Consider the following 72,089-nt stretch of genomic DNA (forward strand, 5'->3'; position numbering starts at 1 on the left):
TGTAATTTTGCCCATTTTCTTTTTAACCTTCTTTGTATCGTGAACTCTGTTGTAAAGAATTGTTCTCAAATTAATAAAAGCCAGTAGGGGATTACCCCTCCTGTATTCATAAAAAAACTATATCGGCTATAGGGGGTTATTCACATGATAGGAGTGCTCTTTTTCACTATTACTTTTCTAAAAATAAATAAAATTACGGAAATGCTGGGGTCAGGGCGACCGACCATCCGGACGCCCCCGTTGTCGTCGGCCGCGACGGTACGAAGGGCCCACCTAACCTGGATGCCTCCACCAATCGACTGTTTGAAAAAAAATGTTCGGCTGTCTTCTTCACTCCCTATCGGAACCATTTCCCCATTCACATTGGCCACGTCCGCCGCGGCATGCATTTCCACCACCACACCATGGTTGCCCTGGCTCCTGCTTCACCGCGCTGCGCGCGCTCCTCCTGCTCCTCTTCCGTATGCCCGCGCCCGCCGCTCCTGCTTCGCGCGCTCGCCCTATTGCTCCTGCCGCTGCTCCTGCTCCGCTACCCGCCCCACCCGACGATGCCGACAGGCGCTGTCAGCGCAAGGAGAAGCGTCAGGCCTTGGCGTGGAAGCCCTCCGGCCTTGCCTCCTGCTACGGCTGCGGCACGCCGGCGCCCTGATGTAGGCGGCGGAGGAGGCCACACCGGGATACGATGCATGTTGCAAGTGTATAATTCAAATGTTTCAGTTGTTTTAGAGGTATGTTGAAAGTGTTTCATACGGATGTTGCAAAAGTAGATCAGGATGTTACAAAAGTAGATCAGGATGTTGTATATGTTGCAATGGTTCTACACGTATGTTACAAGTGTATGTCCCCAATGTTTCATCTGTTTTTTCAGACCTATGTGTGCAAGTGTGTTTATCTCGATGTTGCATATGTTTCACACATATGTTGCAAGTGTGTTTATCTACTTGTTGCGTATGTTAGCAATGGTTTTCAAGTATTTTTTGCAAGTGTTTCATCTGTCTTTAGACGTATGTTACCAGTGTTGCATCTGAATGTTTTAAAAGTAGATCGGGTGGTGCATATGTGATGCGCGTGGAACGACACCAACGGTCCCTATGGGTGTGGGCCCACGGCTGGGCGCGTGAAAAGTAGGCATAAGCGGGGGGGGGGGGGGGGGGGGGGCGGCTAGGAGTGCAGGCGCGCGCTGGGGAAACGAATCAGCCCGGGCCAGCACTTCCGATAAATTTACTTCTCATAGAGCACTAGTTTTTTTTTTAGAAATTCATAGAGCACTAGCTTATATTAAGAAAATTAGAAGCAGATCGATCTCTGTCAAACCATCTGTAGCGCCAGCGTTCGTCCAGCAGGTTGATTTGGTAGATGGGCCGTAGAGCCCCAGTATCCTCCAAAGGAAGTGCGGAGCGATGGGCCACGTCCTCTGGCCTTTCCAGCCCAACACTAGATGGGCCGTAGAGCCCCAGTATCCTCCAAAGGATGCGGCGGGGGCTGTGGAGCGCAAGAACTTGGTCTGAGAATTAAAGTTTCAGCAATGTTCTCACATCATCCACTCGAAAACAAAAAAAAAAAGCAATGTTCTCACATCCAAAGTCATAAGCTTCTTGCTTTTATTTCTGGAGACCCTGTATATGTAAAAACGTGCAAAAAAAATATATGTAAAAACGTGCAAAAACATTTCCAGAGGTGCCATATTTCGTGAATAATGCTGCAGATTCAGTATTCAGTATTGGTGGTGCAAGGCCCCTCCAGTGTGATAATGCAGATTCTAGCAAAACTTCGCTGCAAAAATCCTTCAAGGCTTGTGGTATTATATATTTTGTTGCTTCCTGATAATGTTCCCTCATACTTTCATGATTTTTTTTGTCTGTTGATTTTTTTGCAGACATCCAATTATGCAGATGCAATTGCTCTAAAAGCAGAGTAGCAGAATGGAGCTGCATGTGTTAGGAATATGCATTTCCCTGTTGAGTTTCAGAACATGTTGACTGAACATTTTCGTTGTCTTTTCAAAAAGTTTGTATTAGCTTATGTAAGCTCGGCTGTTCATCATCGTCGATGTTTCAATTTGTTGCGGATACTTACAAAAACTTTGGTCCATTGGTTGCTAGGTGCTACTATATACTACGGCTGCTTGGTGTCTGCAAACAGAGCCCGATGTCTCAGTTGGAGTAGCAGGTTTAGGAAAACATGAGAAGAACGGGCATCCATAATAAAAAAAGTCGACACCAATCAAGTCAACCTATAATCAACTTAATATCGTTTTTGTGAAAGATCATAATCAACTTAATGTCAACAGAAAATATTTTAGAACACGCTGGAGCACAGGTTAATGAGTTCTGAGAGAGGTAGGATAATCAATTTTGGTTCAATCAACCAAATTTATCCAGTAAGCTTTAAATACTAATGTAATGTGAGATTGTAAAACGTGCTAGATCGAGCACGGGATAATGGAGTCATGACAATCACAATTGAAACAAATGATGGCGTGGCTTTCAGAAACAGAACACACGCATATATAGAGAGATAACGGAGTATAATGTCAACATGTCAGAGCTGAAATTTAAGACAGTAGATTACACTGTAGCAGCAGCTAAGAAAAGATAGAACTAGCAATATATAGGAAGTGGTTAAATCGAGAAGAATAAAACTTGCAGAAATGTCACGAGGTGCCCCCATCAACCTGCCGATCCGGAGTGGTACGGGACTATAGCTAGTTGTCTTCCTTGTCCCACGGCCTGTGGTGTTAGAGGCAGTAAATTTATGTGATCAATGTCCTAATAAAAACACAAATTCAGGCAAATACTCATAGGAATTGAAAAGCAAAGTTATCTAAAAAAATGTACCTGTGTACTAGGGCGCAATGCTGGTTGACTCGGATGACCATTAGTGGCGTCTCGAAACATAGCACAGAAAACATCAAACCTGGCAGAGCCGCTCCTTGTGGTAACCTCTCCTTATACGCCCTGTTCGTTTGGGCTGGTTTAGCTTATAAGCCATGGCTGAAAGTACTGTTAGCTAGTTTAGTGTGAGAGAAAATTACTGTTTGTTGGATGATAAGCCATGGCTTATAAGTCAGATACGAGCAAGCGAACATGCTGATAGTCTCTGGAACATTTGTTCCATCATTGCTGTCACTTTGCAGCTGCATGTTGGAGCTGCATGATCGGACTTCGGTAATTTTTGAAGACTTTCGAAGGCAACTGCAGGTTACTTTCTTCATGGACGTTATTATACTACTCAGCTAGAGTATTTGGACAGTGAGGAACAAATTTATTTTCGAAGGCGCGCAGCCATTTATTGATGCTGTCAAATTGGTTTTTCGTCAGGTGTTTGCCATGGTTATCCATCGGGCGAAGAAGAAATACTTTCCGCAAATTGCTTCATGGAGAGATACTCTGTTGTAATCTTCTTAATTATCTTTCTCTCCTTTGTTTCTTGAATCGCTTTGTACAAACGTTTTCTACTTTTCAATAAAAATTTACAGTAGAGGTTGATGCTTATAGTCTCTGGCCCCACCCAATCCGGAGGTTGATGCTTGCGAGATGCTCCAGCCCGATGGGTCCAGTTGCTCTGTCACATTCAGTCGGATCGATCATTAACCACATTTCTTGGAGGTTAGGCATTGCCCCGACCTCGAATTCCAGGTGTGATGTGCTTTTTATCTCCAAATCAAAATGTGTGAGAAGCTTGGGCCTCCTATCACGATGCCTTCTGTAGGGATATCGCCTTCCACACGCAGGCTGAGTATGATGAGGTTGGGTAGCATGCCCATGATGGCTATGTCATCCCACATGAAATGGGACACCTCCTTCACCCCAAATCTCAATTTTTGAAGGTTATGGAGACCTCCGATCCACCTTGGAACTCTGGAGAATGTCCATCCCGCCACATCAAACACATCAAGGAAGGGGAATGGAGGCAAAACCCAACTTCTGAGGGCATCTGCGCAGCATGAAAATGGGTAAGAATTCACACAGAGCATTCTCAAGTTGCAGAGCTCCTCCAGGCAGACATCCATGTCGTCGTCATCGATATACATGCACAGGCTGGTCCCTCCACAAGACAGCTGAGCTCCAGCTCTTCCAGATTGGTGAGCTCGCCAAGGCCCTCAATAGTTTCATCAGACGAATCTGCCGGCAGCCTAAAGCGCCTTAGAGTACGCAGCGACTTCACCTTGCCAATCCCATCAGGCAACGTCTTCAAGCCCCTTACAATGAAATGGGACAGGCATGGCAAATGGACGATATCTGTTGGAATGCTCAAAACATCAAGGTCAATTTCCAGTGTCTCTAAACGATGCATTCTCCGAACCTGATTAGGTAGCACCACGAGGCATTCCTGTCCACTAAGATACCATGCCTCACTTGCAACCTTTAAGTATCTCAGTTGCGACAGCTGACTGACACATGTAAGGTCCACCCTCTTTACATGCCTAGCAAAACCAAGTAAGGAACCTCAACTCCGACAAAGGACGCACACAGTTTGCCCCAAAGACAGACAGAGATCTAACTTGTGATAGACGATGCCGCCTACCAATGTCGGTCACATCAGCTGCCGTTTCATCCTCTTGCGGCACTCGGTTCTATACAAGACCAGATACACATTATATATGAGTTAAGAAAGTCAAATCTCACATATAATTATAAATAAGGGTAATATCAATAAACAATGCTTAATATATAACGTACTTAGTATAAAAAATATAACCTTAGATAGCAAACAGCGGAAAGACAACTCAGATCTTCGGAGGAAGACTCCAATTCACAGGGACAACTAACTGCTTGATCACAAGACTAACTCTTCCAGACTAGCAATCTGGTACCCATATGAGATTTTTCTAAAGATTTAAAAAGTAAAGCAAGCGTAAGTACATGCCGTACTCAACAAATATAACATGGGGTTCATGAGGCTCAAAAGGTTGACACTGGTTTAACTGCGATTAGCTTTTAATGAGTCATCTTTTAGCAATTGGGTGGCAACAAGTTTATTCACAAGCCCATGTAAACACATGATCAGGTAAACATGAATAATGAATAGCATAAATAGTAATCATTAGTGAACATCTTCATCATAAGTATCATCAGTGTTCATCATCTATTCCGTAAGGGTTCCAAGGCCGTTCGTGACCGTGAGCATGGCTGATATACCAGCTTTACACTCTGCAGAGGTTGTACACTGTCACTGTGAGTCGTAATTTATCCTTTCGTCCGAGATAGCTAATCTCTTGACCCATTTCCAAGGAAGGTCGACAGGGTTTACTATGAAGTCTTTCAAAGGTTTGTCTAAAAGTTAGAGCCATTAGATTCACTCGGCAAACAGATATAGGAACCACCTGTCGAATGACACAATTCCATCACGACTATACACATAAGAGTAGAGGCTGTCATATACCCAATTCGTCAAGCCATTCTTACGTCAATAAAGATAACCTCTAACAAGCTAGAAAAGGTCCTCATACTGAGCTAAAGCCAGAGCCATGTAACCCTCATAGCTGTCCTGTAAGTCCCGGATGATCACTTACAGATAAGTCCTTAGGGAGAGGAATCTAGAGCACCATAAAATAGCCCAATGCTCTAGCCCCCTGGTTTCATGTTTCGCCCAATGCGAAGGTGTATTAGCCGATCTGAGCCGTTGGATCAAAGATGGACGGCTCCGATTAGATGGGAAGGGGAGAGAGTCATCGGCGACGAGCTAGGTTGGCGACGAGCTAGGACGGCAGCGCACGGCGAACTCGGACTGGGGATCGGGAGAGACCGTGAGGGCACGGTGATGGCGCAGGGCTCGCTCGAGCGGCTCGGGAGCAACGGCGATGATACGGCGAGCTCGTGCAGGCGCAAAGGAGCGAGAGGGGAAGGATACAAGATATCGGCGGCTTTCTTACCTTCATGCGCAGCTCGGGAACACGGTCGCAACGGTAGAAGAGCAGCGACGATGGAGATCAATGCGGCGGCGGCGTTTCTAGGGTTTTGGCGACGTGGCAAGCTCAAGCAAGGGCAGCTGGGCGTGCTATGGTTGCGGGTAGGGGTGCGGCGCGGCTCAGGGCTGCCTTTTATGAGGCCAAGTTGCGTAGGACACATGCCAACGACGCGGGGCGAAGGCGGACTCACCGGACGGAGTTCGAACAGAGCACGGTAGGAGGTAGCGGATGGTGGCTGACTCCTAGGGCTGAGTTGTCAGCCAGATAAAGGGAGAGAAGGGATGCTGGGCCTCGGCGGGGATGTGGACCGCACAAGCTGAGGGCGGAGCTGGGCCACTGCGTTGGCCTAGGCCTACGGAGAGGGGAGCTGGAGCGAGCCACGGAAGGGGGGAGAGAAAAGGCCGAGTGAGCCAGAAAGCCAGGAAGGGAGAGGGAGGAAAAAGAAATTCCTTTGTAGTTTCTTAAACACATTTTCAAATCCAAATTCAATTCAAATTTAAATCCTTTTGAAATTTTAATCAAACCCAATCATCACAAATACTATGCAGCAGCACGTATGCACAAACATGTAACTAGACCTTATAGTTCATTTGAATTTAATAAAGTTATTATTTTTCTAAGCTTCATGAGCACAAAAATTCAAAATTAAATCCTTTTAGCTCTATTTTCGAAAGTACAAAATTTAGGGTGTTAAAATTCTACCCCCCTTAAGATGAATCTTGTCCCTGAGATTCGAAAGACGTCGACTAGGAGATAGGGATACTCTGTCTTTGGATTCTTCTTTACTTCCTCATGTAGCTCCATCGTCTTGATAAGGATTCTGCCTTACTCTGCATACCCGTTAACCTTACTCGAAGTAACTTGCTCTACTAATTCCAAATTTTGACAGATACTCCAAACAATACTCAGGTAACTCCAATCACTAGGCCACATTTCCTTTTTAGTTCATACTTATTAGACCTCTTTCTTCATATGTTCACCTTCCAACGGAGTCTTCTCACTTTCTTGGTCCGAAGTAGGTTCTATCACCAACTTTACAACATTAAGGACTATATATGCTCAGGTCAAGTTTCTCAACTCTCAAACACAATTCTAAGTCCACGTAGAACCAACTATAGATGTCTCATATCTTCTTCCCAAGGTGTTTGTTCCGCTACATTACCATCTGAAAACTCACAATCCACTTTACTATCCTCACAGGACACACCTTCTAATAGGTCATTCTCGTCTTCCTCAGGTGCAAGTTGAATACCATCATACTCAATTCTTTCTCCTGACGGTGTCGTTAGAAGCACCGAACGTTGAGCATACTTAATCACTCCTTTACAAGCAAATAACCATCCCCTTCCAAGGATAACATCAATGTCCATTAACTAAAAAACTATAAGGTTTGCCTCGAAGTTCTTTCCTTTTATGTTAAGACTAACTTTTGGGCATATGCAGTCTGCCTTCATTACTCCTCTTGGGGACTTAACTATCACTAGTTTCCTCATCAGAAGTATAGTTATCTTATGATCTTCTACACATCCCTAGTTATGAACGAATGTGACGCACTGGGGTCAAGCAAAACCATGACAGGGGCAGAGTTTACTAGAATCGTACCATAAACAACCTCCTTAGCTCCATGAGCGGTAATCAGATCTACCATGTTCAACCTGCCTTGAATGTAGTTTCGCTTTAACTTATTTCCTTGCACCTGCTCCTTAGGGACAATCTGTTTTGACTCCTGCCGTTGTTGACTCTGGCTTTGATTACTCTCAGCAAGCTTCTCAAGACAATCGTTCTTATAGGGTTCAATCTCCCCACAATCATAACCTTCCTTACTAGTATTTGTCGTTATCAAGGTGATAGTGGGACATGACAGACATGGCTCTTGAGAGCTAAAATGCTGCACTTCATCATTAGGTTGATGATACTGATCTTGATCATTACTTCCAAGTAGATTCATAGGGTGTGACTGATATTCTGGTTGTGTAACGAAATGGAGACGAGTATTTCTTAACTAGCATTGAAGGTCACACTTTCTCTTCTTCTCTTCCATCTCTCGACACTTGTTCTCAATTACAATTGCTCTGTCCACCAATGTTTTGAAATCAGGATACACAACAGTCATCAACTGCAATTGAACTCCATTCAGTCCTTTCAAAAAGCGTTTCTGTTTCTTAGCATCATTATCCACTTCTTCTGGAGCATAGCGCGACAACTGAGTGAACACGTCACGATACTCACGCACAGTCATAGATCCTTGTTTGAGAGCCCAAAACTCATCTGGCTTGGGTTCTACCACACCTATGGGAATGTGGTATGACCTGAAGCTCTCGCTAAACTCCTTCTAAGTGATCTGTCCAACATTATTGGGATGTCCATACTGGTAAGACTCCCACAAGTCTTATGCTACGCCCTGGAGTTGGCCGGACGCAAAAAGCACCTTCTCATGGTCATCACATTGAGCTATGTCCAATTGTCACTCCACAGCTCTATGCCAGTCATCAGCTTCTAGTGGTTCAATTGTATGAGAGAATGTCGGTGGTTGTCCCTTTATAAATTCACCGTGCTTGTCAATAGGTGGCGCTTGATGTTGATGATCCAACACTCTTTGAGCAATAGTCTGTAATAACTGAGTCTACGTCATCAAAGCTTGCTCTATAGATGGGGGATTGGATGGTGGTGGATTAGAATTGGCAGGATTCCTTTCAGCACCTTGTGATGCACTTCTCCTAGTATCAACCATCACAGAGATAGTCGATGCTTCCAAATGAATAACTAGAACGTATGAAACTTCATCTTGCTAATTCTTCAACTTAGCTACCCCCCTAAGAAAAATTAAACTAGGGGACACAAAAAGGGTAGCTTGCACCTTCTTCTAGATGAGCTAACTAGTATCAAGACGTTCTGATATCCCAAATACTCTCGTGTATGGGCAAGAACAAGAAATCTGAAATTCCTCGCGAGCAGAAAAACAACAGCGTAGTAAAACAGTTGTACTCTCATTTTGTTAATCCAATAAAGTTGTACCTTATACGGTTGGAAAGTTTATAAAATTCTTCACAACTTCTTTATAGAACACTTTTCCAAGGCAAGAACAAGAAATCTAAAATTCCTCGTGAGCAGAAAAACAGCAGCGTAGTAAAGCAATAGCGTAGTAAAACAATTGTACTCTCATTCTGTTAATCCAATAAAGTTGTACCTTATACCGTTGGAAAGCTTATAAAATTCTTTACAACTTCTTTATAGAACACTTTTCCAAATTATGCAGTTTAGGTAGTTGAAAATAGTGCACAACAGAAACTGCTCTAGCTTTTAAACAACACATGTGTACCGTCTTATGATTTTCATAACTCTCAAACCACCATAGCTACCAAGGTGATTCTTGCGGTCAGAGAAATATATGGAAGTATACTATTATCTAGAATTTTTCCATGATTTTTGGTCATCCAAGAATAGATATATAGGTCGATAAGGACAGGTTGCTCCAAAAGACATGATAGGGAAAATAGGAGATAAACGAAACCCAACTATTTATTGCATTAATCCTTATGCCTTAGGCCTATAAACTAAATAAAATTATGAGAACACCCAAGATCATTGCAATCACTACAAAGATTCAAAACAAGCAGAAACATAATTATAATTCAACAAAGCAATAAAGATGCACAACTCAATCAATGACTCAACTTATGATACTATCGTCCTCATTATACTAGCGGTAACAAACCTAAGACTCATCTTCAGATTATGCAAGAAGGTGATGAGAGACAGTTCTAAAAGCATATCAAATCAAGGAGTGAAGATGAGAACAAAAACTTTAAAATAAGCATCAAGGTAGAGATGAATAATAAGGATAGAGATATAGTAGAGAAGAAAATATGAAGATTCATAGAGCAAGGGTTTTTGTAGTAATTTCTAAACCTTAGAACGACTAGTTTCTACTAGGCTTATGTCCCACAGTCAGTATTGCTCTGATACCACTTTGTAGCATCTGATTTTAAGAACAAAACCATATACACACCATATGTGAGCCTAGGAAATCAATTCTCACATATAGCTACAAATAAGGGTAATATCAATAGACATTGCTCAATATATAACATACTTAATATAAAGAATATAACCTTAGATAGCAAACAATAGAAAGACAACTCCGATCTTTGGGGAAAAACTCCAATTCACAGGGACAACTGACTGGTTGATCACAAGCCTAACTCCTCCATACTAGCAATCTGGTACCCATCCAGGATTTTTTCAAAGATTTAAAAAATAAAGCAAGCATAAGTACATGTCGTACTCAACAAATATAACATGGGGTTCATGAGGCTCAAAAGGCTGACACTGGTTTAACTACGATTAGCTTTTAATGAGTCATCTTTTAGAAATTGGGTGGCAACAAGTTTATTCATAAGCCCATATAAACACATGATCAGGTAAACATGAATAATGAATAGCATAAATAGTCATCATTAGTGAACATCTTCATCATCAGTATCATCAGTGTTCATCATCTATTTCGTAAGGGTTCCAAGGCCGCTCGTGACTGTGAGCATGACTGATATACCAGTTTTACACTCTGCAGAGATTGTACAATTTTACTGTGAGTCCTGATTTACCCTTTCGCCCGAGGTAGCTAATCTCTTGACCCACTTCCAAGTAAGGTCGGCAGGGTTCACTATAAAGTCTTTCAAAGGTTTGTCTAACAAGTTAGGGCCATTAAATTCACTCGACAAATAGATATAGGAACTCCCCTGTCGAATGGCACAATTCCATCACAGCTATACACATAAGAGTAGAGGCTGTCCTATACCCGATTCGTCAAGCCATTCTTACGCCAATAAAGGTAACCTCTAACAAGCTAGAAAAGATCCTCATACTGAGCTAAAGCCAGAGCCATGTAGCCCTCATAGTTGTACTGTAAGTCCCGGATGATCACTTACAGATAAGTCCTTAGGGAGAGGAATCTAGAGCACCATAAAAATAGCCCGATGCTCTAGCCCCCTGGTTTCATGTTGCTAAAAAGCATCTTTTAGTGTTTATTACATATACCATTAGTCAAGTTACAAGATCATGGTTGTAGTTGAGCACTAGTATCATACTACCCAATGCAATTCCCCATAGGTGACAAGGAATCCAAGATATCAAGTAACTAGAAAAATTTACTACAGTTGCCAAGGTAGACATATGCATATGATTAAATTATTAAAGTGGATAGGACAACAAGGAAGATCCCATGCTACACTTGCCTTAGACTCAGATCCTTCTTCTAGTCCAAACCTTCAATGGAACTCCTTCTTGATCAACACATAAAGCTCACCGACTAGATATGATCATAAAGCACCACACAAGCATCCGAACAAACATGCATAGCATTCAACATAACTATATTAGAACAATACACCAATCAGTGAAAAAGAATTTGAAATCAAATCTACACGTTGCTACGATCACACAGACGTGAAAAGCACTCTAATCGAAGCGTTGGTAAAAAAGATACATCTACCGATAGATTTGCTTTATACGTGTAAAAGAAAACTATAGGCTTTATTTATTTTAATCATAAAACATATATAAGATTTTTTAGGAAAAAATATCTAAATTTTTTTAAGCCAAATTATATTTGTATTAGAAAACCAACATAAGATTAATCTTCTTTTATTTACAAAAGACAGAGGTGAAAATCCCTAAGTCACTTTTAATTATCAAAATCCAATTGTATAATCATTATTCAAGTTAGGATTTAAACCATGAAATTCCAGAGCTCTTGACATGGAAAACATTGATACTAATGCATAGATTATGTTGTTACGAATCTAACGCAACTTAAACGGGTCAAATCGGAGTTAAAACAGAGAAGATATGGCCTAATGAAGATAGTGACAATTTTATAAATAGATGGAACTTGATTTTTGAATTTAAAATAAATAAAATCTGATTTTAAATCTGCCCAAAGACTGCGGGTATTATTTCATAAAAAGGTAGGGGTCCTTTTGAAAGAAACCAGGGACGGCGGGTTAGAACTTAAAATCTTGTGGCTCTCTTTTGCAAACTTGCCAGCGAAGGTGTATTAGCCGATCTGAGCTGTTGGATCAAAGATGGACAGCTCCGATTAGATGGGAAGGGGAGAGAGTCGCCGGCGGCGAGCTAGGACGGAGGCGAGCTAGGACGGCGGCCCACGGCCGGAAAAACAGGGGACCTCGCCGACGTTCAGCTATTTGCTGATTCCGGGCATCACTGGCCAAAGCAAGAGCTTAGGGAGAGATAGGGGAGCACGACGAACTCGGAGTGGGGATCGGGAGAGACCGCGAGGGCACGGTGATGGCGCAGGGCTCGCCCGAGCGGCTCAGGAGCAACGACGATACTACGGCGAGCTCGTGCAGGCGCAAAGGAGTGCGAGGGGAAGCATACAAGATACCGGCGGCTTTCTTACCTTCACGCACAGCCCGGGAACATGGTCGCGGCGCAGAAGAGCAGCGGCGATGGAGATCAATGCGACGGCGGCGTTTCTAGGGTTTTGGCGGCGCGACGAGCTCAAGCGAGGGCGGCTGGGCGTGCTATGGTTGCGGGTAGGGGTGCGGCGCGGCTCTGGGCTGCCTTTTATGAGGCCAAGCTACGTAGGACGCACACCAACGACGCGGGGCGAAGGCGGACTCACCGGACGGAGTTCGAACAGAGCACGACAGGAGGTAGCGGATGGCGACTGACGCGCAGGGCTGAGCTGCCAGCCAGAGAAAGGGAGAGAAGGGATGCTGGGCCTCGGCGGGGATGTGGTCCACATGAGCTGAGGGCGGAGCTGGGCCACTGCGTTGGCCTGGGCCTGCGGAGAGGGGAGATGGAGCGAGCCACGGAAGAGTGGAGAGAAAAGGCCGAGCAGGCCAGAAAGCCAGGAAGGGAGAGGGAGGAAAAAGAAATGCCTTTGTAGTTTCTTAAACACATTTTCAAATCCAAATTCAATTCAAATTTAAATCCTTTTGAAATTTTAATCAAACCCAATCATCACAAATACTATGCAGCACGTATGCACAAACATGTAACTAGACCTTATAGTTGATTTTTAATTTAATAAAGTTATTATTTTTTAAGTTTCATGAGCACAAAAATTCAAAATTAAATTATTTTAGCTCTATTTTCAAAAGTACAAATTTTAGGGTGTTACACCTCTCCACCACTGAGGTGGATGGTGAGTCGACGAACCTTGACTTGCAGTTCTGCCATCGCTTGTGTATCATGTACCAACCTGATAAAGTTATTTTCCCTACACCCCTTTAGAATCAGGTCCAACATCATATCATGCACCTTGTAGTACGGTTTCTTAAAAACACCATATTGGCTATAAGCAAGCTGAATCATGCTCCTATTCACTAGCTCATTCAAGTAGCTCTCTGCAACATCCCATGCACTTCGCCGGATTGGGCCACTCACAAAACCTTCTGCTACCCATTTTCTCACCAGATCATCCTTCTCAATCTCATGATCTTCTGGGTACATACCAAAATAAAGAAAGCATGCCTTTAGATGACGAGGGAGAAACTTACAGCTGAGGTCTCAGATATGCATCATATCTGTCAGGGTGGAGTTTCGTGGTGCTTGGGAGGTTAAACAGTCTTGTATGTGTTACCATTCCTCCTTTAATCTTGTAGGCTGACAAGCTAAAATACCTGCCATAGTAATAATTGCAAGAGGTAAACCTCCACACTTGTTTAAAATTTTGCATGACACATCAATAAACCTAGGAGGGCATGCATCTTCTGAACCAAATATTCTCTTATTGAACAATTTCCTAGAGTCTCGATCACTAAGGGGCTTCATATGATGAACACTTCCATTGTCAATTTAACGCAATATACCGTTGTCTCCTGAACTTGATATAGCCACATCAAGATGTCTTGTAGTTACTATAACTCTGCTTCGTTTACCATTTTCTTGAAAAATACAATTAATGATATCCCACATGGGGCACATCCCACAAATCATCAACTACGATGAGGTACCTACAAAAATAATTGACACAACCATCATTAATTATTCATACAAACATGCAAAATATCATGTATATGTTCTATCCAATAATACTAGCATCATTATAAGCAAACCCTCATAAATAGTGTTTGAGCACAGAGGGGCAGCGGAAACGTTAAAGTTAGCAAGCTAATTACTCACAAACATTTCACCGAACACCTTATGTGCATACTAGAAAACAGCCCCATAGTACTCATTCTACAAACACGGTGCTGTCCAAACTTCACAATAAAAAATATACTTGTAAAGATCAGCTCACGAAAACATTAATCCCCATGATCAGCATATCAAAGAACCCATATATGCCTCATAAGCCAATCTCAACCATACAAACTTGGACAAAATGGAACCAATAGCAAGCAATATGAACCAATCAACAAGTATGACACGAGAAATACCGAATCATAAAGACACAAGGATTTACGTGTAAACCCCTTGTGGTGAAAAAAACAAGCGGGGTGACGATCAAGCAATCCACTATCAGAAGATGAAGAATATAAGAGGTCAGAGCCAACAAGGTTGGGGAGACTCCAAATCCCCACAAATTTCACTCTTCTAGTGGTGGATTTGGTTTGGTAGATCAAAGCTTCACCTTTTCTACTCTCAAACCCTAGCTCTTTCCACGTCAAAATGGAATGAACAAGCCACTACCCAAATGGGGAGCTTGGGATGCCCTTTTGGGTAGGTTTGGGCACTTCATACAAAGGCCTTCAAAGTTGCAAATTACCATAAAGAAGTCCCTAGACACCTAACCAAATATATAAGAAATATTTTGCATGATGTAGTTGCTCAAATAAGCCTCAAATGGTGTCAACAGGAGCTGCAACATCACATAGTGTGTTATACTATTTATATTTTTGTTATGGGCGATGTGGTCACTATAAAGTTGGCATATGCAAAGGAAACGTTGCAACTGTTGTTAACTTGTTAAATTGTGATAAGTCTACAATGGGTTGAAAGATTAAATCAAATCAATGCAAGTTTTTTCACACTAATGTTACGTTCAAATATTTATCTACACTATCTATTCAGTATGTTTTTCTGGTTAATAAAGGAAAGAACTATCCCAAACTAATCTAGTTAAGAAATAAACAAATTATCCCACCATACAAAAGTAATATACTTATGGAAAGTTAAAAGGTACAAATGGTTTTGGCCAAACAATATGAGACTTACATGTTCAAGTTCAACTAGCTACAACTATAAAGGTTTAATCCTTCAACCTTAAAAAAAATATTGATGATTACTACCTCTTATCCCATAGATGCACTCGAAGGTTGTTGATAAGATCTTGCACCTGACAAGCACGAGATAGGTTGTTGATAGTATATTGCTCTTGGCAAGCATGAGACTTTTTGTCTTGTTGAAGTTGTGATAGCATGTTGTTTAATAACCCTATCATTTCTGGCTTTTGAGAGACAGATATAAATGATTTGCAGTCAAACTTATCTCCAACTTCATGATACACCTCACTCGCAAGCGTGGTCTTTCCTAAACCTCCACACCCCACTATTGGCATCACCTTCAATTGTTTGCCTTTGTCCATTGCCCAATTGACAAGCTCATTCTTTTGGGCATCAATTCCAACAAGGCTTGCAGAATCTCTGTAGAGTGCTATCAGTCGAGGATCAACAACTACAGGAGTAGTTACTGACATGCATTGATCAAGCATGTATCTCCTGCGTCGTTCGCTTCGCTTCCTTCCATCACTCGGGTCTTGATCTCCTGAAACTGATTTGCTAGGTGATGAGAATCCTTGAAGGTCCTCAGATATTGAAAAGCTTCCGAAGGAATCCCATCTTATCATCGATTGTACCCACACTGTTCATGAAGTCATCAACGCAGTCTTCGATGTCGTAGGACATCTCTATTATATCTTTTCTCCAGTTTTGGGCCTACGGGTCTAGTTCATCGGCATTGTCCATCTTATCAAGGAGAGCAACCATGTCGCTGAGCTCACGCCGGAGGAAGCTCACCTCCTTCCGCAGCCCATTGATCTTGTTGTACTCGTCACCCATGAGAGTGGTGAGCTTGGATAGTACGGGCTTCATCACCCCCATGGAGATGCTCGCCACAACAGCTGCAGCCATGGCTCAGCCAAAACTCTAAATATATAATTGGTCCCTCCCCTCCAGTGACTACGGGAAACAGGGGCTTTGCCGAGTGTTTCTTACTTTGTCGAGTGCCAAATATCGGGCACTCGGCAAAGATAGATTTTGCCGAGTGCCACACTCGACAAAGCCAAACACTCGGCATATTCATCTTTGCCGAGTGTCAGGCACTCGGCAAAGTGTAGCACTCGGCAAAGCCTCCCTTTGCCAAGTGTCGGGCTCTCGGCAAAGCGAAACACTTGGCAAAGGCTAACCGAGGTGACGGCGGCCACCCACCATTAGCCTTTGCCGAGTGGTCGCCGTCAGACACTCGGCAAAGCTGTTTTTTTATTTTTTGTTTATTTTCTTTGCCAAGTGCCCTGTTTCTGGCACTCGGCAAAGACCCCTTTGCCGAGTGCCAGGTATGGCACTCGGCAAAGGAATTTTTTTTTATTTTTGCTGCCAGATTTTTTCTTTAGGGTTTCTACAGTGATTTAAAGTACATGTTAAAATTTGGTTGAATTTTGTGACTTTTTACTATACTTTTAGAATTATTTTTGTTTTGTTGATTTATTTCGCAAAAAGAAAGTTTGAACTGCAGGTGCATCGAATAATGAAATCTAATCATTCGAAAAATGATTGTCATGCTAGTGAGTGTGTTTTGAGGCTGTATCCAAGAACTTGCGGGATATTTTTCACATCTTGTTAACGAAACATGAGGACAAAGTTGCGGCCAAAGTGTTTTTAAATTGTATAAAATTCAAACGAATTCAAAAAATCACGAAACTTGTGGATGCATCGTTATATAGCCGTGCATGACAAGATCGACGGCGCCGAGCTCAGTGCTAGTCACTCTGGCGCCGAGTCCCTGGTAGGCCATTTTTCCGTGCCCAGGACCTCGGCGCCAGTCACTCTGGCGCCAAACCAAAGGTCTATTTCTAGAATTGTTTTCGCTAGGGATTTATTTGAGAGAAACTTTCAAAAAAAGGACCAAATAGTAAAAAGTTCACGTGCCAGTAGTACTCCTGCTCGTACTGCAATCGTGTTGGGTTGCAGTTACAGTAGCAGTAGCAGCGGCAGCAACCCAAAGCATGTGCCTAATTTTTTATTATTTAACTCTTTTTTAAAATAAAATTTACATTTGGCTCTTTTAGAGACTTAAACTTATCTTTAGACCTTGGGGTTGACGCCATGAGTCCTGACGCCCAGAAAAAAAATCTTACGTGCCTGGTACCTCGGCGCCCCTCGAACACACTGAGCCATGGCGCTGTCAGATCAACAGTGTTCGCTACTTTCCTGCACAGTGTTTCGCTGCTTTTTTTCCTGCACAGTGTTTCGCTACCGTCACAACGTTCCTGTCAGTCGCTGCACTGCATCCTCGTCCTCTTGTTGGTGAGACGCGTGAGTTCAGTGTTGCCTGCTGGTGAGAGGTGGAGTGGCTGTCGTAGTCTTCTTTCTGTCTTAAATACGAGCAACAATGCGTGACCCGTGTCCTGTCTTTAAAGATCTGGAATCGCATCTGGGAGTGGGAGGAGTGAGGGGAAAGCGATGGGAGCACAGGGCCGAGGTGCAGGAGGGCGAGCGAGCTCACTGCCTCTGCCTGCGCTGCTTCCTCTATTTGTTTATTCCTTTCTCTCCGAGCTCCCCGTTTGTTTTTTAGTGCTAATCTCGTTTGAACGGTAAGTTAGTGGTGGTGCTAATGATGCTACGTTCATCCCTAGTGCGCATCGTATTTCTGTAGTATGTGCGTACGTCATCTAGCTTCTTTTTTTGTACAGGTGTCTACTCACACCACCCGGGTATAGCTGATGTGACTCGTTTGGTTTTGTTTTTGTAATGCATGGTCATTTCATGATTTGTGGAAGATCAATGGATTTATGTAAGCCACTGCCTACTGGACATAAATAAATACACTTAAGTCCTAGATATGTAGGCTTGAACTTGATATTTTAGCTTCCATAAATCCTGGATATGTAAGCCACTTGATATTTCGCTCCCCTCTTATCCCACCTCCACCTCAACACGACTACAGTTGTGGCACATTTTACACTTCACTTATTAGTTCACCTTAAAGCCCTTGGACGACCACATTGTGTCAGCGTACAGTATAAGTCGCTGGATCCGATCCCATCCTGTCTATTAGTACGGCAAAGTATGTGGTGAAAATCATAGATTATGTGGAAACATGAAAATCAATTAAAATCATAGGAGGAGACAAATTTGATTGTGCCATGAACAAAACAAAGGAGGACAAACCTATATGCTCGTCATCTCTAATAAACGGAACTCCCAACAAATATTTAGCTACTGTAGCCTTGAGCAGTGAGCAGCAGGCGCGCATAACTCCAGTCTTGTCCGCCTCGTCGCGCGCGCCGTGAGCAGCAGCAAAAGCAATGAACTCTCAAAAGCAGTGAGCAGCACAGTGTTCGCTACAGTGCTTCACCCGGAATTGGGAATGACAGCCTTGCTCGCCCACGCCCCTGAGCAGTAGCAGGCACAGTGACCGTGAAGCCTGCCTGCCTGTCCACCGTATTTACGACGATCAGACAATATGTTTTTTTCATTGTGACTATAGAAACAAAACTGCGACCGCAGCGAAACACTGTGCAGGAAAAAAGCAGCGATACACTGTGTAGGAAATGAATGCTGCCATATGCGTGCGCGTTGTTGCGAACAGGTAATAGAGGCTCGGCGTCAGTCACTCTGGCGTCGAGCTCGACGCTAAGATCTATAGCGTCGAGCTCGGCGCCAGTCGGCGCTAAGATCTATGGCGTCGAGCTCGGCACCAGAGTGACTGGCGCCGAGCTACCTGACAAGCCATCTACCGTGCCCAGGAACTCAACACCAGATATGCTGGCGTCTAGCTCGGCGCCAGCATCAATGGCGCCGAGCTAAGAGTCCATTTTCTGAATTTTTTCCACCAGAGGTCCATTTGTGAAAAACTTTCAAAAAAATGACCAAAATATAAAAAATTCGGGCTCTATTGCCGTCCATACATCCTCATCGATGGTCCTGATCCTTGCATGCGCGGGCCGCACGTTCCATCGGGCGTCGGCTAGTTTGCTAAGCATCGAGATTCGTACAAAAGGATACATGGACGGCCAGCACTCGGTGCTGCAATCGAGTCTGGATAGAACATGACTCGAGAGATTTTTTTTTCCTGTCAAGATACCGTCTTCCCCTTGTCCGGTGTAACCATGGCCCCGCCCAGCGCCCAGGATTCTTCTTCACCTCAACTCGTCGTCGTCATCCATTTTATCTGTGTTAATCCTCACAAACACGCTAGAAAAAATACAAATGCTAGAAATTCTCATGTGTCTTCCAAGAAAATAGCAGACAAAGCAGAGGTATAGTAACTACACGGCACCTGGATGTGCCTATATCATGTTCAAAGGACAATGGAGGTGTTCATAACATGAAGTCCCTAAGCCGAATAAGACTCAAGAAAATTGTCCAATAAAAGAATATTCGGTTCAAAACATGCCTGCCCCCGGTTTTGAGATCAAAACTGTCAAACCAACTGGCAACTGGAGTCACATAGCTGCTACGCCTTCTCCATGATGTTGGCACGTGTCCCACTTGTACTCAATCATCCGATCACCAAGTGTCCTTGTGTGCCCGCCTTGACTTGGTGATCGCCTTCCTGACTTTGGTCAACACAGTGTTCATCACCATCCTCGCATGTACACTTGCTTGTTGACGTGTCATCCATGTGCTAGCCGTGCATAGTCCATCCTTCGGCCTTCGGTCCCTCGGTCCAAGCCTTCGCGTCTGCCTTTCACTACTCCCAGTTCATCGCGCATGGACTCCCCGCTTGACCTTCTCCCCATTGTCGTTGACTATCTCATGCTCAACACCCACATATCACACGACAAGAGACATGTTGCACACACACAACTTAACTAAAACTCTTATCACCTCTTGACAATCACTCATGACTCACACATGGGCATATATCAATCATGTGTTCGCAAGAAGAATGATCGAGTTAAAAAATGGGTAGCGGAAGGTTTTGTGAGTGGCCGAATCAGGCAAAGCGCACGGCATATTCCAAAGAGCTATTTGAATGAGCTAGTGAATAGGAGCATGACTCAACAATATAAATTCTATTACAAGGTGCACGATATGGCCGCACTAGGATGGAAAGTTAGTAGTGGCGCGAGGCCATATATATGTTGCGAGTTCTCGAGGCTTCAAGCTCCTGCGGCCGCGCAAAAAATCGCATAACGTTAAAAATCATGTGTGGCTGGCTCGGTGGGTTCTCCCTAGATTAAAAAAATGATATTTTTGGACGGAATTTGTGATTTTTGGACAACAATTTGTAAAAGTAGCTCGAAATAGAGCTGCCTCTATAAAATCGATTTTGTAAAGGTAGCTCGAAATACAGCCGCCTCTATAAACCAATTTCTAGACGCAGCTGGAGAACCGCATCTACAAATTAGGCAGAAAACTAGAGGCGGCTGTAGTGGTTTTCTGCAGTAGCGACATAATAAGTATACTAATTGGAGTGCATCTTAAACTCCTAGTTGCTGTGAGGCAGCACTTGTATGTATACCAAGAAAGACCAACAAGCATGGTAAAGCAAAGAGAAGGTGTGGTAATTCATACACACTGCTGGTTCGTTTTCAAGGTAATTCATACAACAAACCGCTAGTCCGTTCTCGCCAATGTTTGGTTGTCGGCTATAGTTCAATGCATAAAGGCCGCGTAGAGACATTGTCTTTGGTGAGACTGTCTTATGTTTTGCCACCACCGTTCCTTCATCCATGCCTGAGCCAGTGGTACACTGGTACATATAATGATTGTATGCCCAAATGTTCTCCTAGTTCTGTGCGTCTTTTCAGGTCATCCGCTGATGTTGGCGTTCCCTCCGGTAACATGGGCGCATCCTTGTACATCAGTGCCTGTGTCTGGTGCTTGTCGGACACCAGCGGGCGTTGGCGTTCCCACGGCTGCTCCCTGTCCGACAACGACAGCAGCCACTGACCGAGGATTGGTTGCTGCTTTGAGTCCTGACGGTGCTTCCACGCACTCAAATGTGTTCGTATACAACAATTGCATTCAAACTGCAGGAGGACAAACGGGCGACAACAGTCGTCCTTGGTCAGTGTCCATGTACTTTTATATTCTATAAATAATAGGTAATTTTTTGCGGGAGGACACCGCAGAAACATGTAATAGGTCGGCACACACCGCAACAATAAGAATTTGCCCAGTACCATTACAAATTCATGATTGTTTGCCGTAACACACCGCACTTATTATTTTATTCTTTTCTCAGGTTTTAAGAAAGAGAAGGTGGCCGAAATGTCGTTTATACCTTCTCTTCATCGTCCGCCTCTTTGGTAGGATTTTATTAAAATATATAAAGATTCATAGGAGGGATTATCGGGATGACTTCATAGACTCAATGAATAGTGAAATAGAAAGAGAAGGGAGGGGGTTTCTGTAAATGGACTTCTCTTCCTCCTTGGAACACAGCCATGGCCACCCACACCCATACATCTCCCCATCCCTCACAACGGCTGGCTGCGACCCCAGCCACGCCGGCCAAGGAGGCCGCGCCGGCCTAAGTGGCCGCAATGCCCTAGCCCACCGGCCTAGGTGGCCGCGCCCCCAGCCCCGCTGGCCAAGGAGGCCGCGCCACCCCCAGTCACACCACCCAGGGAGGTCGTGCTGGCTAGGGGAGCTCGTCGGAGAGGGGGGCTTGTCAGAGGAGCTCGCCGGAAGAGGGGGTGCTCGCCAGAGGTTGAAGACGGCTGTGTGTTATGACAAAAATCAGTGAACGGCCGAAGGTTGAAGACAAGGGCAAAGAAGTCATTTTCCCTCCACTTTCTCTCTCTTGAAACCTGAGAAATGAATAAAATAATAGGCGTGGTGTGTTACGGTAAACCATCACAAATTGGTGATGGTATTTGACAAATTCTCGTCATTGCGGTGTTTGCCGGGCAATTACACGTTTCTGCGGTGTTCTTCGGTAGAATTTGCCTATATAATAATACTCGTGGCCTTTATGTATACATGTTTACGTGAGATGTGGCCTTGGGGTGAGAGAAGCCACGGTTTTCCTATGTTGTAGTTTTGTCTAGCACGTGAACGCATCACGCGCAAGGATAAAACGTACATCAATTAATAATAGGAGTGTTTAACTTAACACAAGACGCTTTATTCGATTCGTCCCATGACTTGCACGACTCCCCCAAAGAAAGAAATGACTCGACAGTCGGCACCTTTTGTTACTGCTGGTACTAGTGCAATTGTAACGGTAAAAAACAGATGAACCGGCCGGTTCTATCTAAACCGTCCTGGTCTGGGAATCTCGTCTGCGTGCTGCTGCTGCTGGCTCCCGCGTGTGGAACTGGCGCCGGGCCCAGCCTGTCTGCTACTGCCGCAGTGCTGCCTGCGTGTCTGAGCGTGGGGTACTGGGTGTGCCTGTGTACAGTACTTGCCTGCCAGGCTCCGTGCTCCATGCTTTTGCCGTTGACATTTTAATATCTTATTTATTTGAGCTCTAAAATACATAAATATTATATCTATTTTTTATTATCTTGACGAGCTCTTCACAATTGTACACTTTATCTCAGCATTTGAGATTATTTTCCTAGTGAATATTTGAATTACTATTTAAATTCCTAGTGAATATTTTTGCAGGGTAGAAAAATGTTAAATTAAGGTCTATCTTGCTACGATGTATTATGAAATGTTATCATTTATTATCTTTTGACAGTCAGATTATTTGAGTTTAGAACCGTCAAGATTTTGGAGTACATGTTGTGGACCTTTGGCTAGATTATTTCAAAGATGATTATATATGTTTGGAAACCGCGAGTTGTTCAGAGTGATAGTTGCTTATAATTAATATATTATATTATACAGGCTAGCATGCACAAAATCTAACAAAAATAATACCCTCCTTTTATTCCAAAGCCACACCAGATTCAAGTACTTGTTTAGTAATAAGAAACATAGAGGAACAAACATGCTGATGTTACAAGCACACGCGGAGGGCGGAGGCAGAATTCGAGACAAACAAGAGTGAAATTATGCAGCTGCCCGGTAGCTAAAAGCATAAGCACACAACACACATGGACACTTAAATATCCTGACAGAATACAATAGCACACTAAATTCGAAGGTCCGCAAAATATTTTTTTCCTCCACTCATGATGAGCTCCCTCGACGACCAGCATGTAGACACACCAAGAACTGCATCAAATGAGTAATACAGAATGTTATGAACAGAATTACTGTACAGTTATAGATACACACAGTTAACCCGCTATTGCAACTTGTATAGAATTAAAAACATTCAGACTATCTGCATCCACACTGCTTCGAGCATATATAAAACTATCACGCCCTACTTCGCATATGTGCCCCTAACTAGCTAAAGCCCATCCACTTTTTTTAGTAAAAGAAACTATAGGTGGCGCATATTGAGCTTTGTTTGGATCAATTGTAACTTGGCTAACTTGCTTGTGCCAGTCAGAAATCCTATGCGCCCCATTTCAAGTGCCTAGGGACGGATCTAGCTTCATGGGTGAGTGCTCCTAGCAAGGGCGATATCCAAGCAGCCTGATAATTGTTTTAGTTAAGGAATTCTTTTTTAGCTTGGAAAAATGGATATGTATTAGGAATGAGAGAATTCAGACAAATGACCCGTTCCTTAGCTCTAAAAAAAATTTCGTTCCTTATTTGACACCGAGTTCAACTTTCATTCCTTACATGACACTCCGTTGCATTTTTCATCCGGCCACCGTTAACTGCGCTGTGAAAAGACGATTTTGCCCCTGTGGACCCCACCACCCTTCTCCCTCCTCTCCTCCTCCGGGTCCAGGCCCCCGCCGCTAGGTCCACCCGAGCTCGGTCGCGCTCCCGTATTGCGTCCGCACATGCTCCGGCGTCCCAGCCCGCCCACCCCGTGCCACGCGCGCCACGATGGTTGCTCCGCTCACGCCCCGGCGGCGGTGCCCCGGTGGCCTCCCTTTCCGCCGCGCTCCGCAGCACGGACGGCGCGGTCTCTACGGCACTGCTGGCCCGAGCCAGCGCGTTCTTGTCGAACTCGTCCACGTCGTCGTCGAAGAGGAAAGCCGCAAGCTTCCGGAGGGCAGGGGTCCGCGCCGGGGTCAGCGACCCGGCGGAGGAGCTCGGCCACCGCGGCGGCCGACGTGGGCTCGACGGCGGACGCCGCGAGCGATGAGGAGGAGGGAGAGAGAGGAGGCCGCGCCGCTCGCGCCCTGGTGGCTGTGCCCGCGCCCCGGTAGCCGCGGCGCTGGCGCCCACGGCGGTAGTGCCCCAGCGGCCGCGCCCCTCGCGCTTCGGTGGCCGCGGCGCTCGCGCCCGCGGTGGTAGTGCCCCGGCGGCCGCGCCCCGGAGGCTGTGTTGCTCGCGCCTGCTGTGGTCACGCCCAGGCGGCTGCGTCGTTCGTGCCCGCGGCGGTCGTGCCCTGGCAGCTGCTGTTGCACGAAGAAGGGTGGTGGGGCCCACAGGGGCAAAATCGTCTTTTCACAGCGCAGTTAACGGTGGCCGGATGAAAAATGCAACGGAGTGTCATGTAAGGAATGAAAGTTGAACTCGGTGTTAAATAGGAAACGGAATTTTTTTGAGGACCAAGAAAGGAAAAGTCATTTATCTGGTGTCAAATAAGAAATTCTCTCATTAGGAATAGGATGGTAGAAGTTGTTTATGGTATGTTATTCTAATGTATATATAAATGTTGCATCTGAAGTATATATTGGAAAAGTTGCTACTATGACATTGTATACAAACTATGGGAAAATGCATTATATATGAAATACTTGATGTGCTGTTAGGTGTTAGTGAAATACCGGGACGCTTCGTTTAGACTACTCCAACACTACCTAAGAGCTTTCAAGAACAAAATAACGCTCCATGCGTGGAAACAATACACACCATATACTACCATCTATTCATTGAAATACAAACACCTTTTAGCCTTGTTCTTATTAACTTGCTATAATGTAAAAAATGGATCAACTCCCTTGTATATAATTAAAATATATTGGTTTTGTGTAAAAGAGATGGTTATATAGGGGCATGTGCTGAACTCCAAGAGAGCCACATGTCACTTTCTTAATTGAAAGTTTCCCTGTATTCCTGTGAGTAACATCTTTTATCAAAATCCATTCTCTCCAAGTAACAAGTTATTAACAACTTTGAATATAACATTTATAAGAAGTCGACCTGCAGAGGATAAGATAGCCGGTATTGCATTAAGAATAAAAATTCTCAAGCAGGTCAATAACCCCCGAACCCTTGCCCTATCTAGTTTTTTTTAAAACAAGTCTCAAATTCACTACCACCATAGTTTTTTTATAACAATACCACCACAGTTGAACCCAGAACCTAAAAAGTGCTACTAGAGTGACCTAACCAACTCATGCAGTGTCCCATTCGGAAATATAACATTTATCAGGAAATTCTTTTTTTACACTACATATTTCTTCAAGTGCACAGATGACCGCTGCTCTGATAAATCCTAAAATTAGTAGCTATGCATACCCAGGCATATTCTTTGATATCTTTATATTAGAAAAAAACCATAATAATAATTACTTTACCTTCACTAATTGCTATATCTTATTCAATTTTTCACATTGTTTAATATTGGTTATCTATAATAATAGTTACTCACATTATTTTACATAGGTTATCCATAATAATAATTATTTTAACTTGAATAACATATGTGTGAAAACTTCAACTTCAATAATTATTGGAGGTGTTTATGGCACTTTATTTTATTTGGCTCCTCCTTGAATCCTAAATTAATTCCTATTTATTTTATTTCAAAGTGCAGCTTTTATTGCAAGTTAGCCTTAACAATATTTTTTGTTGTGAAATTAAATTCGAAATTCACTCTCTTAGTAATTGTTTGAACATTTATTAGTTTAGTTATTGAAGTTTAAGTTATTTTACTTATTTAAATTAATAAGTTCCATTTAATTCTCTATTTTTCTAAGATTATTAATAGGTTCTCTATTTTAAATTCCAAATTAATATTATATTGTTGTTATTCCATAAAAATAATTTATATGCTCCTCAGGAACAGACCTCCACAATTCTCATTTTAGTTTGAATTAGTGCATTTTTTGTTGTACTAGTCCATGATGGATATAAATATTTTTTTTCATTTTTCTCTAATTAACTTGCTTTTTTTACCGAGTGCCTAATTAATACGGATATAAGGCTGAACTGACATTACCTTGACATAAGCAACACCAGCATTTAAGGCATGGTGTTAAATGGTGTTAATGACGTTGGCGTCACTCTTGATGTCATCATCTTCTCCTTCATCTTCTTTCTTTCCTTTTTCGTCTCCATCTTCTTTCTTTCCTTCTAGGTCTCCATCATCTTTATGGTCTTCTTCTCCGTCGTTCTCTACCTTATCTACTTCTCCATCTTGGGCTTCCCCTTCTTCTTCTTCTTTCTCATTTTCTTCCCCTTCATCCTCTTCCTCAACTTCACCATGATAGGATTCTCTAAGAAGCCGTTGTAGGAGGGAATCTTCTTTCTCATTTTCTTCCCCTTCATCCTCTTCCTCAACTTCACCATGATAGAATTCTCTAAGAAGCCGTTGTAGTAGGAGGGAATCTATGTTCTGCAGAGAAAATGCTATGTTATGTTCATCAAAGAAATAATAGTGTCTATGTTATGTTGTCAGAACAAGGAATCGACACTTGTGATGTTCCAATAGATTACATCTATACATACGGCGTGCTTTTGTTGATGATGCTTCATGATTCTGACTGTGGTGTAGATTGAAAACTTGCTGGCCATGTTGTTGATGGCATGCTCTGCTTGAATTGCTGCTTCCTCATCCTTAACAGAGTTGAAGTCATATACAAGGTGGCTCCCTAACCATTCAATGGAGGAGACGTTTTCTATGCCAAAATCAAAGCCATTTAATATATACATGGTGTCATATGGGTAGAACCCAAGAAAAAGGTCCTGAAGCATTGGCAAGCAGTTCTCCTCAAATTTTAGCAGCATCACCCTCATCAAGACTTTGAAAGACCTCAAACACAGGAATGGTGTGTGACATTTACCGATGACTAGCACATGTTCAGGGGGCACCTTGACTTCGAGGAAGAGGTCGTGAAGATTGGGTAAGCAGCCAAGTATCTCTAGATCATTCTGCTTCAGTTCAGTAACATGGAGGTTTAGTTTCTGGAGTTTAATAAGAAAGCTCAGCGACTGTGGAACACTAGGGATAGTATTATAAACAAACATGATGAATTCCTCAAGTTTGTTAGGATGGCCAGGCTCATCGAGAAACCAGTTCTTAATATTTGGCTTGGAATTAGCGTTTTCAGAGATCCATAAAGAAATTGACTTGAGGCTGTGTCTGCATAGTTTATGGATAGAAGTAATAAACACAACCTCCTCCTCCTTCATAACGTGATCTCCTTCTGTTTCCTCTGCCCCATACCAAAAAATAGTCAGAAGCTTCAGGTTCTTCATCTGACCAAGATTTTGAAGAAATTCTAGTGATTGTACTTCGATACAGATCCCTTCTAGTTCTTCCAGTGCCTCCATTCTATCGATACCATCTGGTAGTTTTGCTGGTGGGCCTACATTCAAAAAGACCAATCTCCTGAGTTCAAGAATACTTGGTGGCAATGTAAATACTTGGTGACTGTTCCTGTTGAACAGATTGAGCGTTTCTAAATTTTGGAGATGTTCAATTCCCTCTAAAGAATCTTCTTTGTCTATTGAAATTGCCAAGTACTTCAGGTGGAATAGTTTTGTAATCTGTACAAACTGATCACTGGATAGAGCTGGCCCCATTTCATTATTCTCCATGTCTAACACTCGCAATATAGGGAAGTCTGAGAGAGAAGGTAGTTCCTTAAAGCATCCAAAGGTACTGAGAGACCGTACATGGGAAACCTCTTCCTTCTTTAGCTGATTAATGACATCACCTTTATTTGTGTCATGGATCGATAAGCGACGAATCTTATTGCCCTCAGATATAGGGAGATGCAGGGTTACAAAATTTTCTTCGATTGCTTTGGCTTTAATGAAATCAAGAATGATGTCATGAACACGACAATGCTTGACAAGACCATAAGATTTCATATTGACTGGTTGGATTAAGTTCCTATTTAGGAGTTCAAGGAAGTAGAGCTCTCCTTTTTCATTCACTTCCATGCCTTGTGCATCAATAAACCCTTCTGCAGACCACCTTCTAATCAAACGCTTCCGGTTGATCTCGGTATTTTCAGGAAATATGCTCAAATACAGAAGACATTTTCTTAGATGATGAGGAAGGTCCACATAGCTCAGAGATAATATCCGCCTCATGATACTGATGCTTTCGTGGGTTCCTGCAACTTCATGATTCAAAGACTCAAACAAGCTAGACCATTCTGGTTTCCGCTTGCCAACTAACAGTCGAGAAACTGTATTGATAGCTAGTGGTAGTCCTCCACATTTATTCAATATTTGATGAAAAGGTTCTTCCAAATCATTTGGGCAGTCTTCGCCTTTTTTGAAGCCCGCACCTCGTAAAAATAACTCCATGGAGTACTCGGTACTGAGTGGATTGATATGGTAGACACACTTCGAAGAGCAACATTTTGTTGCTAAATCCTTTATACGTGTTGTTGCGACTATTCTTCCACCTTTAGAACTGTTCTGGGACAATGCAGATTTAATAGTATCCCATGGACCTTCTTTCCAGAGATCATCGACTATCACAAAGTACCTGTTTGATGTAATATATGCATGATCAATATTACACATTAGAAATCTATATATGCTACCTCTAACCTCTTATACATGACATTTTTAATTGAAGCATTCAAAGATAGATTATGCAAATTAATTTTCCTTAAGTCATAGAAGTAATTTCTACGATGAAAATAAGAATTTTGTAAAGAACATAGAAATATTATTTGCTATTTGTTCAATTTCTATACACTAAACATATTTGTAGCTTAACAAATTGTTATGACTACTTCAAATATATGCAGACCTTACCAAACCGGATGGAGGAAGTACAAACAAATCTATATAAAAGAATTAGGAGTATTTTATATCTCCTATTCAGCATCTGGCATATATCAAAACAAGATACTTGGCGTGTGGCGGAGCACCACTCATTAAAAAACTAACATAGCATAATCCTACAATTCTAAAACTTTGAGCGGAACTGTAAAATAAATTCATCCATTTACATTCCTACCTAGTCGGTAGAAACCTGACCGGCATCCTGCAACAGTAAAAACTCTGAACAGAAACAGTAAAAACATTGAACAAAAACTAATCAGGAGTTTTCTTTGTCACATTCACTATCATTATTCTGAAACTTGGTTGGAAGGAATTATATGGGATTGAAAGGCATGGGGAGATTTATTTCATCTGAATTGTCATCATCAGTTCACCATCTCTCTTTGTCCTCAATCATTGATGGCCAATTTATGATGCATATTATAGTGGATCCTTGTGGGGAGGAATGGGGGTCGCCATATCATTGCATCTCTATGCACTGGCAATCCTGATGTTGTATGAATTCATTGATCTGCCAACACAATGTTGATATAATACTATGGTCATGGATGAAGGTCTGCAGGCTAGCTTCACTAGCTACTGCACACAATTGTAAGAGGTGAGACCATTTTCCCACCCCTGCACTGTTGACCCTAATGGAGCATCCCACCCCAGAACCGCCATCCCCAACAGGGCTTTCCTCTTAGAGTATGTCACGACTAGGATAGAGTAGTTGGGATTACGATCCCGAGTACCAATTTCACCGCTAAATCATGTAAATTCTATATAGACGCCTCGAGAGGCTCAACGCAAATCCAATGCAATTCTACCCAATTCTATTCTCCTAAATGGTACCACGAGTTCATGTCCTGATCATGAAGATATCCCTTTCACCATGTGCCCCAAGGGATCAATCTCCACCGACAATAGGGCCCTTGTTTAGGCGGAAGGATCCTATTGATCTGCCACTCTTGCCATCATTCCAGTGTGGCTCGCAGCAACCGATCGCCTACCTCCTCGTATTGTCATTGTCGCTCCAAGTGGTGTGGTCACCTAGATCTACTAACCAAGACCGCCTCCATTCATCTCATTGCACTGTCTGCCTCCTTTGTTCAGCTCCTCATCGCCAAACTATGCCTTGCCCTTGTGCCTCTATGGTAGCAACCGGGCCAGACCATGTCTCGACCATGAGCTCCAACGGCCCAAAGCTGGCACCCTCATCCACCGCTGGTTGTCAAGATTCAGGATCCCCCTACTCCTTGACTAGGCACCCGGTGGTGAACATAGCGTGTGTTTGGTTGTAGGGACGATGGAGGATAGTGTTGGAACGAGCCTGTTTTTTGCGATGTTTGGTTCAGGAATGACAGGGGATGGGACCACCCCTAGAGAGAATATTCCATAGATTTGGGGCCAACTAGATCCCTCCAAATCGAGGGAACAGCCTCGTCCACAATCCACACCATTACCTTTCCATCTAGATCTAGCACTGTGGCCATCGGCCGAGACAAGGCAAATGTGGAAAACATGCTAGGTAGGGCAGATGAGGTCAGTGTTGTGTGTAGCAGTAGCCATGCCAGGCAGATGCGGTGGCCTGAGCTCATGGGGTCGGATCTCACCGGACAGACATCACGTTGGCTGATGAGCACCGGCGCAGTAGGGAAGCACGACGGTGAGCACCCGAGCAAGGTGGTTGAGCTTGCGGTGATCTCATCATCCCCATCCTTGAGATCCCCATCCCTGAACTTTGCAGTCACGGTGTTCTCATCCTCCCCATGGTCGAGCTCCTACACAGGGCAATGGAGCATAGAGGCGAGCACCCGCACGACGCACATGGGGGGCATGGCAGTGAGGTTGCGCATGGCCCATGTTGAGACCTGGTGGCGATGTCCCATATGCCATCAGGCGTGCGGCGAAGCTACCTAGACTGTGGAAGAAAATTTTTGATATATAAGAGAAAAAGAATGGTCCAGAGATTGATAGGTGGGTGTCACGGGGTCAGAACCGCGGCAAGCATTATTGTTCGAGTCGGTGTTAGAGTGCGTGTCTCCGGTGGCTCGGGTGGACTCAAGAACAGAAGATCCTGGTTCAGGCCGATCGATGCCCTACGTCCAGCAGCTATTGATCCCTATACTCAAGAGCACCCAAAATCGGGGGGTTACAACAGAGTGTATAGGAGGTAGAGAGAGATTTGGTATGGGGTTAGCTCAGTGCTAATCCTAAGGTTGCCTCACTGATGGTGGAGCCTTCCCCTCACCGGAGAGGAGGAAGACGATGGGTGCGGTGGAGGAGTTCTCGGTGCCCCTCCCCTGGTTGTAGGAGCGAATTGATGAGGAATGGAATGATCTATCTAGGATCGTCCTCCCCCTCTAGGATCCGACCTTACCCCTTATATATCGAGATAGGTTAGGTACATGGTGGTTTGGGGGGTTGTGCCTATGGTCTACATGCGCCGGAGTATAGGAGGATCTTGCAGCGGCGCTCTATGGACTGTGGCAATGAAATGGAGACAAAGAAGCCCTAGGCGTCGATCGGCTAGTCTGTTCTGACACACTGAGTGTCAGGCTATGTCAGTTTGGACCGGCCTCCCCCAAACGCGCGTTCTAGAGTCTTCCTGGTGGTGAGGGAGGTCAGCTCGAGGGGCTGATGCGTTGGCCTAGAAGCCCCTGAGCCCCTAGAGGCCGAGGAGCTTGTCTTCATGTGTCACACCCCATGCATGACCCTATCGGGGGAGCGACCAGTAGAGCCACGCCCAAGGTGCAGGGTCAGGGAGTCCCAAAGCCTCAATGGCTTGGGGTGTGTCTTCTTGTGCTTGAGCCTTAGCTGGTGTCGTAGGCCAGGCAGGAGCCAAAGGACGAGCTCAGGCTCCTCATCGATCAGGAGCCTGAGGCTCGGGCAAGCCCCCAAGCCCTGAGCAGAGGCTGCGGCGCGCTCAGGCTCGGCCGAGTTTCTTGATCTGATGGTGCGCATGAGCATACCTAATGGGTATAGCCCCTGAGCCCCTGGGTGATCCTAGATGGGTCAGTCGGGGGGTCCCTTTTGTTGGGAACCATTGATCCTGAGGCTTAACATACCCATATGCTAGGATCTTGTTAGGAGCCCTCGAGCCCTTCATGGCCTCACTTGGCCTGGTTTGTGATGGCAACGAAGGGCTCAATTTGATCTTCTGGTGACCGAGCTAGCTATGGCGGGGATGGCTTCCACTGATGAGAGTGCAATGCCCTATGTGGGGCCCTCTCTCCAGTGTGACGGGGGTGCTCGGCCATTGAGGCTGAGGGACAGTGGCGCTGGCCCCTTCTTTGGTCCTATGTCGTGTAGGTTTGTGGCCTGAGCGAGGGTTGGTGAACTTGTCTAGGAGTTACCAACCTTAGGCCCGAGGGCACCCTTCTTTCTGGTCAGAGCCTACTGTGGGTCGGGTGATCAAGAGCGTCTAGGCTCTGGCTTAGGGCCATCTGATCACCCAGCATGCCACGCCCTTCTAGGGGCTTCTGTAGCTGGCCTCGATCCTCTCGGGTTGGCTCTCTTGGGCTGACCTTCTGTGGCTATAGGTCGGGGCACGAGGAGCGTGCCAATCTCGGATGGGGGACCCTCATTGGGCCCACCACTCGGCGGCTCCCGACCCAACTCCAGGGAGTTGGTTGGTTTTGGGGGGCGAGCCACCCGGGCACCCACCGATTTGGGGTCGGATTGCTCTGTCTGGGGAGCCGACATGGCCCCCGAGGCTAATGTGGGTCCTAGGGCTTTCTCATGCTCAGGCAAGCTTATAGCTCGGAGCTGCTATTCCCCCGTGTGGATGGGCTGCTACGATAATAGCCTCGATGGCCAAGATTGCCACACCCATGCTACCAGCGGGTAAGTGCGTAAGAACTCCAAGTTTACAGTCGTTCTGTGCCTTGGTTGTGTCCCCTAGGGGGGAGATTCTTGGTTTCCCAACTGTGCCACTTGTTTTGGTTCCTAAGCCTATTCTGCCATGCTCAGGGGCTCTCTGCCTCCCTTGGTGGGTCACCACTAGCAGCTCGAGGCTAGTACTCGGACATCGTTCACCATGATGGTCGGGGGTGCTTCTAGGCATCCCTCTCACTTTAGTTTTTTCCCCGGGACAGCCTTGAAGCTCAAGAGAGCTAACCTTGAACCCTGGGTGATGCCCCTTTCTCTTAATGGGGCATCGCTTCCTCCTATCTGAGGGGCGGGCTCCTATCAGGGGGTTAGAGGAACGAAAATGTAATACGGGAAAACAAGCTATGGGTAAAAGCGACGTAGCTATTTGACGTTCCACGCATTGTTGTACTCCCTCCCCATGAGATTTTGTAAGCGCCTAGACAGATTACCCACAATACCCGAAATGGACCTTCCCATGGCGGCGGCTTGTGGCCTCTCTTGGAGGGGGCGGCCCTTTGGAGGACGAGATCATACCTACAACAAAAGAGCATTCATGTACCCACCTGGTGTGGTAGCGATGCGGTCCTTGTTGATACCTGGTGGGCCATATGATGGCAGTGTTCCGCTCCTCCTCGAGCATGTCAATGTCCGCTTGACGCTGCTCCTTGGCCTATTTCTCATAGTAGAAATGAATGTGGGGCCTGTTGAAGTTGAGGTCGGAGGGGATGACCGCCTCGGCCCCATAGATGAGGAAACCGGTTGAACGGTTCACACTTGTCCTAAGGCTCCAGAGCAAGGAGGGGAGTTCATCCACCCAATGACCGGCATGGATGTTGAGCTCATTGTAGATGCGGGCCTTGATCCCCTAGAGGATCAACCCATTGGTGCGCTCGACCTGGCCGTTGGACTTAGGGTGGTACATCGATGCCTAGTCCACTCGAATTCGCTAGGAGTCATAGAAGTCCAAGAATTTGTGACTTGTGAACTGAGTGTCGTTATCAGCGATAATATGATTTGGAACCTCGAACCTATGGATGATGTCTTGGATGAACTCAGCCACTCTCTCTGACTTGAGGTTGACGATGGGCTGGACCTCGACCCACTTGGTGAACTTGTCGATGGTGACTAGAAGGTGGTTGAACCCCCCCAAGTGCCTTCCTGAATCCCTCGACCATGTCTAGGCACCAAACCAAGAAGGGCTAGGTAATGGGAATCATCTGGAGTGACTGGGCCGGTAGGTGATTCTGCTTGGCATAGTACTAGCACCCTTTGCACGTCCTGACGAGGTCCTAGGCGTCGGTGAGGGCCGTCAGCTAGAAGAAGTCATGTCTGAAGGCTTTCCTGACATGGGCCCTTAGGGCAGCATGATGCGCACAGATGCCGATGTGAATGTCAAGGTGCAACTTCTTTCCCTCATTGGGGGGATGCATCAGAGGAGTACCCTAGAGGTGCTACAGCGGTAGAGCTGCCTGTCCACAAGCTTGTAGCTTTTGGCGTGTTGCACCAGCTTGCGAGCATCAATGACATCATCAGGGAGGATCCCACATTGGAGGAAGTTAGAGAAGGGAGCCATCTAGTCCTCGGGGTCCCCCGATGGGTGGGAGAGACTCCCCATGGCACGCATACCTCACAGGCAAGGGGTGGTGCTAGGCTAGTGGAAGGCGAGCTTTGTTGACTGAGCGAGCCTTTCAGAGTTCCCCGTGCTGAGGCCATCGAACTCTTTATTAGCGGTGGTAGGCTCTCATCGCCCGTGCTTCTGACACCATGCCAAGGGGTCCGGGAGGGGCCCAGTCAATGGCTCAATCCCTCGGTGGCTGCACGTGGTGACAACCATCACACTTTTGCCAGGGGGCGGTGACTCATCACTGGCCGGGCTAGCGTTGGGGGTGGCCATGCTGGGGGCCATCCTTGGTTCCCCCTCAAGCCAGATCAAGGGGGCATCGAGGATGTCAAGGAAGACCCCCACTGGTGGGTCCTTCTGAGAAGATGCCAGCTTGGCTAGGGCATCGGCCTCCTCGTTGTACCTTTGGAGGACATGACAAAGCTCGATGCCATCGAACTTCTCCTCTAGCTTCTAGACCTCTGTGCAGTAGGCCTCCATCCTCACATTCTAGTAGGTTGACTCCTTCATGACTTGGTTGATGACCAGCTAGGAGTCTCTCCACATGAAGAGGCATCACACGCCAAGCTCGGTGGCTGCCCAGATTCTATGGAGGAGTGCCTCATACTCTGTGACATTGTTAGTGGCTTGGAAGTGAAGCTAGAGGGAGTACCTTAGCTTGTCAGCACTAGGGGATATGAGGAGGATTCCAACGCCCACCCCCTTGAGTGTGAGGGAGCCATCGAAGTATATGGTCTAGTACTCCAACTTGGTGGGAGCAGTTGAGGCTTGCTCCTCCGTCTACTCTGCCATGAAGTTAGCCAGCACATGGGACCTAATCACCATGTGGGGAGCATACATGATGTTGAGGTCCATGAGCTCAAGCCCCCATTTGGCGATGCGGCCTGTGGACTCTCAGTTGTTTATGACATCCCGAAACTATTGGAGGACACGACCACCATCGGGTGGCTGTCAAAGTAGTGCTAGAGCTTGCGCTTGGTGATGAGCACAGTGTAGAAGAGTTTCTAGACCTTCGGGTAGTGGGACTTTGAATTGGAGAGGACCTCACTGATGAAGTACACCGGGCGCTGAACTTTGAGGGCATGGCCCTCCTCCTCCCATTCCATGAATAGAGCTACGCTAACGGTGCATGGAGTAGCCATGATGTATAGAAGCAGGGTCTCCCCCATGGCGGGAGAGGTTAGAATAGGCAGCGTGGTCAAGAACTCTTTCAGCCGGGTCAGCGCGTCCTGAGCTTCCTGCATCCACTTGAAGTGTTTAGATTTCTTAAGGAGTTTGTATAAAGGCATACCTCGCTCCTCGAAGCGGGATATGAAGTGGCAGAGTGCTGCCAAGCACCCCATGAGCCTTTGGGCTCCCTTTAGGTTCTTGATCGACTCCATGTCATTGATTGCAGAGATCTTCTTGGGGTTAATTTTGATGCCATGCTCAGAGACGATGAAGCCCAAGAGTTCCCCATTGGTACCCCAAAGACGCACTTCTTCAGGTTGAGTTTGATGTGGTTGGCGTGGAGGTTGGAGAAGGTCTTCTCTAGGTCGGCAATCAATCACGTGGCCGAGCGGGTCTTCATGATGATGTCGTCAACATACACCTCCAAGTTGCGGGTGATCTACTCTCAGAAGCACTTCTACATACACCACTAGAAGGTAGCCCCGATGTTTTGAGGCCGAATGGCATGGATGTGTAGTAGAAGGCATTGAAAGGAGTGATGAAGGATGTAGGCAGCTGGTCTAAGGGGTTCATTGCGATCTGGTGGTACCCGGAGTACGCATCTAGAAAGTAGAGCGCCTTGCAGCCGGTGGTCGTGTCGACCACCTAGTTGATTTGAGGAAGGGGACGAATCTTTCGGATAGGCCTTGTTGAGACCCATGTAATTGATGCACATCCTCCACTTTCTATTCTTTTTCTTGACCAAGATAGGATTGGCTAGCCAATCCGCGTGCTAGACCTCCTTGATGAAGCTCGCGGCCAGGAGTCTAGCGAGCTCTCCTCTGATCGCCTTTCGCTTCTCCTCATCGAAGCGACGGAGGCGTTGCTGCACTAGCTTGGCATCGGCCTTGATGTTGAGGTAGTGCTCGGTGATCTCACGGGGGATATCGGGCATGTCCAAGGGTTTCCACGTGAACACATTGGTCTTGTCGTGTAGGAACTCCGTAAGGGCTGACTCCATGCTCGGGGGCATGCCGGCGCCTATGCGGAGTAGCTTTTTAGGATCTAGGGGGTAGGCCTAGACCATCTTGGTGTCATCAGCTAGGAGGAAAGCTACCATAGGGCTCCCCTTAGTGCTATGCGGGGGTCTCTCCTACAGCTAGCGCTGGATCCGAGCGAGATCGGCGGCGGCGGCATCGGTGAAAGCTCTAGTTTGGTTTTGGTTGATTGATGAAACCCCAAGTGCTAACCTAGTTTATCAAAGTGATTATGAGATAGGTAGCACTACTCCAAGTGATGAAGCAATGGCAAAGATCATGATGATGGTGATGGCATGGTGATGGTCAAATGCTTAAACTTGGAAAAGAAGAAAGAGAAAAACAAAAGGCTCAAGGCAAAGGTAAAATTGAAGGAGCCATTTTGTTTCGGTGATCAAGACACTTAGCGAGTGTGATCACATTTAGGATAGATAGCCGTACTATTAAGAGGGGTGAAACTCGTATCGGAATGCAGTTATCAAAGTGCCACTAGATGCTCTAACTCATTGCATATGCATTTAGGATCTAGTGGAGTGCTAATACCCTTGATAAATGTTTGTGAAAATATGCTAACACATGTGCACAAGATGATACACTTGGTGGTTGGCATATTTGAGCAAGGGTGAAGAAGATAGAGTCGAAAAGGAGTTAGTCGCGCTGGTTATAGGCTGACCAGACGCGTCCGGTATGGTGACCGGACATGTTTGGTATTTGGCGGCGAACTCAGCGACCAGACACGTTCGGTCACCATACCGGACACGTCCGGTATGACTCAGCAAATGCAGTGCTCGGTAGATCAGTTGATTGGACGCTGGCAGTGTCTGGTCCGGTGTGACCGGACACGTCTGGTCGTCCATGGGTGCTTACTTTACTCGACCGGACGCTGAGGCTCAGCGTCCGGTCAGTTTTTAACTAACGCATCCGATCGGCCCTGGAGGCTTACTGGACTCGATCGGACGCAGCGGCTGTGCATCCAGTCATTCGTGTATGAGCGTCTGGTCGTCGACAAAATGAGCAGCAACGGCTAGGCTGGTTTGAATAGGACACCTAGCTATCTAGGAGCTACCGGACACATCCGATAGGCTGACTGGACGCATCCGGTATTCACGACCGAAGCGTCCGGTGCTACGTCCGGTGCATTGTGACCGGAGCGTCCGGTCGACGCGCAGTCAGCCCGTTTTTTGAGCCAACAGCTCTATTTGATGGGGGGCTTCTATTTAAAGCCCCATGGCTGGCTCAAGCTAGGGCCCTTGCACATTTTCATTGACATTGCAACCCTGTGAGCTTAGCCAAAGCCCTCCCACTCATCTCCATCATTGATCCATTATCTTTGTGAGATTAGGAGAGAATCCAAGTGCATTGCTTGAGTGATTGCATCTAGAGGCACTTGGTATTCGTGTTGCGCTGTGGATTTCGCTTGTTACTCTTGGTGGTTGCCACCACCTAGATGGCTCGATGCAGCGGTGGAGGATCGGCACGAGTTGGTGATTGTTCGTGGCCGTCTCCGGTGATTGTGAGGGGACTTGTATCTTCCCCGGCGGAGTGCCAAAAGGTAACTCTAGTAAATTGCTCGTGTTATTGAGTTACCTCACTTATGGGTAGGTTCTTATGGTGTCCAATCTTGTGGACAAGGTTTGTGAAACACCTCTTAGCCACCGAACCACCAAGTGTTGGTCGACACAACGGGGACTAGCGTGTTGGCAAGCACGTGAACCTCGGGAGAAAAATCGGTCGTCTCTTGTCATTTGCATTCTCCCGGTGATTGGCTTAATCTTCATCTTGTGATTGGTTCATTCCTCTACATGGCGGTATAACCATCCTACTCACTCGTTTATATTCTTGCAAACTAGTTGTAGCAAGCTCTTTAGTGTAATTAGATTTGAGAGCTTGCTTTGCTATTTAAGTTTGCTTAATGGAGCTCTTTAGAGTAGAAAGATTGAGAGCTCTTAGTGAGTAGTATCATAGCAAGTTGTGTGTCTAGCTATCATTGCAACTAGAATTGTTGGATAGGTGGCTTGCAACCCTCGTAAAGCTAGAGCAAGTTTGCATTTCGCTATTTATCTTACTAATCAAATTGCTTTAGTTGATTTGTAGAATTTTAAATAGGCTATTCACCCCCCTCTAGCCATACTAGGACCTTTCAAGTGGTATCAGAGCCATGGTCACCATTTGATTAAAGGCTTAACAACCTCGGCATCAAATTATGGCTCAAGTTGTGTTCAACCATGTGGGGGGCAAACCACCGTTCTTTGATGGCACATCTTATGATTATTGAAAGAGAAAGATGAGGATGTATTTGGGTTCAATCAATGATCAAGTATGGGAAGTGACCAAAAATGATTATGCCATCATTGATCCCGACAATCCTACCAACCAAGACAAGACCAATAAGCAACGCAACACTATGGCTCTTAACACCATATACAATGCCATTGATTCAAAAGTATTTGAGCAAATCAAAGATTGTGAAAGAGCAAATGAGGTATGGAGGAGATTGGAGGAAACATATGAGGGCACACCGGTGGTGAAGAGTGCCAAGTTGTATATCCTCAAGGATAAGTTGACAAGCTTCAAGATGAAGGATGATGAGAGCATTCCAGAGATGTTCCATCGGTTACAAGTAATTGTCAATGACTTGAAGGCTTTGGGAGAGAAGATCAAGGATGATGATGTCTCTCATCGATTCTTGATGTGCCTATCTCCAAGGTTTGAGATGTTGAGATTGATAATCATAAGAGGAGGATTGAAGGAGATCACCCCTAACCAAGTACTAGGTGATGTCATGACACAAGAGACATACCATGTGGAAAGGGAGGGGGATGACAAGGATGAGAAGAAGGAAGAAGAAGACAAGAAGAAGAAGAGTATAGCATTCAAGGCTAGCTCATCATCATCCAAGAACAAGGGCAAGTCCAAGAAAGAATCAAGTGATGATGAAGATCTTAGTGATATTGATGATGAAGCTATGGCTCTCTTTGTGCGCAAGATGGGCAAGTTCATGAAGAAGAAGGGCTATGGTGCAAGGAAGAGAAGAGATCACATCAAGAGCAAAGAATATGTGAGAAGATGCTACAATTGCAAGAGCCCTGATCATGTTGTAGCTAATTGTCCTTACAGTAGTGACAATGATGAAGATGAGAAGAATAAACACAAGAAGGACAAGAAAGAAAGGAAGGAGAAGAAGGAGAAGAGAATGACCTTCCAAAAGAAGAAGAAAGGAGGAGGCTATGTGGTCACATGGGATAGTGATGGCTCTTCAGATGATGATAGCTCTAGTGATGATGACAAGAAACATCTCAAGAGAGCATTAGCAAGCATCGCCATCAACAAGAAGCTCTCCATCTTTGACACTCCATCGACATGCTTCATGGCAAAGCCTACCAAGGTAAAATATGATGTGAGTGATGATGAATGTGAAAGTGATACTTGTAGGAGTGATGATGATGATGAGGAGTACTCAAAGGAGGAGCTTATGGACATGTGTGAGCAAGTGCACACTTGCTTTGAGATGAAGAGAAAAGAGTGCAAAGAATTGAACAAGAAAGTCAAATTTCTTGAACAATCCTTTGATGAGCTCAATGCCACTCATGAGGGGCTAATGGATGCCCATGAGAAGCTTGGCAAAGCTCACTCTAAGCTTGAAAAGGCTCACTCCTCTCTCATTGAGCAAGTCAAGAAGGAGGAAGCCAAGAAGGAGCAAGTGATAGTAACATGTGATGTGGGACTAACATGTGATCTTATCGATGAATCTTTTCATGAACCCATTATTGTTGCTCCTACTAACTCTTCTTGTAGCACAACCATTACCACTCCACATATGAATGATACATCACTAATGGTGGAAAATGAAACCCTCAAGAAGGAGGTGAATGAGCTCACTCGTGCCTTAGGCAATGTCTATGGTGGAGATGCCCGCTTGCTAAAGTGCTTGGGTAGCCAAAGGTTTTCTCTCAACAAAGAGGGATGAGGCTATACCCCCAAGAAAGGCAAGGCGGCCTTTGTCACTCCTAAAGTTAGCTTTGTGAAGGGCAATGGTCAGTTTTGCAATAGATGCAAGCAAGTTGGGCATATAGAGCTAAATTGCAAGACTAACAAGAACAAGCTACCTAATGTATCCTCAATCAAATTTGATTCTTGTTACATGCTTTATAAGGGTACCAATTGTGTGAAGGCTAAGTTCATTGGTACACCAATTGTGGGCCCAAAGAAGAAGGCCATTTAGGTACCAAAGATCTTGGTAACTAACCTACAAGGACCCAAGCAAGTTTGGGTACCTAAAAGAAATTGATCTTCTTTTGTAGGTCAATTATAAAGCTAGAGGAAGGCATTGGGTGCTTGATAGTGGGTGCACACAACACATGATCGATGATCCAAGAATGTTCAATTCAATCAATGAAAACAAGAGCAATGGGATTGATAGTATCACATTTGGTGACAATGGCAAAGGCAAGGTCAAAGGGCTTAGTAAGATTGCAATATCCAATGACTTGAGCATTTCCAATGTGCTACTAGTAGAAAGCTTGAACTTCAACCTTTTATTGGTAGCTCAATTATGTGATCTTGGTTTCAAGTGCATATTTGGTGTGGATGATGTAGAGATCATAAGTGTAGATGGCTCTAACTTGATATTCAAGGGATTTAGATATGAGAATCTATACTTAGTTGATTTCAACGCTAGAGAAGCTCAATTGTCAACATGTTTGATCACTAAGTCTAGCATGGGTTGGTTATGGCATAGAAGGCTTGGTCATGTTGGAATGAAATAATTGAACAAGTTAATCAAGCATGACTTAGTTAGAGGCTTAAAAGATGTCACTTTTGAGAAGGATAAGCTATGTAACGCATGTCAAGCCGGAAAGCAAGTTGGTAACACACATCCTAAGAAGAGCATGATGAGCACATCTAAGGCATTTGAGTTGATGCATATGGAATTGCTTGGACCAACCACATACACTAGCATTGGTGGAAATAAATATGGATTTGTGATTGTGGATGATTTCACTAGATACACATGGGTGTTCTTTCTTGTTGACAAGAGTGATGTGTTTGCAACATTCAAATCTTTTGTCAAGGGCATTCACAACGAGTTTGAAACAACCATCAAGAAAGTTAGAAGTGACAATGGAAGTGAGTTCAAGAACACTAGAATTGATGAGTTATATGATGAATTTGGAATTAGACATTAATTCTCGGCCAAGTATACTCCTCAATCAAATGAGCTAGTTGAAAGAAAAAATAGAACCTTGATTGATATGGCAAGATCAATGTTGAGTGAGTACAATGTGAGTCATTCATTTTGGGTCGAAGCAATCAACATGGCTTGCTATTATAGCAACCAACTCTATTGTCACCCCATGATGGAGAAGACACCTTATGAGCTATTGAATGGAAGAAAGCCAAACATTGCATACTTTCGGGTCTTTGGATGCAAATGCTACATATTGAAGAAAGGCACTAGATTGAGCAAGTTTGAGAAGAAATGTGATGAAGGCTTCTTACTTGGTTACTCCACTACTAGCAAGGCTTATAGAGTTTGGAATTTGGCTAGTGGTACTTTTGAGGATGTTCATGATGTGGAATTTGATAAAATAAATGGTTCCCGAGAGGAAGATGAGAATCTAGATGATATAAAAGGCACTCAATTGGTCAATGCAATGAAGAACATGGACATTGGTGATATAAGGCCTAGAGAGGTGATTGATGTTGAAGATGATAAGAATCAAGTACTCTCTAACTCAAATGTGCAAGCTAGTGGTTCTCATGATCAAGTTCAAGCAAGAACTAGTGATGACAAAGTGCAAGATCAACAACAAGTGGCTAGTTCATCATCTCAACCAAATGATCAATCAAATACTAGCAATCAAGTGCAAGTGCTTCAATCAACTAATGTTGCAAGAGTTTATCCATTGGATACTATCATTGGTGATATTTCAAGAGGAGTGCAAACTAGATCAAGATTGGCTTCATTTTGTGAGCACTTCTCATTTGTGTCATCCACTGAACCTAAAAAGATAGATGAAGCTTTGAATGATGTTGATTGGGTCAATGCTATGCATGAAGAGCTAAACAACTTCACAAGAAACCAAGTATGGGAGTTAGTTGAGAGGCCTAAGGACCATAATGTGATAGGAACCAAGTGGGTCTTTTGGAACAAGCAAGATCAAGATGGGATAGTAATAAGGAACAAAGCAAGATTAGTGGCTCAAGGTTACACTCAAGTTGAAGGTCTTGACTTTGGAGAAATATATGCCCCGGTTGCAAGATTGGAAGTAATTAGGATCTTGTTAGCCTATGCTTGTGCCCACAACATCAAGTTGTACCAAATGGATGTGAAGAGTGTATTTCTCAATGGGTACATCAATGAGCTTGTGTATGTTGAGTAACCTCCCGGTTTTGAAGATAAAAAGAAACTCAACCATGTTTACAAGTTGAAAAAGGCTTTGTATGGATTAAAGCAAGCACCTAGAGCATGGTATGAGAGATTGAGGGATTTCCTACTCTCTAAGGGATTCAACATGGGAAAGGTTGACACCACTCTCTTCACCAAGAAGCTTGGAAAGAACTTATTTGTAATGCAAATCTATGTTGATGATATCATCTTTGGATCAACAAATCAAGAATTTTGTGAGGAGTTTGGTAAGATGATGGCAAGTGAGTTTGAGATGTCTATGATTGGAGAGCTTAGTTACTTCCTTGGTCTTCAAATCAAGCAAATGAAGAATGGCACATTTATGAGTCAATGCAAGTATATTAAGGACATGCTCAAGAAGTTTGGAATGGATGATGCTAAAGCTATTAGTACACCAATGGTTACAAGTGGAAGCTTGGATAGTGATGCTAGTGGCAACATGGTGGATCAAAAGATGTATCGGTCTATGATTGGAAGCCTACTCTATATGACCGCATCAAGGCCTGATGTGATGTTTAGTGTATGCATGTGTGCTAGATTTTAAGCCTCACCAAGAGAAAGTCATTTGAAGGCAACTAAGAGAATATTAAGGTACTTGAAGCATACACAACATGTTGGATTATGGTATCCTAAAGGAGCAAGATTTGAGTTGATTGGATATTCGGACTCCGATTATGCGGGATGCAAAGTTGAGAGAAAGAGCACATCGGGCACATGTCAACTATTGGGAAGATCACTTGTGTGTTGGTCATCAAAGAAGCAAAACAGTGTAGCACTTTCAACCGCCGAAGCGGAGTACATTTCAGCCGGTAGTTGTTGTGCTCAATTACTTTGGATGAAGGCTACCTTGAGTGACTTTGGGATCAAATTCAAGCAAGTGCCATTGCTATGTGACAATGAAAGTGCCGTAAAGCTCACCAACAACCTTGTTCAACACTCAAGAACAAAGCATATTGATGTCCGCCATCATTTCATAAGAGATCACCAACAAAAAGGGGACATTTGCATTGACTGTGTGGGCACCGAAGATCAACTTGCTGATATCTTCACCAAGCCACTTTATGAGAAGAGGTTTTGCAAGCTAAGGAATGAATTGAATATACTTGACTTCTCCAATATGTGTTGATGCACCCCCAATTTATATGACATGCCTCTCCTTCGAGCAATTCAAGGTAAAAGTTGATTGGCATGGCATACATCTTTGCTAAGGACATGATTAGTGCATCTAGACATGTTTCACATTTGAATAGGCTTATTCATGAAAATTAAATGAATTTAATGCTTGCATGGTACCACTATTGCTTGTATGATTGAAATGATCTAGTGGTAGCATATGACATGTTTGTGGGCTTGTAAATCTAGTGTTTGATTTAGAAAATGAGCTATAAGTGTTTAACTCAACATGGTACAAAATAACTCTTATTTGGAGGTGTGAAGAAGCTTGTCCTTGGATCAAACCAAGTTAAATAACTTTTGCAAGTAATCTAGATTGAACCAATTTGGGAAAATGATCCTCACTTCACATGGTTTCACCCCAACCTATCTATAAGTTGAGCTCACCTTTTGTGCTAATTATTGACAAAGGGGGAGAGAAATTCATAAAGATAGTAAGATAGAGGAAGCAAACAAATAAAATAACATTGTAAGGGGATCAATCAAAATTGCACACAAGTAGGGGGAGCAAGCTCATAAACTTGTATGTTGCATTTGAATGTGCATTTCATATATTTGCTTGCATGGTACAAGTTCTTAATTTCAATATACATGCTTGTGTGGTGTATGCTAGTTGTAGGTTTGAATGTTGAAATGAAAAACTAGCATGCATAGGCTAAAGAAACTAGACTTATGTTCATTCTATGGAAACTAGACCCTTGTAATATTGATCTCATGAGGTATTCTAGTTTTTGTGTGTGTCTAGTTACTAATGGTGCTAAGGATGGTATATTGGTGCACTCCGACTGGTATCACGCTTTAAAGGTCCATCTCTTATACCTTAGCATCATTTGGTAGAAATTATCTCCTATATTTCCTATCTTAGCATATGTGCAAGCTACAATCCAAACTCTTAGCACATATGTAGGGAGAGCAATTGCTACCGTTTGGGATTCATGAAACTTGTCCATATCCTTTACACATGGTAAATATGCTTGGGCAAGCAACATGGATTCAATTAAATTACAATTCATATCTTTGTGAAAGGGTTGTCATCAATTACCAAAAAGGGGAAGATTGAAAGCTCTAGTTTGGTTTTGGTTGATTGATGAAACCCCAAGTGCTAACCTAGTTTATCAAAGTGATTATGAGATAGGTAGCACTACTCTAAGTGATGAAGCAATGGCAAAGATCATGACGATGGTGATGGCATGGTGATGGTCAAATGCTTAAACTTGGAAAAGAAGAAAGAGAAAAACAAAAGGCTCAAGGCAAAGGTAAAATTGAAGGAGCCATTTTGTTTCGGTGATCAAGACACTTAGCGAGTGTGATCACATTTAAGATAGATAGATGTACTATTAAGAGGGGTGAAACTCGTATCGGAATGCGGTTATCAAAGTGCCACTAGATGCTCTAACTCATGGCATATGCATTTAGGATCTAGTGGAGTGCTAACACCCATGATAAATGTTTGTGAAAATATGCTAACACATGTGCACAAGATGATACACTTGGTGGTTGGCACATTTGAGCAAGGGTGAAGAAGATAGAGTCAAAAAGGAGTTAGTCGCGCTGGTTACAAGCTGACCGGATGCGTCCGGTATGGTGACCGGACACGTTCGGTATTTGGCGGTGAACTCAGTGACCAGACACGTTCGGTCGCCATACCGGACAAACATAGTGCTTGGTAGATCAGTTGATCAGACGCTGGCAGTGTCTGGTCCGATGTGACCGGACGCGTCCGGTTGTCCATGGGTGCTTACTGTACTCGACCGGACACTGAGGCTCAGCATCCGCGTCCGATCAGCCCTGGAGGCTTACTAGACTCGACCGGACGCAGCGGCTGTGCGTCCGATCATTTGTGTATGAGCGTCCGGTCGTCGGCAAAATGAGCAGCAACAACTAGGCTGGTTTGAATAGGACACATGGCTGTCTGGGAGCTACCGGACACGTCTGACCGGACGCATCCGGTATTCACGACCAGAGCGTCCGGTGCTGCATCCGGTGCATTATGACCGGAGCATCCGGTCGACGCGCAGTTAGCCCGTTTTTTGAGCCAACGGCTCTATTTGATGGGGGGCTTCTATTTAAAGCCCCATGGCCGGCTCAAGCTAGGGCCCTTGCACATTTTCATTGACATTGTAACCCTGTGAGCTTAGCCAAAGCCCTCCCACTCATCTTCATCATTGATCCATCATCTTTGTGAGATTGGGAGAGAATCCAAGTGTATTGCTTGAGTGATTGCATCTAGAGGCACTTGGTATTTGTGTTGCGCTGTGGATTTTGCTTGTTACTCTTGGTGGTTGCCACCACCTAGATGGCTCGGTGCAGCGGTGGAGGATCGGCACGAGTTGGTGATTGTTCGTGGCCGTCTCCGATGATTATGAGGGGAGTTGTACCTTCCCCGGTGGAGTGCTAAAAGGTAACTCTAGTAAATTGCTCGTGTTATTGAGTTACCTCACTTGTGGGTAGGCTCTTACGGTGTCCAATCGTGTGGACGAGGTTTGTGAAACACCTCTTAGCCGCCGAACCACCAAGTGTTGGTCGACACAACGGGGACTAGCGTGTTGGCAAGCACGTGAACCTCGAGAGAAAAATCGGTTGTCTCTTGTCATTTGCATTCTCCCGGTGATTGGCTTAATCTTTATCTTGTGATTGGTTCATTCCTCTATACGGCGGTATAACCATCCTACTCACTCGTTTATATTCTTGTAAACTAGTTGTAGCAAGCTCTTTAGTGTAATTAGATTTGAGAGCTTGCTTTGCTATTTAAGTTTGCTTAGTGGATCTCTTTAGAGTAGAAAGATTGAGAGCTCTTAGTGAGTAGTATCATTGCAAGTTGTGTGTCTAGCTATCATTGCAACTAGAATTGTTGGATAGGTGGCTTGCAACCCTCGTAAAGCTAGAGCAAGTTTGCATTTTGCTATTTGTCTTACTAATCAAATTGCTCTAGTTGATTTATAGAATTTTAAATAGGCTATTCACCCCCCCTCTAGCCATACTAGGACCTTTCAATCCACCAAAGCGAGAGTCATGCCCTCCTGCTCGTAGAGGTAGGCCTCGGTAGCGGATGAGACCACAATTATGACTCCTTTTGGGCCATGCATCTTGAGCTTTTGGCAGCCGTAATGCAGGACAACCATGAACTTTGCGTAGCATGGCATGGTACGAGCTGGAGAAGTCGACCACCTCAAAGTCAAGGAGCTCCTTTTGGAAGTTGGTAGGATCCTCGTACGTGACGGGGAGCTAGATGCTTCCAAGGGGAATGGCTTGGACCTTGAGAATGATCCTAAAGAAGGGGGCTCTGCCATGGTGGAGGTTCTTCCTTGGGATCCCCAGGCGATCTGGCGTGTTGGCATAGAGGACATTGAGGTTGCTTCCCCCGTCCATCAGCACCTTCGTGAGGCGGGCCCGTCTGACGATGGGGCCAATGACGAGCAGAAAGCAGCCTAGGCTAGGCACATGGCGAGGATAGTCATGCCGACTAAAGATGATCAATACCTCCAACCAGCTAAGATGCCGGCGTGGGGCTACCTCCGCCATGTTGATTCCCCATAGGATGGCCAGCGGTGGCTGGGGGAGCCCGGGAGAGGACCCTTCTCTGAAGATCACGGGGCATACCCATGTTGCGCCGGAGTTGGGTCCTCCCAAGGTTGACCCTCCCATGGGCAAAGATGGGGCTTCCTGACGATGATGTAGGGCTTTTCGGGCCACCAGCGGCTATCGTCCGACGGCTCGGGCGTTGGGCGACAGATGAAGGCCCCTTTGATCCTAGGGATGCCTTAGATTTGGACACGGGGCGGAGCTCGCGTTGCCCCACCTGGTGGTAGATCCATGCCAGATCTGGTGTGGGTGTGCCCTAGGATCTATCCCTAGGAGGCCCGGTGGAGGAGACAGCGCTAGGGTCTCATTGCCGCTGGTGGGGCCTCGTTGAGAGGGTGAAGCTCATCGTAGCAATCGGCGACGTAGGCTAGGCTCCCAAAGTTAAGGACCTAGCCTAGAGTGAAGGCGCTGACTGTGATGAAGAACTCGCTAGGGAAGTGGACACCACCGTCTAGGGCAGTGCCGCTTGCTCCGGCGATGAGGCGGGTGGCTCTGGCCACCATAGAGCCAAAATCACACTTGAGTAGCTCCCTACCTGGTGCGTCGGCTATCGCAGGGTCAGAACTGTAGCAAGCATTGTTGTTCGAGTCGGTGTTAGAGTGCGTGTCTCCATTGGCTCGGGTGGACTCAAGAACATAAGAATCACAGAGAGGATGCAATGATTTATCCTAGTTTGGGCCGATCGATGCCCTACATCCAGCAGCTGATGATCCTTATACTCAAGAGCACCCAAAATCTAGGGGTTATAACAGAGTGTACATGAGATAGAGAGAGAGATTTGGTAGGGGGTTAGCTCGGTGCTAATCTTGAGGTTGCCTCACCACCGGCGGAGCCTTCCCCTCATCGGAGAGGAGGAAGATGACGGGTGTGGTGGAGGAGCTCTTGTGCCCTCCTCATGCTGCCCTACTCTCGGTGCCGAGCAGGAGCGGATCGATGAGGAATGGAATGATCTGTCTGGGATCGTCCTCCCCACTTTAGGATCTGACCTTACCTCTTATATATCGAGATAGGTCGTGTACATGGCAGTTTGGGGGGTTGTGCCTATGGTCTACATGTGTCGGAGTCTAGGGGGGTCTTATAGTGGCGCTCTGTGGACCGTGGTTATGTCGTGGAGCCGAAGAATGCCCTAGGCGTCATCCAGCTGGTCTGTTCTGACACACTAAGTGTCAGGCTGTGTCGGCTTGGACCTGTCTCCCCCAAGCACACCTTCTAGAGTCTTCCTAGTGGCGAGGGAGGTTAGCTCAAGGGGCTGACGTGCGTGCCCAGAAGCCCTCGAGCCCCTAGAGGTCGAGTAGTAGCTTGTCTTCTTGTGTCATGCCCCGTGCGTGACCCTGTCGGGGGAGTGGCCAACGGAGCCACGCCCAAGGTGTAGCATCGGGGAGCCCCTGAGCCTTGATGGCTCGGGGCATGTCTTCTTTGCCCAGGCCTTGGCTAGCATTGTAGGCTAGGCAGGTGCCAAAAGCCGGGCTTGAGCTTCTCATTGATCGAGAGCCTGAGGCTCGGGCGAGCCCCCTAGCCATGAGCAGAGGCCACGGCGTGCTCAAGCTCGGCTGGGTTTCTTGGTCTGAGGGTGCGCGCGAGCGTACCTGATGAGTATAGCCCCTGAGCCCCTGGGCAATCTTGGAGGGGTCGGTCAGGGGGTCCCTTTAGTCGGGAACCATTGATCCCGAGGCTTAACATACCAATATGTTAGAATCTCATCAGCGGGTCTAGCTAGAACTGTGCATAATAGTGTCAAATACGCCATCCATTCCATTACCCTTCATCTCTCCTAACAAATAGAAAATCGAGACCATTCCATCCTCTCAACAAAAAATAGATAAGAAGAACCATCCAATCCCTAAAAACTGGATTGGGTCTGTCCCATCCCACCATGTCCTTGAACCTAACATACCCTGGTTTCAATCTATTGCTTCTTGTATCCTTTTTTGCTTTACCCGATCACTGATCAAGGTGGAGTCATTCATTGCATGTTGACCTTGTGCACGCTACACCAACATCAACTCCACCAGACTTTATTTTTATGACCATGTGTCTAGACTGGGCACACATGTTGACAGGATGCCTTCATGTATCTATTCCTTATCACCATTTGTAGTTACCACTACTGTCAGGATGCCTCTAACAAGTTCTTCTATCGCTGCCTGCAGGCCTCATGCATACTCGATCTTATTAGTTATTTACATGTGATCCACACAACTCCCATGACATTAAAGAACGAGTACCTGCTGTTCACACCGAATAGGATCTAGATCAAACACCGGCAAGGGTGAGCCCACTCACAGTCGACACAGCACCTTGAACAAAATGAGGAATGCAACAAACCAATGAAACTGATCTAAGACCAGTTAGGTCGATGTAGAGCCCATTCTTCGCCTAGTAGACTCCCGAACACCTCCCCAAAAGACCCATCATGGAGTAGCACATGGAGGGTATCCTAGGATCGGCAAGACCACTTAGAACACAGCCAAATCTCGCTAGGAGACATGACAAAAACCAAGGTAGAGAGAGGAGAGGGTAAAAGGCTATGATAGATGTATTTTTGATGATTAGAAGTTGGGATCCTCAATCGGCTGTGATCCGCTCATATGTATAGAGGGGGTGGTCTTACCCTAGTAGGAAACAACTCCAAAATGCATTCTGCAAGTTCCCCACATCAAAAATCGATTTGGAAATGAATCGGTTCGAAATCTAGCAGAAAAGTCGATTTGGTCGACCTCAAACCTGGCCGGGCTAGGTTTCATGGGCCCAGGCGCTATGGCTGACCGGGCAACAGGCAATCTGGCCTAGCTGGCTCTGAACTTAGCCTAGCTGGCTTTGGGGACCTTGCCTGGCTGGCTGTGGGGGTCATCCTGGACAGCTTCAGCACGGCAGCGTCGCCGTCATCTTCATTTTGTCTTGCGCTTTGAATTGTGTTACACCAAATATTTTCTACTGCGTTTTTTATGTTATTAACTTCATGGTGTAGCCCAATTCCCCTGCCGGGACATTTTTGCATGTCAACTCTAGCATGCCTATTATGAGCAACATGGATGTAATTGTGTTGACTCCTTGGTCGTTGTAGCACCGCCCGATGTTGCTACCAGTAGAGACATGCCTCCACAAGCATGCCTCTGTCCACAATGGCACTTACCACTACATCTACATTGTTGTACCCTATGCATGATGACCGTGCCATTTTGCACACTACAGCCATCATCGAGACCCTCTCTACTAGTCCCTTAGATGCTGAGGTATGGTTGGGGCCTTCTTCCTAGTACATATGGTATTAGCAACACCACTGCATGCCTTCATCCCCGATGCATGTCCAGGACTAGCAAACCCAGCACACACCTCGGCCTTGGCATCTTGACTGCATCGACTTTGGCATCGTCACTTCTGTTTTGTCTGCCTCAATTGCTTTGTTGTCGTCATTGTGTCCTTGATGGCCTTGATTGCATCGACTTTTAGCATTGCCCTCTCCAATGATGACTTCCTCGATGTGTCCCATCATCATTATGCTTCCTCTTTTGTGTCTGCAATTTCATGTGTGTTTACCTTGACTTTAGCTACTTCGTCTGCTTTGTTGACTAAGGTTATCTCCACCACCATCCTCGACATGTCTACCTCGACATAGGTCAAAAGGTCTACCGCCTTGCATGAGCTACTTGCCAGTTTCCACTCTAGCCGTAGCATCCGTAACGCATTAACCACTATGATTGTGGGGGAATGTTAGCTTGCCGTCTTACAACCTTTAGCTTCTCTTCTAGTCTAACCGTCTACACCGCTTCTGCGTAACTATCTACACCACTCTTGCGTGACTGCCGGGGTTGGGGGGTAGGGTATATTTAGATCTCAAGATATCTACACCACTCCTGCAGCATAGTGGTTGCAGTGACCTTAATTAGTAGTAGGGATAAAACCGGTTCGGATAAGAACGGATATTACGGATATCGAATACAGGTAGTTGTTCCTTTCTATGATTTGGAGTGGAATATAGGTATAGTGTCGGATGCGTCGGATATTGATATCTATGCCACATATGTATTAGAAATCCAACCGAGAATTTGGTTCGATACGGTATGGTAAATTTTTAGATTCATGTACGAATTATCTAAGTAGGGTTTAAACCCTTTCGGGATGAATTGTTATCGGGAAATATATGTCCTGTTTTTGTCCCTACTTAGTAGCATCTTAGGTCTTGGATTTGAATCCTCGTGGTACCGAGTTTCATACTAGATAAAAAGGTCAATCACTTGTTTCTCTGGTCGGCGTGCATAGGTGAACCAACCTATGGAGGGAGGGCCCTCAAGTAAGGGACTGGTAGTGGGTTGGGCCTCAAAGCACGTGTTAAGTCCCAAATTACAAGGGCTAATTGGAAGCAAGGGGAGGCACACCCAGGGATGAAAAATCCTTCATGAAGAACTAAATAATTATTCAAATTATTTTCCCATGGATTTCTCACCCTAGAAAAAGTCAGGGATCCCAAGTGAATTTGAGTTTCCAAATTAACCCTAAGGGGGCAGCATCTCCATGTATGAGGGGGGCTAGCTTTTGTGACCTTTCTCGACCGGGCTCTGTAAAATACCGCGTGGGGCGGTCTTTCCCCCACTGGCCAAGTTTTTTAATAATCATGTAATTTTAACTTGCCTTATCTGTATGGGATACATCAATTCGCACCCTCTAAGCAATGAAATCCTATATAATCCACCCACAAGACTTAACAATACAATCAACAATTCTATGTAGCAACTCTCTTTCTCTTACACAGGGGCGTTCAGCTGTTCAGTTTTTGGATGATTTCGGATGATTTCGGATGATTCAATAGTATTCTGTGAGATAGAATAAGCTGAAACAAGATGAGAAGTCATCAGCCGAACGGGAGATAATAAAAGGTATTAAAGACAAGATGATGATGCTGTCTGTCCTAGAATTCTTTGAAACACTCTTTAGCGTCTATTGTTTTACCTAGTCTGGACCTCCTTGTTTATTAATATAATCGGTGGTTTCCGTGTCTGATTCATTAGAAAGAATTCTTTCAGAAACTAACCAGATGCAAATCAATGGGATGCATTAATGGATTAATATTTTAAACGAGTACGCCAAGCAAATATATGCAAATCTTGAAATACTTTATATACTGACTAGAAATATGTTCGGAAGCATGTACGTAGGTGTACCTCTTGTCTTTCACGAATTCCTGGAGCAGACGCACGAGATCTGTAGTCTTAAGTTTATAAAGGTCCTCCAGCTTGTGGCCCTTGTACCCAAACTTGTCTAGTATGGTCGCCAAAATGGAGTCTCTATTTGGATTTTGTGTGACACACACGTCGGCCGTGCAATCAAACAATACGTCTTGAGCTTTGATGACGGTGAGGTGGCGTTGGACGACGGCCGCAAGGGTTGTTTTGCCCATGCCTCCAGATCCAACGATGAATACCACCTTGTGAAGCTCTGTGGAGGTCTTAGAGCAATCCAACATGTTGATGACATCATTCATTTTGCCATCCATCCCAACGAGTTGCTCATAATTTGGAATGATGGCAAGCTCCCGATAATTGGCCGCTTCAACACCAACTCTGTCGTCGTTGTTGCTGCTGCTCGGTGGTTTCTGCAACACATTGCAGCTTTGGATGCGATCATTCAGCGATTGGATCTCCATGGCAATGAGGTAGTCAGAGGGCAACTTTTTGATGCTCTCAATGCAGCTTTTGAAGGCCTCTTTGACGCGATCGTTGAATTGTGAGACAACGACGTGGGCTTCTTGGTCTCTGCCTGGCTGGATGGGAGTAAACATACTGATGGCATCCTCAATGTCGTAGGCCAACTCCCTTGCTGTGCTCATCCGCAGCTTCAATTCGTTGCTGGGATTCTCCACAGCAGAAAGATCCAGAAGGACGCTTTCTATCTCCTGCTGCACATATTTCAGCTTCTCTACGTTGCCAGGGATCCCCACCACCTGCGAGAAATTCTCTAGCCCACAGCAGGCAATCCACTTCAAGAGAGCACCAAGGTTCGACCCTCCAGCCGATCCCAGCACGCTTTCGGCCACTTTATCCTTGTTCACCATCTCTCTCTCTCTCTCTCTCTCTCTCTCTCTCTCTCTCTCTCTCTCTCTCTCTCTCTCTCTCTCTCTCTGGTGTGTTTCTCTGATGAGTGATGAGGCTGCCTTGGGAAGAAGAACGAACAGGCCAGTGTATACATAGCATTCATCAGCAGCAGCTTATTTAGTGTGTATCGGTCACACCAACCCTTCCCACCATTGTATTAAAAATAATACTCACGCGTTGGTGGTGGTGGTAGGTACGGCGTCCAAAAATCTTCGTCGTCCACTAACCAAGTCAAGTCATTCTGTAATAAAACAAAGGGTAATATGTTTGTTAGTTGTATAATATTGTTAGCACTGAGACACCGATATCCTTTGTAACAACTTTAGTTTGCTCTATCGATTAACGCTGCCAACATGCTTTTAAGCTTGTCAGCTCCCCTAAAATGCAGAAACAATTTGTAGAGGCTCATATCCAGAAGGAGTAACTATTTTCCATCTCCAGAGTTGCACAGCCTCATACACTACTACCTAAGAGCGTGGGAGAACCTAAAGATCAAGGATTACAAGATGCCGGATCTGTGTTTTAGAGCTAGCTAAGAGCTTAGTCATGCCAGGATTGTACAAACACCCGTGAAATCCTGTATATGGATTTGTTTAGTTTAGTTTGTAAAATGTTTGTGCAACGATGACGAGACATGTAATCTATATATTGTGTCCATATCATTTGGGCCAGCATTGGTGGTTCTAAGTATCTCGTATGTATGTGAGAAATGTGTAAGAAGCTCAACCAACCTAGCTTACAATCTTGTATATGTATAACAAACTTACAATCACGAAAACATAATTCAAATAAAATGGCAGAAAAGTTTTTTTAATCTAAAAAGCATTAACAGAGGCAGCATAAATGGGATGGCCGTCATTGTTAATCATTAACAGAGCCGGACGTCCTAGAGGTGCAGCCTCTATTAAACATAAGCCGAGGAAGACGTCTTAGGGTGGCTGCCTCTGTTAATAGTTAATAGAGGTGGGCAACCCAACTGCCTCTAAAAATGGCTGATTAACACAAACCATATTTCATAGAAGGGAACGGGCCACTGCACACCGACTTCGACCACCTCTTTAATCCTCTCTGCAGTAGTGCCTTATCCTCTACTAAGCAAGTGAAAGGGTCATATAAAACCGAAACAGGATGGGCAATCTATTTTGTTAGTGGTTATATTGTTAATATAGGTATGTATATCTAGTGTTAGAACAATGCTCTCTAGATGATAAAATTGGAGTGTATAAACCTTGTAGTAGTTAGCATTCATCATCAATTTACGTTTTAGCTTTTCTCAATAATCACACACCAACTCTTCTGCACTTGGACTGAAAATAATGACTCGGGCTGATGGTAGTGGCGGGTGATTGTTGTAATTAATCATATCCTCCATTAAGCAAGTCCAAGTCGTTGTATAGAACCAAGACAGTGTAATCAACTTTTTCAGTAGTATATTGTGAACGTAGATATCGGTATCTATTGTGAGAACTTTGCTATCATGATGAAAAAATTTTGATCATTGCACTCTTTGTACCATTGGACTCAAATCAATACTGTCATGCTGATGGGTGTGGTGGTAGGTTTTCCTGACCTTATCCTCCACTAAGCAAGTAATCAACTTGGTTATACATTGGCTTTGTATATGAGTTGTCCTATAGAAGCCAGCATCACAGGTTTTGGTAGTGGCATCCCAACAATTGGCGTGGGTGGCCAAGGAGTTTTAATGGTCACATGAGCGGCAGCCTAGTCTTCGGGTTGAGTGTTATTAGTGTGTGTGAACTTTTTTTTGCAAACATTTTCTAAGGCTATTTGTATCCTAGTAATGCAGAGGTCGGGAGTGTTTCAAGGTCTTAGTATCATCTAGATGTAACGATCTTCAAGTTAATAAAACTTCCTTTATCGAAAAAAATATTAAAGCAAAATTGGATGTGTAATCTATTTTGTTAGTTGTATATTGTTATATATAGGTGTTTGTTGTTACAGCATTGCTCTATCAATGATACAATTGGAGCATAAACTAAGCTGCCTATTATTTGAACCAGCAGTAGTTAGCATTCATCATCAGTTTACGTCATAGCTTTTTATTAATCACACACCAACTCTTTGTACACTTTTCACCAAAACTAATTTGTACTCTCGCGCTGATGGTAGTGGCAAGTGGTTGTCCACTAAGCAAGACCAAGTTGTCATATAAAACCAAGACACAGGGCAATCTACTTTTTAGTACTATATTGTTAACATAGATATCGGTATCTATTGTGAGAACATTGCTATCACCATGAAAAAATCGGATCATCGCACCATCCTTTGTAGTAACATTCGACTGGAAAATAATACTCTCGCCCTGATGGGGGTGGTAGCAGGTCCTCGCAACCTCCACTAAGCAAGTCAATTGTCATTATAAAAGAAAAATTGGATGGGTAATCTATTTTGTTAGTGTTTTGTTAAAAAGTTGTATGTTGTTACAATATTGCTCTATTGATGATAAAAGTTGAGCATAAACTAAGCTGGCATCTTGAACTTGTAGTAGTTAGCATTCATCATCAGTTCACCAACTCTTTGCCACAAAAAAAAAAACCTACTATGGAAAGCCATTTTAGAGGTGCACTGTTTTTGATAGAGGCAGATCCATCAAAATCCGCCTCTAAAAATAGTTATTCCAGACTGTCCAAATACTCTAGCTGATCAAAATTATGATGTCCATGAAAAAATGGAAATGGAACTATCTCTTAAAATTCTCAAAAACTGCAAAGGGCTGACTGAGAGTCAGAGTAGTGCAGATTAACAGAGTTCCAACAACCAGCAGCAAACAGACAACGCAGAAACAATTGTTCCAAAGTTTCCTCATGAACAATTGAGCAAAGAACACAAGAGTAAGACTACAGATTCATGTGACATCTTGTGAGTAGATTTCTTGTACTAATACGATCCTTCAGCAAGCAGAGCAAAAAAAAAAGACTTTGTGCTTAGGTTGGCAAGAACACTTCCAAAGCCATGAAAATACATCTGGAGTATCAACATGCCCAATAAGTGAACAATAAGCTTTACATGCTGAAAAAATTGGTGAGCCCCACATATGTCCACTGATCACAAGTCACTACACCACAACACTAAAATGCCGTTAGATGCCGATCGCTAAAAATTGATAATTAATGTTTAACTGTTGGTTGCTAAAGATTTCTCTCTGACCCTCAGTCACTATAATGATTTAACGACTGACAATCCGTCGCTATATAGGCCTTTTAACAACCCCAATGCAGTCGCTATTTTAAGGTAGTAGTGTAGTGAGTGTCAGAAAGAGTAAATTGGTCCAAAGGCTGTCTAATGAGAACGGGGGTTCATGATCTTTCATGTCACACCGATCCTACTTTATATCAAAAGAGCTAAACCCTACAACTCTAGCACCACGTCTCCTCTGCTTATCAACAATGTTTCAATCCGGTTGACCTCGCCAAGAAGGCTAATATCTGTCTGCGAAACGAAGAACACAAGCAAGAACTTGATAGAATGCAGCTCAATAAAGTGACAGATTGCAGATGTATGATTAAGCACTCGAAGTTGGGTTTTCAAAACCGATGACAATGTCTGTTCAATGAAAGACTGATCTAAAACAGAACACAAACTCTAACTTGGGCGGCAGCTATAGATTGTAATGTCCAAGGGGTAGCCAAGGAGCCCTATGCATGTCCCTATGGCGTCTCCACATGCTCCAAGGCCCAAACGGACCAAAATATGGTGTCCATGGACCTTGACAGATTGGGATGTCTATTTATTTTGTTGATTCTGTTTTGACATGGGACCAGTGCCATTGATTAGATTATGAAATTATCTTTCCATCCATAGGTATAACATTGAAAATAGAGTCTGTATACGACTGGGGCATCTGTTTTAATGCGAGATGTTGTCCGAGATAGACTCGAACCTTCATATGGCTCGGGCCTCCAACTTAACTTGGAGGTCCATACTAGGCTCCTAGGTGGTGGCCAAGGAAGATGATGTCCTTGGACATCCTTTAGGTGCTCTCCACATGGTTGGGATATGCTCTCTGAAGGACCAAAAACGGTGACCAAAGGGGGGTGTGAATGGGAGCCATAAAATTTCTCGCGAAACTTTTGGCCGCTGTCCCAAAATCACCACCAACCACATGAAATAAACACTGTGATGTCCACAACCCAAAATGAGTGTGTGGATGTTCCCTAGGAACACAATGGGACACCACAAAGCCAACACAACAGACGGAAAACAAAACAGAGCTCAAACGCGCAAACCGCGGAAGAACCAGCATATCAGCAACTCACACCAGACCTGTCCGGGAACTGCACCGGACATGTCCGGTAAACATGACCTCAGAAAAGCTGTTGAACTGAGTGCAATCAGCACATACGGGACATGTCCGATATGAATACCGGACACGTCTGGTATGCTGAATAGCACAGAGCGACTTTGGGAGGTAAATCAAAAACCCTATCAAATGATGTCAAAAAATTATGAAATTGTAACCAGAGTTTTTAGACACCTCAGGCAAGGTCTCCACCAAATTTCAGCTCCAAACTCGAAAGTTTGACCTACCGGACACGTCCGGTATTCAAGTCCAAAACTCAACCAAATCAACTCGGATCGACTTGAGATTTTGTAGAGAGGTTCCTAAGAGTGTTGAGAAGATATCTTCAAAACATCAGCACCCAAAACCCAACAAATCTCAAGCAATCACAAAATCCATCAGGAAGGATGGGGTTTGCTCAACTTTTCCTCAAAAGAGTGGATTTTCGTGCTCGAGTTGAATTTGCCCAAACAAGTTGATGAGAACGATTCTTAGATGTCCTTGCACATTTTGATCCAACAAAAAACACCTCAAAAGCTCTTATTCAAGGGAATAACCCAAAAAAAGGGGAAATCGGGAGAGGAAGAACACCAAAACCAAAATCATAAGAACATGAACTCGATTCTTAAATCCTGGAGGACACCGAGAGGTTAAGGCCTCTCTTCCCACTTAGAAAGATTCAATTACACAGACAGTGGAGTCAACTGTGAACCTAAAGAGCAAACCCTAGAGGAGGAGGGAAACTAGAGAGTGAAAATGAAAATGCTCAAGAGGTGAGACTGAGTGGAGGCAGCCCCATCTTATTTATAGGCCTATTACACAATTCCACTAGTGCCCTTAGATATATTTAGGGCAAACCACCTAGTCTAAGGGCATTATGGTCCAACCCGATTTCTGTTGATCAGATAGTCACGCTTCCTGCACAGATTTGCTTCGCCTCAACGCAACCTCTGTGATTACGCCACGTGCCGCCCCGTTCCTCCTCGGAACCTCAGCCCGGGTTTTGAGGCCTAAACCCGGAAACCGTTCGCCCGATGGTTTTGAGGTCCAAACCACCAAACCGCCCACGAGTAGCATACTCCATACGCGTCCCCCGCCACTCAACGCATGTCACCTCCATCCTCGACCACCAGGCCGCCAAGTCTTCCAGAGCCTCCGCTCGACTTGCACGTCCGTCGTCTTGACTCGGTCAACACGGTTACTCCCATGCACACTTGCACTTGTCAATGTTCCTAGATGTCAACACCGTAGCTGGTCACCCGGTCTCCTAGTCCCTCAATCCAAGTCTCATGTCCATCCTTCACCCCTCTCAGTCCATAGGCACGACATGTCCCTACTTGACCTTCACCTTTCCATCAATGACCATGTCCGAGCTCCACACCTGCGCACCACAAGTCAAGAGACATGTTGCACAACCCAACTCACGCCATGGTTAGTTCACAAACTCAACCCAAGACGCGAATCATGTTGATAATCACTCATCGCAAATCCGAATCACAAGGGCACATATCAACCTTGTGTTCGCACTCTCACTTGGGCCAAGGTCCCTAGGGTGATTAACATGCCCACAGCGACGTTGTAATACCTGACAGAAACACAGGTAGCATGTCTCTATGATTTGATAGCCTTTCCTTAGTGATATTAAGGTGAGGTGGTGTGTGGCAAGGTCTTGCTGCCATGTGTTGCATGCAAGTTCCAACAGTTCTAGCGATACTATGTATCTACACCCTATTTGTGGCAGAACCGCCCAAGATAACACGCTTTCGGAGGCGCTCGTCTTCCACTAGACACTAAACACCCCGAAAGTTAGCTACCTCGGACAGTTCTGTCGAGCACACCCCAAGGGAGAACTCAAAATAATCCACGTTTTATATCTAGAATCCAATAATGAGTACGAGCTTACAATACTTAGTCCATTTCATACAACAAGAGTTCTTAGAAATTATTTATTACAATACCAGAGTTCAGAGTGCGATAATTAAACAGCGGAATGAAAATAAGCATCTAGCGAAAAACAATACAAGGATCCATCTGTTGCCCACCAGAAGAATCCTCCACACAAGAGCTACTCCTTAAGCTGCACCTGCAACAGGGGTAAAATAAACCCTGAGTACATAATGTACTCGCAAGGCGTACCCGACTAGTGGGAATAGTTTCCCTACTCTCAAGGATTTGATAGGCAATATGGGTTTGTTGTTTTCTTTTTGTTTGTGAAAAGCATTACTAATAGTTTTATTAGCACTTAGTAGTCATGATTACTTCATTAGCTAACCATTCTAGGTAAGCACCAGTTCTACTTTCAAGCAAGGGTTGAGCCATCAGAACTATTTTACCATCTTTCATCTTTTAGTTCTTACTACGGTGCTAGACCATAGCCAAGTCATACCATCTCACGGAAACAACAATTCATAAACCAATGTATCCTAGCTGGGTACCCAAAAAAACATGTCTCGTTTGTACCCAAGCAAAAATAAGACCAACCTATTCCACTCCTATCAAGGGGTCTAGGTCCCTGTCTAAACTTGGACTCCAAGCCCCCACACTTGAGACCCAATCTCAGTATGGTGCTTAGACCTCCACCTTTCCTCGTCTCCAATCAGTCGGTTCAAAAAGAGCCAGAACCCACGATAAGAGCATAACGAGTCTTCCCACTCCCATAAGCAAGTATGTGCTCAGGATAATAAGTCTATGACCGGACTAACATCCACAGCAATGGACGGTCCTTAATCAACACGAACAGGGAAAACAGTGTAACCAAGCTAAGCCCCATTGGTCGTGGAACACAACCTGTTACACCCATCAATGCCCATAACATATATCTGCCATGTCTCCATTTTCCTTTCATCATTTTATCATGAGAGTAATTATAATAATCACCTATTGTGAGTAACGGTAGGTTACTCATGCTACCAAAAACCTAAGCATAGCAGCTACTCGAACCTATACTAGTAGGACTCATAGGACTGTTATATCTATGCATGTGGTTTTCATAAAATTCATGTAATGTAAATGCACATCACATATATATATATATATATATATATATATATATATATATATATATATATATATATATATATATATATATATATATATATATTCAGTGATTATTAAAAATAAGGGTTATGCACCGGTGCTTGCCTTGGGCAGGCGCGGTGTCAGCTGAGTCAGTCAATAGCGGCTCCGAGACCTCCTCTTGCATGAGAATCTCCTCCTCATACTCCTCAATGATCTCCTCGAACTCATGATCGCCGGTGGTCACAATCTCTGCCAACTCGTTCTCTACATGCATGCGATGGTGATGTAACACTTAGCATTTATACAACAGCAACTCTTAAAATAAGAATACGCATACTAAGCTACTAAACTACTAAGCTAACTCTAATGACTAAGGTACTAAGCTAACTATCATTTTTACCAAGCAAAGTGTTGGGTTCAACTAACAAACACCTAGCTTTACAAATGATGGATATATCTTTATTTCTACTAATGATTTAATGTATATTTGAAATAAAGAGCATTTAACTACCCTAATGCTTAGTCTATTCTAAAGCTACAAAAATTTCAGTGAGCACATAATAAAACCATGAAGCAACTATAAAGTTTTTAGGACTAAATCTACCACCAATTCACCACAAAAATTCCTACCATATTTAACCTAAAAATATTAAGCACTCTTAAATGATTTAATAGCTCCTGATATCAACATGTATATATATGAACTAAATACACTAACAGATAGAGCATAATTTTAGCAACCTAACAAAATTTGTTTCATAATTTTTGGACACCTACATGATTTTATATAATTTACCAAAGATCAGCTCAAAAATTAAATTAGAAAACTATTTCTAATTCCTTATGAAAAAGAAAAACGAATTCTCCCGTGCGGCCCACATGCGCAGCCCATGCAATGCAGCGCGAGCGCGCACGAGCACGTGGCGGCTAGCGGTGCGGCCCACACAGAGACGGCCCGCGGCGGGGAAATCCCGCACGCGCTAACATTTTTGCAAAATAGACATCGCACTTCTCCCGAATTACAACTAAGTACTAACACTATTTCCCCCTCTCTCAGAACTTCTCACTTAACCCCCTGGCCTTTTCCTAATTCACCCAGCGCACCCCGATGACTCAGTGCACGGCGGTGCGGCGAGCGGGGACACTAGGCGCTTACATCGGCCACCTGGGACCTACGTGGGCCCACCTAACAGGTCGATCACCATATCTAACCCGAGCGGCTACGCTAAGCGGCGGTGCTGGGTGACATGACTGGCTGGGGAAGGATGTAGCGGCACGCAGCCATCCACGACGGCGGTGCCACTGTTCTGGTGGACTAGGTAGCTACAGGCCTAATTGGTTAGCTCGTAAGCATTAAGAGGCTACCATGGACCAGTCTAAGGTGACGGTTAGGGCGGAGGATGACGGAGGAAGGCTGGCCACGTGCGGTCGAGCCATGCAGCGGTGCACCACGGCGACACGGTCGCGTCAACGACGAAGGGGAGGCGGTAGCGGTTCAACTAAGGTGCGTGGGGTGAAGAGGGAGTCAAGGCGATGCTAGTGGTGCAGGCAAATTGCCTCAGGAGGGACGGTGGGAGGGCTGCCCACATCCGTGGCCGGACGCGGCCTTATCGGCACAGCGGTGGAAGAAACTCTAAATTGGAGCTTGGACGTGCTCGCTTCAAAGCTGGGTGGGGTCGGATGGCGGGAGGACATGATGGTGAAGACGTGGATGCGCTAAATTAAATAGAGGTGATCGCTCGTAGGGTAATTGAAGGCGTGGCTCGACGACGGCAGTGGAGAGAGAAAGAGAGAGACGAGGTGCGGCAGGTGGCTCAGCTCGTCCTCGCCTTGGCGGAATGCGGTCGGTGAGATCGTGAAGGCCCGCGCACATGCGCTAGCACACTGGCACGCGCATTTTCGACTGGCATGGCCCGCGCGGCTACAGTGTCTTAAATGATAAGGCGACGGTGAGCTTGGCCACATGCGTGCGGAGGTGGCGGCCTTGAACTGAGCCAGCAGCGGCGCAGAGGGTACAACGGATAGGCACAGACGCGACGATGATGCGATGGTAGCGGTAGCATTGCGGCGCGAGACGTGTCGGCAGTGCGGCAAGGCAGCAGTGCGCGGACGCAACGACAAGGTGATAGCACCGGCAGTGGCTTCATCGTGGCACGGGGCGGGCGGCAGCAGCTCTACGCAGCGGGGCCAGCGGCAGCCTGGCCACAGCCAGGCCAGAGGCAGCCACGATCGGCTGCACGCGGCAGCGTGTGCACGCATGACCAACGCGGGGACGCCAAGCGCCAGAGCATGGTGACCGCGCGGCCAACCAGCCCGAGACCAAGTCGTGCACGAATTTTAAAGCGCCCAAAACAACTAAACGGTTGCTACAGGAGCCAAACCATCTTCACCATGCTCAAGAGGGCATATGAGACTACCAAATCGAGCTATAACACTACACCACCCCTTAACCCATTCTCTCAAAATAATTTGCTAAACATAGCAATTTCTAGTTGTCGACAAACTTGGAAATTTTCTAAGTTTTTGAGCTAAACTTTATTTCAATTTGCAATTTCTAGGCTAATAGAAATACTAGCTAGCAATACCATTTTTCAACAGCAAGTATTTCACTGTCATCTACAAAGTTTGTACTTCAAACTTTATTTAAGTATCATACACATGTTCTATAGTATTTTCGCTTAATAAAAATTAGTTTTCAACATATACATGAGCTATTGAATCAACCTTCATTTAGCATTTTTATTAATCATTTTAAGTTGCAAGAAATTTATCTACACATTCTATCACATGCATTAATACATAAACATGATGCTCATGATATGTTTTAGTAGATGATTTAAGGTGTAACACTGAGGGTGTTACACTATTCCTCTATCCCCCTATGAGAAGTGTACTGGTTAAATTCTTTTACAAAAATAGATTAAATGATCTATCTAATGTTACTAATTATTTCTTATAAATATTAGTATATTTTTTTATATATATTTAGTCAAAACTGAGTATGTTTAATTTTCCGGTAAGCGAGAACGACAGTTAAAAAGTAACCGAACGAGTACTTGCCACCGGAGCACTGACACAAGGTGGCACCTGGACAGGATCGTCGGTGAAACAAACTTAAGGTGACATTCATGTACTTATTACTAATACAAAACTTAGGCCCCGTTCGCTTAGAGAAATTTAAGGAAATCTGAATGAATTTGCGAAAGAAAATCAGTCGTGAACCGTAACTTTCAGTCGTAAACAGTGCAATTTTTGCACCAACCGAACGCTAAGATGGAAGGAAGCTTCGTTACTCCTAACTTTGTTAGTTGTCGTTTGTGGACCCATGCCAAAGAGAAAAATGAAGTGAACTTGCTCATCTTGATGTTTATTAATTCCCGCCTGCACCTACTGTGCTACTACCTAATTTCGGACTCAAGTCCAGCTAGGCGCTGGGAGTTAGTTTATGAATTGCATAGGCCGTGTTTGGTTTATTAGGCGCTCCTAAAATTTCTGTCACATCGAATGTTTGGACATATGCATGGAGTATTAAATATAGACTAATTACGAAACTAATTGTACAACTTGCAACTAATTTGCTAGACGAATCTTTTAAGCATAATTAGGCCATGATTTGACAACGCGGTGCTACAGTAAATATGTGCTAATGATAGATTAATTAGGCTTAAAAAATCATCTTGCAAATTAGCCCCATCTATGTAATTGGTTTTGTAATTAATCTATATTTAATGTTCCTTATTAGTATCTAAACATTCGATGTGATATGAATTTTAGGAGCGACTAAAGAACCAAACACCCCTTTAGTCATCACAGTGGGACCCTTTGAGAACTATTGTGCGCCTGCATGCGTCAGCTAGCCTCACTATATATCCTATGAGCGCATCAGTGACAATTTAATATGAAAAGGCTGCTTAATACCGATAAGCTGATGAAAAGTAGTAATATTATTGGTGTTGACTCATTGACCTGGACTCAATAATGACAGTAGGAAATTGGCGTATGGTACGTGGCTGATGGTGCCACAATGCGATGCTTCCGGCCTCCTGTCGCTCGCTCAGCTCATTTGGTCATCGACACGCTAGCCAGCTAGCTCCGAGAAGTTATATATCGTTGCATTGCATTGGTACGGTTGTTACCTGTTGCATGCTGACGACCTGTGCACGCACCTAATGAAGAAGTTGGACTCGGCTTGAAAAATAGTTGCCTTGATTGGCGCCCGGCCGGCGGCAAGTAACAACCACTGCCAGAAACAGTAACTTCGTCGTGTGCCAACGGCACTCGGCAAAGACAAAAAAAACACTCGACAAAAGCTTTGCCGAGTGCAATACTCGGCAAACAGCACACGACATCTACAGTGTCGGCAAACAGCTATTTGCCGAGTGTTTTTTATCGTGCACTTGGCAAATGGTTTGCCGAGTGTTAAATTTGGCACTCGGCAAAAAAAAGCGGTTTGCCGAGTGTTTTTCCAAAATACACTCGGTAAAGAATTATTATTTGCTGAGTGTTTTTAGAAATTACACTCGGTAATCCTATTTTCCAAAGAAAAAAATAATTTTTTTCTCAGCATACCATTATTGTTTGCCGAGTGTTTTTGGGAATTACACTCGGCAAACCTATTTTTCAAAGAAAAATAATAATTTTTTTCTCAGCATATTTGAGTTTAATAGCTGCCATACAAAACACTCTTAGTACACCATTTCTGCATGAACATCATGCTCCTAGCAACATAATTCTCATAATAACCACATGGACATAGAAATGAAGATGACAAATTTAAGAGACTAATGACAGGTATAAGTTCACAAGAATCAACATGCGGAAAAAATTTAAAAACTATGCTACCAAAATAGTGAAGGTAAAACCATCAGCACCCCAGTAGACATGTCTTCTACTCCATTCTTCATGAAACTTTCACCAAAACACATTGGACGATCTAAACTTCAAGAAAGGCAGCAGATTCTGTCAAGGGGAAAATCTACTCAAAACACATTATGATACTAAATTTAAATCCAATGCCGCGTTATCAAACTTTCACCAAAAATATCCCTGAAAGCATCCATGCTTCAGAATGACACAAAAAGAAAATGGGCGTGCAAAAATTGTACACAAGGAAACAGATTATGGGGCCTTTGCCTAAACAGTTCGACAGTATCTAGTTTCTTCTAACAAAACTAGCTGCAAAACCAAGAAATCAACAGCAAGGCAAATATTAGCAGCAAGTAGCTCTCTGTCTTAATAAACTACTAGTCAGATAGCAGCTCCCTTCGTCATTAAAAAGAAATAAAAAAAGAACAGATAGCTCCAAACTATGCTATGTCTCTGATTCTCAAAAACAGAGTGTACTGTTTTCAGTAGAACCTGCTAGCAGGACACAATAATTACAATATGTGAAACAACCAACCAAACTCAGAACCAGTACTCAGTACATCCACAACCACAACCAAGCTGGACTGCTAGACTTAGGGCCAGTTTAGTTCCAAAATTTTTGGCAAAATGGGCGCTGTAGCATTTTCGTTGTTATTTGGCAAATAGTGTCCAATCATAGTCTAATTAGGCTTAAAAGATTCGTCTCGTGGATTTCGTCTAAACTGTGTAATTAGTTTTATTTTTTATTTATATTTAATACTTCATGCATGCGTCTAAAGATTCGATGTGACGGGAAATGTGAAAAATTTTGCAAAATTTTTGGGGAACTAAACTGGGCCTTAAGATAACCAAAACATCAACGAGGCATTGTAGAATACTAGCAGCCCTAAATCACATATAGATCAGATAACAGGCACATTCAACAAGAGATCATCACAATCACAATAACAATAGAGTATTCTGGCAATAAAATGAAGCAATTGTTGGATAAACTCTCCATCTGCCGAACTCTATTAGCAGTGCATGTCACCATCTTTACCCAGCATCGAATCGTACCACAAAACCATAACTAAGTAGATGCATCTGAAATTACTGAAGTAGTTCAATAGGCCACTAAGGCACTAACTGCTAGACCTTTCAGGTTCCAGATCATGACCTAAAAAATGAAAATAGTAGTTAGTAGGAAATTTGGATGAATTAGCTAGCATGACATCAACTGGGTTTTAACAAGAATAACTTTTAGCTTTTCAAACTGCACAAAACTATCCAAATCCAACACAGTCAAGGTAGTAGGGATCTGCATGAACCATATAAAAGTTGTACATATTTAAATGTAGCTATAAGTACAGCAGCATGAACACTAGACTGCAAGGTTTATATCAGCAATGCTTGTGTCCATTTTCTCTATCTCAGGTATAAGTGCTACTACAGACTTCAAGTGCTATAAGTGCTACAGATTTAAATCTACCAATGATTCTAGTAAAAAACACAGATCTAGATTTTTACACAAAACTGGACTTTAGTAGACTTTTTCAGCTACTGAAGTTTGCTAACTTTCAGTACTAAAGCAATGAAGCAGTTATCTCCGCACATGTAATATCATACACATGCTCTGGGATTTCAATAAAAGCAGAGTTTTTCTCGGTTAAAACAAAAGGCATGAATTTGTACATCCTGGGCGTTTTTCTTCACTTCATACAGAGGGTATTTATAGAATTCATCATTCTACTTGTGTTTGTTACCTCGTTTTCCTTGGGCCAAACAAGCTTAAGATATCTAGTATATTAACATGTTCTGTAAGCATCGGTGTAAACACAACACCGCTAGAAAATGATATGTCAACTCAGAATGAAATGCACGCAAGTTAAAAATCGGAAATACATCTAATCCATGGACCACAGGAACATCTAATCCTCCGCGAGAGGCGCGCGCGACGACCTCGGGGATTGCGGCAGCACAGCGACGCCCCCTGCAGCATCCATGCCACCACCACCCATGTTGCCTCCCCGCAGCTGCGCCGTCCTCCCCGCGACGCCCAACGCAGCCTCGCCACCTCCCCAGGGTCCCGTCGGCCTCCCTGCGCCGTCCTCCCTGCGCTGGATCGGAGTTGGGAGAGAGAGGAGAAAAGCTCACCGGAACCCTAGATCCAGGAGGAGGAGGGCCTACCTTGTCGGGGTCACCGCGCCACTGGATCTGCGCCGCCGCCACGCCGGGGTTGCCACACTAGGGCCCATCCATGTCAGCGTTGCCGCGCCTGGGGTCGTTGTGCCGGGCCACCGCACCGAGGGCCTCCTTCCGCCGTCCATGGCCCGGTGGGCGCGGTGGGGCGCAAGGAGGAGCGCGGTGGGGCGTGGTGGGTGGGCGTGGTGGGTGGGCATGGTGGGAGGCGGCGGGGCCGGATCCAGAGGGGAGGGGTGGCGCGGCGGCTGGATCCGGGGAAATCCGAAAGGGAGGGAGGGAGGAGGGGGCCGGGAGCGGAGGGAAGGGGCGGCGGCCGGATCCGGTGAGGGAGGGAGGGAGGAGGGGGCCGGGAGCCGAGGGGAGGGGTGGCGGCCGGGAGAGGAGGGGAGGGAGGCGGCGCCGACGGGGGAGGGGCCCTGGGGGCCGGGAGGAGAGGGGAAGAAGAAGGGGTGGGGACGGGAGGGGTGGGGCGCTCGGGACGGGAGGGGTGGGTTAAGTATGATTTTTTTTTTGTTTGCCGAGTGCTCCATATCGGGGCACTCGGCAAAGATTTTTTTTTATTTTTTTCTTCTCCTTCTTTTCCAGGAAAAAGATTTTATTTCTTTGCCGAGTGTTAAAGATGTGAGCACTCGGCAAAAAAAAATTCATTTTTTTTCTTCTCCTTCTTTTTCAGAAAAAAGATTTTTTTTATTTGCCGAGTGTTTTTTTACACTCGGCAAAACCCTTCTTTGCCGAGTGTTTTTTTTTCACTCAGCAAACCACATCTTTGCCTATAGTTTTATTTTTTGCCGAGTGTTTTTAGCTCAGCACTCGGTAAAGATCTTGTTCGCCGAGTGCATCGGCAAATTTGAGGATTCCGACAGTGAACTATAGTTGGTATCCAATTATATTTTTAATTATAGCGGAGTAAGTAAAAGATGAGGAGGGAACCAGTGTCCACGACCTGGTGGCGGAGCAAGAGTGACAGTATGGCGGCCATACCACCACCAGTAGCAGCAGCAAGCCCTGGTGCCGGCGATGTCTCCATTGGAATGCCTACTGCTGCTCTGTCTCTGGCAGCGGGTGGCGAGGTGTCACGAAGGGAGGTGGGGGAGAGCGGTGCCGCAGCTAATGCTAACCCGGAGAAGCAGCTGAGCTCAGGATGCAAGCGGCGCGGGCCTGTCCGCAAGCCTGCTTAGCCCGCCCCGCAAAACAGGCCCACTGGACACCCGAAACCTGCACTGATTGCTTTTCTGTTGCGGGCTGCGGCAGGCTAGCCTGCTAGCGAATGTGGGCCGCTCGCAGAACCCGCAAACTCCTTCACTTCCTTCGCGTGCGACTCGTCTCCATCGCCGCCACCTCTGCTAGGTCACGCGGCTGCTCAACGCCGCACACAACAACACTACCCCCAACTGCTCAACAGCGGCGAATCTAGACTAAACTGCTGCCGGGGTCGCACAGATTCATGAACTCAATTTGATGGGGTCGTAGCTGGCCGAAATACGTGGGGTTCCACTGATTCGTACAAAGTTATCGGGGTCGCATGACCCCAACAACTTTGCACTGGCTTCGCCGCTGCTGCTCAACGGCCGCTCCACCCATGCCCATGGCCGAAGTGCCCGCCGTGGCGCCGATGCCGGTGCTAGAGAAGCCTACCGATGCCCCCGCCACCGCGTCAGCCAACAAGAAGTCATCATCGTCTTCGTCGATGCCGGTGCCAAGAGAAGCCCGCCGATGCCCCCGCCACGGCGTCGGCCAAGAAGAAACTGTCGTCTTCCTCCAAGGACAAGAATAGGAAGGGGAAGGGCCTGTCGGACCCTGCTTCGCCCGCCGAGGCTCCCGTCGCCAAGAAGCCCTGATCCAGTGTCGCCGTCACCGCCGCCGCCGCTCACAACGCATCATGCTTGGTCACCGGATCTAGAGCAGTGCAGACCCTCGCCTCCGCGTCTTCTGTAGCCGTCGCCATGACGTTGCCGTACTGGTTGCCGGCCCTGAGGTCCACGCTGTCCCTGCTCCATGACGCGGACGCCGATGGCCAGACGCCGCAGCAGGGTATGCTTTGCTATGTGCTCACGAATCTTGCTCTGAAAAAGATGTGCTTCTATGACATTGATACCAGGGCTGTGGAAAATGATGGTCATGTTTAGCTGTAGACCTACTGATAGTTGATATGGTACTGCTACAGCTACTTAATTTAACTTTAAAGTTAACTCTGCGTGAAGTATGATACTTGAGATGTTCGGTCGGCATGCTTGCCTGGACAGACCTGTTATATTCTTTAGATCGTCTAGGTGTAGATCCAGTGGGTGAGTTCTTTTCTATTTGGGATAATTAGTGACTTAGAGATTCAGAGGGAGTAGGAGACAGAGAGAGAGAAAGGGAAATGTAGGAACGTCTGACCGTCGGAGGGGTTGGAGGAGCTCCCTGTCTTCGGCTAGTTCGCCGGTGATGATCTGCGCTAGGGCAGCGACGGGCGATGAAGTAGCGGTGGAGACCGGCGGTGGTGGTAAAGGCAGTGGCACTTCTCGCCGCTGGCAGTGCCACCCTCTGGATCGGATTAGGGTTAGGACCGTGGGGCTGTGGCGGCGGTGAACCTCATTCCTTGAGCCGTTTGCCCCACCCCCTCTTTATAGGCACTGTGTGACGGGGGCCCACTAGCCACTAGATGGCTGGACGTCCCTGATCAGGACACGGTCAAGGGGTCCATCTCGACCGTTGGGTCAAGACGGATGAGATCAATTATAACATTCTCCCCCTTAATCTCAACTCATACTTTAACTTTAAACTTTGACTTTAATCTCTTTCACTTTTATTTGTTCCATCACAGATTAGTGCATAGAGCATGCTTCATTGTCACGGTCAATCGCCGATAGACTTAACAGCTACAATACACGTCTCTGTTCTAAAACAGATTCTTTAACTTTTGGGCCCTTTATTGTCCGAAAATCATAGGTTATACCATAAACCCATGTCGACTGTGTGTTCTCCAAATACACTGGGTGGTAAGCCTTTTGTACGCGGATCCGCAAGCACTTGCTTGTTACTTTTATGTTCAATACTTTTAGTATGATTCCGGACTTTCTCCTTCACAACGTATAACTTTAACGTCAATGTATTTGGCAGCACACTTGACCGTTGTTATAGGAGCAAACTATTTAAATGGTTATTGCTGTTGAATACCATTATCAATTCTGGGTATAAGTTCTTTTAACCATTTCGCCTGTCCTTAAGCCTCATAACAAGCTATACCATGGTTATGCATCTTTGATGACACCACAACTGTTTCTTTGGAGCTTTTCCACAATAAAACTCCAACTATGAGTGTTAGCTACTATGTGGGTTTCACTAAACATCTCGCCAAAATTTAACTTTTGTACCCACAACTATTTGAGTGTACTTATTCTTTCTTACTCACCATGAGGCCTATAAATCTTTGCACAATTGCAAAACATTCTCAACTCCATTCCAGTGATCTACATCTGGACTGGACTTCTACCAAAACATCCCGGATACATAAACTATGTAAGGGTAAGTTCTTGCTTATAAGCATTCAGTAAGCTTCCAACAGCTGAAGCATATAGGACGTCCATTTGATCGATCTCACATTTATTCTTGGAACACTGAAAGTTTCGAAAACTATTACCCTTGACTATAGGAACAGGCGCAGGTTTATTCACATATATACTTTATTTCTTTAGAATCTTCTCTAAGTATACACTTGAGATACTTCTAATACCCCTTTTCCTTTTATCTCGATAAGTTTCAATTCCTGGAACGAATGATGCTT

The 72,089-nt window shown here is 44.9% G+C and overlaps 3 protein-coding genes across 4 annotated transcripts; 1 reads left to right on the top strand and 2 right to left on the bottom strand.

Moving 5' to 3' along the window:
• Positions 1–3,652: 3,652 nt before the first annotated feature.
• LOC136469396 (disease resistance protein RGA5-like) lies at positions 3,653–16,008 on the bottom strand. Its single transcript, XM_066467604.1, has 3 exons — positions 15,818–16,008; positions 4,032–4,426; positions 3,653–3,936 (listed from the first exon to the last, which is right to left on the bottom strand). The coding sequence occupies exons 1-3, from the start codon at positions 16,006–16,008 to the stop codon at positions 3,653–3,655; spliced, it is 870 nt and encodes a 289-aa protein (XP_066323701.1).
• Positions 16,009–22,927: 6,919 nt separating this feature from the next.
• On the bottom strand, positions 22,928–53,935 carry LOC136476687 (disease resistance protein RGA5-like). 2 transcript variants are annotated; one of them, XM_066474618.1, is made up of 4 exons: positions 53,029–53,935; positions 26,743–28,738; positions 26,234–26,629; positions 22,928–23,214 (listed from the first exon to the last, which is right to left on the bottom strand). In XM_066474618.1, the coding sequence occupies exons 1-3, from the start codon at positions 53,916–53,918 to the stop codon at positions 26,270–26,272; spliced, it is 3,246 nt and encodes a 1,081-aa protein (XP_066330715.1). In that variant the 5' UTR covers positions 53,919–53,935; the 3' UTR covers positions 22,928–23,214; positions 26,234–26,269. The 2 variants fall into 2 exon arrangements, with proteins under 2 accessions (XP_066330715.1, XP_066330714.1); XM_066474617.1 differs by having other exon boundaries at positions 26,731–28,738.
• A 14,187-nt stretch (positions 53,936–68,122) lies between these two features.
• Positions 68,123–69,501, top strand: LOC136469397 (uncharacterized). The gene is made up of 2 exons (XM_066467605.1): positions 68,123–68,819; positions 69,383–69,501. Exons 1-2 carry the CDS (start codon positions 68,123–68,125, stop codon positions 69,499–69,501), a joined length of 816 nt encoding a protein of 271 aa, XP_066323702.1.
• Positions 69,502–72,089: the final 2,588 nt, after the last annotated feature.

This window comes from Miscanthus floridulus, chromosome 8 (assembly GCF_019320115.1).
Source record: "Miscanthus floridulus cultivar M001 chromosome 8, ASM1932011v1, whole genome shotgun sequence".
Classification (NCBI taxonomy): Eukaryota; Viridiplantae; Streptophyta; class Magnoliopsida; order Poales; family Poaceae; genus Miscanthus; species Miscanthus floridulus.

Excerpts from the sequence above, each read along its gene's own strand:
- LOC136469396 (XM_066467604.1), bottom strand. The coding sequence starts at position 16,008 with ATGGCTGCAGCTGTTGTGGCGAGCATCTCCATGGGGGTGATGAAGCCC. Across the intron at positions 4,427-15,817 it reads AATGCCGATGAACTAGACCC|GCATGTAAAGAGGGTGGACC; the intron begins GTAGGCCCAAAA and ends TGGTTTTGCTAG. Across the intron at positions 3,937-4,031 it reads GGAGGGACCAGCCTGTGCAT|ATGCCCTCAGAAGTTGGGTT; the intron begins GTATATCGATGA and ends CATGCTGCGCAG.
- LOC136476687 (XM_066474617.1), bottom strand. The coding sequence starts at position 53,918 with ATGGTGAACAAGGATAAAGTGGCCGAAAGCGTGCTGGGATCGGCTGGA. Across the intron at positions 28,739-53,028 it reads GAATTCGTGAAAGACAAGAG|GTACTTTGTGATAGTCGATG; the intron begins GTACACCTACGT and ends TACATCAAACAG. Across the intron at positions 26,630-26,730 it reads AGCACGCCGTATGTATAGAT|AACATAGATTCCCTCCTACT; the intron begins GTAATCTATTGG and ends TTTTCTCTGCAG.
- LOC136469397 (XM_066467605.1), top strand. The coding sequence starts at position 68,123 with ATGCCACCACCACCCATGTTGCCTCCCCGCAGCTGCGCCGTCCTCCCC. Across the intron at positions 68,820-69,382 it reads GGACGGGAGGGGTGGGTTAA|CGGGTGGCGAGGTGTCACGA; the intron begins GTATGATTTTTT and ends TGTCTCTGGCAG.